Source organism: Schistocerca cancellata, chromosome 1, assembly GCF_023864275.1.
Source record: "Schistocerca cancellata isolate TAMUIC-IGC-003103 chromosome 1, iqSchCanc2.1, whole genome shotgun sequence".
Lineage (NCBI taxonomy): Eukaryota > Metazoa > Arthropoda > Insecta > Orthoptera > Acrididae > Schistocerca > Schistocerca cancellata.
Window position 1 is genome coordinate 1,156,390,421 of NC_064626.1, and position 72,089 is coordinate 1,156,462,509.

Sequence of the window (72,089 nt, forward strand, 5' to 3'; positions counted from 1 at the left end):
CAAAACTGGAACCAATTTTTTTTCAGCATGATTCGGTTCAACATTAACACATTAGCGTATCTACCAAGTTTCACAGCCACACTAAAAGTATAACCCACATTGGACCTCTACGAGTAGCTGCAGTCTAGTCTTGTTATAAGGGTTGACAGCGAAACAAACGGGTCCTCCAAACGCGTACACTTGTATCCGCTCGATACGACTTGGAACGAGACTCGTCCGTCCAGGCAACATGTTTCCAGTCATCAACAGTTCAATTTTGGTGTTGACTAGAACAAGTGAGGCATAAAGCTTTGTGTCGTGCAGTCGTCAAAGGTACACGAGTGGGCCTATGGCTCCGAAAGCACTATCAATTATGTTCCATTGAGTGGTTTGCACGCTGACACTTGTTGATGGCCCAGCATTGAAATCTGCAGCAATTTGTGGAACCTTTTACTTTGGTCACATTGAACGATTGTCTTCAGCCTTCGTTGGTCGGGGTTCTCGTAGGATCTTTTTCCGGCTGCGGTGATGTCGGAACTTTGATGTTTTACCACATTCCTGATATTCACGGTACGCTCATGAAAAGGCCGTACGGAAAATTTCCCACTTCGTAGATCCTGTGTCCCATCGCTCGCACGCCTACTGCAACACCACGTTCAAACTCACTTAAATCTTGATAACCTGCCATTGAAGCAGCAGTAACCGATGTAACAACCGAGCCAGACTCTTGTTGTCCTACATAGACGTTGCCGACCGCAGTGCCGTATTCTGCCTGTTTACTGATGTCTATGTTTGACTACGCATCCCTCTTTGTCATAATTGTACGTGGCGGTAACAATTCGTGCTTAGTTGGCGAGCAGCTTGTAATTGAGCCACTTTTTCGTGTCCCCTGCATTAGATGATCTTATGAAAAAAGTTTCCTCAGCGATTGGTTAGGACATAAATTGAAAATATACAGGAAAATTACACTAGTGGAAATTAAAATTGCTACACCACGAAGAAGACGTGCTACAGACGCGAAATTTTACCGACAGGAATAAGATTCTGTGATATGCAAATTATTAGCTTTTCAGAACATTCACACAAGCGCCGGTGGCGACATCTACAATGTGCTGACATGACGAAAATTTCCCTTTACTTTCTCATACACAAACAGCAGTAGACCGTCGTTGCCTGGTGGAACGTTGTTGTGATGCCTCGTCGAAGGAGGAGAAATGCTTACCATCACGTTTTCGACTTTGATAAAGGTCGGATTGTAGTCTATAACGATTGCGGTTTATCGTAAGGCGACATTGCTGGTCGCGTTGGTCAAGATCCAATGACTGTTAGCAGAATATGGAATCGGTGGGTTCAGGAGGGTAATACGGAATAATCCCAATGGCGTCGTATCACTAGCAGTCGACATGACAGGCATCTTATCCGCATGGCTGTAACGGATCGTGCAGCCACGTCTCGATCCCTGAGTCAATATATGGGGACTTTTGCAAGACAACAACCATCTGTACGAACAGTTCGACGACGTTTGCAGCAGCATGGACTATCAGCTCAGAGACTATGGCTGCGGTTGCCCTTGACGCTGCATCACAGACAGGAGCGCCTGCGGTGGTGTACTCAACGACTAACCTGGGTGCTCGAATGGCAAAACGTCATTTTTTCGGATGAATCCAGGTCCTGTTTACAGCATCAAGATGGTAGCATCCGTGTTTGGCGACATCGCGGTGAACGCACACTGGAAGCGTGTATTCGTCATCGCTATATTGGCGTATCACCTGGCGTGATGGTGTGGGGTGCCATAGGTTACACGTCTCGGTCACCTCTTGTTCGCATTGACGGCACTTTGAACAGTGGACGTTATATTTCAGATGTGCTATGACCCGTGGCTCTACCCTTCATTCGATACAATCGAAACCCTACATTTCAACAGGATAATGCACGCCCGCATGTTGCAGATCCTGTATGGGCTTTTCTGTATACAGAAAATGTTCGACTGCTGCCCTAGCCAGCACATTCTCCAGATCTCTCACCAATTGAAAACGTCTGGTCAATGGTGGCCGAGCAACTGGCTCGTCACAATACGCCAGTCACTACTCTTGATGAACTGCGGTATCGTGTTGAAGCTGCATGGGTAGGTACACGCCATCCAAGCTCTGTTTGACTTAATGCTCAGGCGTATCAACGCCGTTATTACGGCCAGAAGTGGTTGTTCTGGGTTCTGACTTCTCAGGATCTACGCACCCAAATTGCGTGAAAATGTAATCACATGTCAGTTCTAGTACAATATATTTGTCCAGTGAATACCCGTTTATCATGTGCATTTCTTTTTGGTGTAGCAATTTTAATGGCCAGTATTGTAGCATTATTGTTGGAATGAAGTGGTAAGTAAACATTATGAAGCAATATCATTTTATTGAAAGTATACAATAATTTTATTAGTAACTCTATTCTCTTGTACTTATGAACTGGCAGATATTAGCTCACTTTGATGAACCACCATCGTCCTTCTCATCTTCTAGGAAATAAGAACTTATATCGTAGATGAAAATCAACTCAGACCTTGACAACCGCCTTGCCTAGGTTCTCCCCCCTGAGCATGCCAATGAAAGCTTGCGGTGTGTTCTGGAAGCCGTCAGTGACGGTCTCCTTGTACTTGAGTTTGCCCTCCCTGATCCACTGCGCCATCTCCGTGAAAGCTTCGTCCCAGCGGCCCCACCAGCGCCCCACCATGAAGCCCTCCATCTTGAGTTCCTTGCCGACCATGTGCATCTGCAAGACGGGCGCCATCGGCACTTTGGTGGCGTTGTAGGTGGAGATGCATCCGCAGACGGAGATGCGGCCGCGGTGTCTCATGTTGGCTATCACTTCGCCGCTCTGCTCCCCTCCCACGTTGTCAAAGTAGCAGTCGACACCCTGAGGAGCTGCCTCCTTCAGCGCCTTGCCCACGTTCACCGTCTTGTAGTTGAAGGCGTAGTCGAACCCTAGCTCTTCCTTCAGCCACTTAACCTGTGAACACACAGAGATGAATTGACTACACATATAACTGATGATGGTCGAAGTTGCTGTCAATGCGTCACCACGGCTTTAGAAAGCATCGCTCCTGCGAAACGCAACTCGCTCTTTTTCCACATCATATCTTGCGGACCATGGATGAAGGGTATCACATGGATGCCATATTCCTTGACTTCCGGAAAGTGTTTGACTAGCTACCTCGGAGATGGTGTGACCCATAGCTCCTGCGCCGGCTGTAACACCATATTCTAACTCACTTAAATCGTGATAACCTGCCATTGTTGCCGCAGTAACCGATGTAACAACTGCGCCAGACACTTGTTGTCTCATGTAGGCGTTGCCCGACCGCAGCGCCGTATTCTATCTTTTTAGATATCTCTGTATTTGAAAACGCGTACCCATACAAGTTTCTTTGGTGTGTCAGTGTATAACAATAACGGGAGGTTATTACTCTAATAAAACTGGCCGAAAGCATTAGCGAATACAGACCCGGCTTAGAAAAGAAAAAAATATCATTTTTCACAAGGACAAAGTATCTTCCCACAAAAAAGTCTTGGCAGTGTGGAGATTGAGGATTTTTCACTACGAAGTGCTGGAACATCATCCCTAATCCGCTGATTTCACTCCCATGGATTTCCATTTGTTCTCAGTACTGAAGAAATTCCTCACTGGTCAGCACTAATCATTCAAGCATGTTGCAATTGCGGATGTGGATGGGTACTTTGCAGCATCGCCGGAGGAACACTGCAAAGTGGGGATAATGGCAACGGAACAGCGCTGGATGAAATGTACTGACGTTAGAGTACATTATGTTCAAAAATAAATGTTCTTTGAAAGCATAAATTGTTGGTTTTTACTATCAGACAGGGAAGATTTCAGACTACTTTCGTACACCTAATCGCTAATGAAATTAGAGAAGGACAGTAATGTATGTATCTACAACACTAAGGAAAATATTACCTTTATTACCCCTTACTGAAGCTGTCAGTGGGTCAGAAAGCATTTCAGTACGCAGCAATAACAATTTTTATCATTTACCCAAATTTAAAATATCTAAATAGTAGCAAAGCAATTTTTAAATGTAACTAAATATCATTTCCCCTGGACAACTGCCTCTATTCCATTCCACAGTGGAATTTTTATTTACATTTTTTCTTAAAAACAAAGGCTGATTTGAGTGTTGTTGCATGAGCATGGGTAAAAACCATGTATTCACTAATAATAAAACTAAAAGTGTATGCAGACGCTGTAGACTCGTTCATTCTACATCATTTCAATAGAAGAATCGTTAGATGTTCTACAGGATATATAACTAAGTAATTAGCGTCTCCCAGTTCTGCTGTTATTCTTCAGATTGGTAAGTTGTCGAAGTACTTCTAATATATAATTCAGTTTTCCTCGAGACATTTAAGTTTCATCTTTATTTACGGTAAGGATGAAAGACGAAGAATTGAATTAAAGTTTGTGTCACAGACTGGACTCGAAACCAGGTCCCCTTGTTTGCAAGACAGAAATGCTGACTATTACACCACTGCTGCACTGACTACACAAGTCCACTGCCCTCCCCAACACAAAATTTAATTCATATCTTCAGTTTATTTTCCCTTTAGTGACAATTTAGGGAAAAGTACGCTGAAGATATGAACTTTATTTGCGTAGTCCATGCAGCAGTGTTACAATAGTGCTGCGGTGGTTTAATGTTTAGCATTCCTAACTAAGCAAGGAGACCCGGGTACAAGTCCACGAAATGGCGCAAATTTTAATTCAGTTCTTCAGCTTTCATCCTTATTGTAGATAAGGATGACACTTACATGTCTCAGGTCTGTAAGATCACCTGAGATACAGTACTTCCCAATTACGTCCAATGCTGGGGTGTTATTCCAACGCCAGAGAGCCCCAGCAGTAGTGACAACTTTGAGGGGAAATTAACTGAAGATATGAATTAAAGTTTGTGTTGGGGAGGGTGTAACACTATTTGTTTACGGTTAATCTAAATTTTTATAATTTTTTCCTTTAAAATGTTCTCATAGGGGTACCATATTTTCTGTATACCTAAAGTAAAGTGTGCTGTAATGGAGGTTGGAGTTCTTTGTATTGAATGTGAATAATGTATGTAAAATACTATGTAAATTGTTTATTACAATAAATAATGTTCTGACGACATTTTGTATTAATATATTTGTACGTATAAACTGTTGATGTTGATGTAAATTTGACAACCGTAAGAAATGGTCACGCTTAGGAACAATGTAAGAAATAGGTGTTACGTAAGAGCCAGTGTGCTTTTTTTGAAACGAAAGTGGCTTTCGGGAGTCGAGAAGGTGGCAAGGGCGATTGGCGCGCTACCTGGAGCAAGCGCAGGATGTAAGCAAGTCACACAGTCTTTACACAGCATTGATTAGGCAAAACGTTTGTGCAGCAGGAGAAGCTTTGCCTGCAAATTTGCACAAAATGGTCTCAGATGAAGATTGAAAACGGCTTATGGCATAACTGTGAGTTGTTTGGCTACTGTACGTAAAACTGAACGTCGCCAAGAAGAGAAATTGAGCCAATATAGCAAGATACTTGCAGGCCGTATTGTGGGCAGTGTAGCCATCACAACTGTTCGCCACACCCAACCCTACAGCCATCAGATAAGTATTTTTTTTGTTTTACTTTTGAACTGCGTGAACCATTAATATAAACTGTTTTTTCAGTGAATAATCAGTCTTGAACTTCAAAGAAACTGTTTCACTCTGTCATTTCATCCTAATCATACACCTATATAGGGTTCTTTCCTGGTGTTTGATTAATCTGAGTATTTAATTTTACAGACTTATGAAGTGCCAATTTAAAATAGAGGTACCATTTAAATTGCTTTTGTGTAAATAATGTGAAAGTTTTCTTAACTATTGCAAAGTGTTACAGCAAATGTTTGCTTACATAAAATTCAGAGTGAAGCAAAGCTACTAGAATCTGTTAAATGACTATACAAAATTAGTACAAAGAACAGTAGCTTTTGAAAGTAAATTCCAGTTAGAAAGGTTTTCTTGACGGGAAATGTTCAGTATAAAAATATGTGTTTTAATATCTAAGTATTTTAGTAGTTAAGTTTGTTGACTATGGAAAGTGCCTTTCTAAAAGTTCCAGATGGCCAAAGCTTTTTAGCTTCCTTGATGTTATCTACTGGGCTTCTTATGTTTTAAAAATGTATTATATATGGGTGTAGTCAAACATTGTTTACGTAGAGCAATATTTATTTGAAGAAGCAACTCAAACAGTAGCAAGAAAGTAGGCCAAATTCATACTTCTGCTTTTCAAATACTTCACTGTTTCATTTCCTGGATGGTTTTTTAAACCAGTAAATGACCTTGGAAATGAGTTGCCCTAGCTTCAGTATAATACTATACATACTGTGTTCTTTCTAATCGCTGGTTAAGATCTTAGGAAAAGAATTTAATAGTCTGATTTACTTATCCATTAGTCACAACAAAAGGTCAAATCCTGTAAAAAGTGCAACTCTATCGATTAACTTTTCCTATTAACGGGACTATCCTCCCACAGTGTACTAAATTTAGTAAGGAGGTTATACATGGCAACATGGAGACAGAGTTTTCTGTTATTTAGGTAAAAGCATACTAAATTACAATACTACTTGTGGGGTTATAATGGCAATGAACTTGGGTAGTCCATGCAGCACTTTTGACTATGGCACTGTGGCCGTGTAATCGACAGTATTTTTGCCTAGTTAGCAAGGAGACCGTGGTTCGAATCCCATCTGTGGTACAGATTTTAATTCATTTCTTCAACTTTCATACTTTTAATATCTCATGACAAGTAAATAATTATTACAATTTATTTCAATAATCGTATGTGTCCATTTGGAACAACTAAGTCACTCATGCAAGTATAATTACAGACAAGAGGTTATTGACAGCACCAAGAGTTATTAGGGGGAGTGCTGGACTGATAGCAATTGTGTGGTAATTACCTTTAGGTCGGAGCCAGCTATTCCGATGACTTTGCAGCCCTTGATGCGGGCTATCTGCCCCACTATGGAGCCCACAGCACCTGCTGCGCCACTGACGACCACCACCTCCCCAGGCTTGGGGTCGCAAATGTCGAGCAGTCCGAAGTAGGCGGTGGCCCCCGGCATTCCCAACACCCCCAGCGACAGCGACAGCGGCAGGTCTCCAAGGTCAGGCACCAGCATCGGTGGCAGTACTTCCTCACCTTTAGGTGCAGGGTTGACCACTGTGCGGTCGCTCCAGCCCCAGTAGCCGACCACGTGGCGCCCTACTGGGTAGTCTGGCGATCGACTTTCCACAATACGCGCCACCTGGAATGTCGTACAACTATAGTACTGCAAGACCTTTTCACTGATACATCTCAAGAAGGATTTAAACGTTTATTTAATAAAAGAATTTTAAAATACTAAATCAGTCATAAACTGCGCCATATACACAGATTATACAGGTTGGGATTCTAAAGGAGTTGATCCAAGTCTTAGGTAATTAAAGACAGCTGAAGTCGAGGAGGGTCTCTCTTTAACTTCTAACAGCAGTTGGTTGTGTTTGGTCACTGTTCAAATAAAACACTTTCACAATAAAAACAACAGTGTACACATCCAACAGGTTATGTTTGCTTTTGTGTGTTGTCTAACAACAGAAAAACGGCAGCACAATCAATGGATTTTGTAACCTAAGCTATGTCTGAGTAATGAGATTTTTATTTCCTCTTTATTATGAACATAATTCACGTAAGTTGAAAGGGAGCTAAGTTCCCTAAAATCTCAACAGAATTTTACAATATGACGCTAACACGGCGGGAAGTGGCGAATTATATCTAAGACCTCATGGAGAATATGCAGTAATATTTCCTAGTCTATGCTGCTTGTGAATTCGAAGGTAACTATATAAAAGGGTCCTAAAATTATAGTACCAACTCCAGTAACATAACAACTAAATTGCTACCTGCTAGGATTGTGGATAACACTACCTCATGTGCAACATGTACATTTCCCTGAAACTCAGATAGAAAGGGTCAGTCAGCACCAGACTAATGCTGTAGGATGAACACTGCAAGAACTTCCTTCTCTGCCCTCAATTCTCAACCTTCCACAAAGCTCCACATAGAGAGGACGACCCTATGACGAACCAGAATATCACTCACTTCACGAAAAAAAGTGGAACACAGCAGAAGCTTCCCGCTGTTGGAATACAAAACGCATATTTGCTAGAAAACATTCAATAGCCTAGTTCGCATAAAATATTTCATTATGTAAGACAACCGGTTTTGACAGATTTCGCTGTCATCGTCAGGTCTTAAAAATCATTTTCTTGTGAAACATGTTCATTCCAAACATCCTGGCAGATTAAAACTGTGTGCCAGACCGAGACTTAAACTCGAATCTCTGCCCAGCACACAGTTTTAATCTGCAAGGGAGTTTCATATCACCGCACACTGCCCTGCAGAGTGAAAATCTCATTCTGGATGTTCATTTTACTGTGAACCACACGACAAATTGCCGTGTAGATAAAATTCAGCACATGATAAGATTGTAAATATAAATAAAGCATAAAGGTTATTGTAACTAAAATATTTAAAAACAAAGTGCACTTTGTGCAAACACCTCGTACACACACACACACACACACACACACACACACACACACACACACTGACATACATATATGCTCGTTTCATCATAAAATACAGTACACACTAGCATATCTGTTTAAATAATCTAGATAGATCCCAAACTGACTGTTAAAAATATGTCTAGCTTGTGTAAACAGATGTGCTACTGCATACTGCATTTTGTGATGTAACAAGCGTCTGTGAGCGTTATATGTATGGAGATGGGCTTTCGAAAAAGGTGCTTTTTGTTTTAAACATTTTGATTATAACAGACCTTTTATAATGTACTGAATTTTACTCACAAGACAAGTTTGACTGAGATTCAAAGTAAAATAAATACATTTCACAACAAAAAGATTTTTAAGACCAGAAGATGACAGCATTGTATTTTAAACTACTTGTCCTACATAATGCAAAATTTTATATATTATAAACTGTTGAATATTTTTTAGCAAGTAAAACAGATCGCTCATTGAGTACTCTGAAAACGAGAAAATTTAAAACCTATATTAATGAACATACAGTTGGTAATGGCCTGGAGCGTGGTCATACCCAACGGTCACCTTCTTCACGCCAAACATGGTTGCGAGAGTGACATCAAAACTTTCGAGTGAAAGCAAGTGAATTTGTCACGATGCTTACACAGCGCCGGAGCATTCTACCTTCCGATGTCCCTGTAGGAAAGGCAAAAAAGTCATGTTCAATTATGCCCAGGGAACGGCAGTGGTGGCATGGTGGTCTGTGCCCTCAACGAGATAAGGCACGTGCTCTACCGACAGAAGCAGGGTGCAGTCAATGACCCCACTGCCACAACACTGCTCAACTCTCCAAGGATCCTCGCCCTTCGTAATAATAAATTGGCTCTGAGCACTATGGGACTTAACTTCTGAGGTCATCAGTCCCCTAGAACTTAGAGCTACTTAAACCTAACTAACCTAAGGACACCACACACATCCATGCCCGAGGCAGGATTCGAACCTGCGACCTTAGCAGTCGCGCGGTTCCAGACTGTAGCGCCTAGAACCGCTCGGCCACCTAGGCCGGCTCGTAATAAGACTCACTGAGCACCCTCTGCCGACAAACAGTAACTTGAGACCACATCGGGAGTTTACCTTTCCAATGAGAAAATCTGGAATCCTTCACCGAAAGCATACAAACCAGTACTTTCAATAATGTAATCACGAAATAATTCCATATACATGAGAAATTATCGCATATGAAATAAGAGTTCAGGAGTGGAACTAAAATTCAAGGTGAAAGGATATCAATGATACGATTCGCTGATGACATTGCTATACTGAGTGAAAGTGAAGAAGAATTACGTGATCTACTGAATGGTATGAACTTCTAATGAGTCAGAATATGGACTGAGAATAAATCGTGGAAAGACGAAGGTAATGAGAGGTAGCAGAAATGAGAACAGTGAGAAAACCTCAGGATTGATGATCACGAAGTAGATGAAGTTAAGTAATTCTGTTACCGAGACAGTAAAAGAACAAATGACAGACGGAGCACGGAGGGCATCAAACGCAGACTAGTAATGGCGAAAAGGGCATTCCTGGCCAAGAGAACTAACTAGTATCAAATATTGGCCTTAATTTGAGGAAGAAATTTCGGAGAATTTACTTCTAGAGTACAGCGTTGTATGGTAGTGAAACATCGATTATGAAAAACCGGATCAGAAGAGAATCGAAGCGAAGCATTTCTAGTGTTGTGCTACAGACGAATGTTGAAAATTAGGTGGACTGATAAAGTAACGAATGAGGAGGTTCTGCACAGAATCGCAGAGAGAAGGGATATGTGAGAAACACTGACAAGGAGAAGGGACAGGATTGTAGGACATCTGTTGAGACATCAGGGAATGACTTCCATGGTACTAAAGCGAACTGTAGAAAGTAAAAACTGTAGAGGAATACAGAGATTGGAATACATCCAGCAAATAATTGAGGACATAAGCTGCAAGTGCTACTCTGAGATGAAGAGGTTGTCACAGGAGAGGAATTCGTGGCTGCCGCATCAAAGCATTCTGACGACTGATGAGCCCCGAGCCTCCAGCCCCCAACCCCCACCCCCACAGCTCAAAAAACAAAAAAACGAGAGTCGTATCACCCTTTCTTGAGCTGGAGCCACGTACAGGATGTGCACTTGAAAATGATTTTTTTTTTCTCCTGCCAAAATCTTCGCAAGCTGAATAATTTAGAAGCCATAATATTTTGTAAACAGAATTTTGAAAGAGTGCTGGAGCAACTAGCCACAATTTCATTCGATTTACTTCATGTGAAAAGTATCTTTTGTATGCATACACTGACTATTAGATAGCTGCACGATTTCATCAAAACGCATGGTATGGGGTTGGCTTCGATTGGTTTGGTGGTTTTGATGAAACCACATGAGCTGTGTGACGACGAAAGTATCATTTCGAAACGAGTAATAGAACATTTTTCAATACAGTCAGTACAAGAAACCAACATTCTGTGTACGTAGTACCAATAGGTCCCTAATATTTATTTGACAACACAGAATTTTGCAAATGATTCTAGGTACTGAAACGAATTTCCAGTGGTGTGCAAGCCAGTATATAACTTTCTATGGTGGTGAAACTTGCCTATTTGTTACCTAAAGATATGATAAAACAAGCATACTTTTGCAGTGGGATTAATCCCTACTCCTTGGGTTTGTGGTGAAAATTTTGCAATTAATATTCTTTTGTCAATCATCTGTAGTCTAACTGGTTTAATGAGGCCCATCGAGAATTCCTCTCTTGTGTCAACTATATGTCCTCACTTACTTGCTGGATGTTTTCGTATCTTCCAATACCGCTTTTACAGTCTAGAGTCTAGAGCTACCTCTGTTACAATCAAAGTAATTTGTTGATCTGCTAACAAATGTCCTATCATCCCTTTCCGTCTTCTTGCCCGTGTTTTCCGTATTTTCCCTTTCCCACCGATCCTGCGTAGGACCTCCTTATTCCTTACCTTATCAGTCCACCTGGGTTTCAACATTCTTGTTTAGCACCACAACTGAAGCCCTTAGAATCTCTTCTCTTTCGGTTTTCCCATAATCCGTGATTCACTACCAGGCAGTGCTGTGCTCTAACCATATATTCTGGGAAGTTTTTTCCTAAATTGAGGCGGATATACGATTCCAGTAGACTTCTTTCGGCAAGGAATGCCCTCTTCGATTGTGCCAGTCCGATCTCTACGTCCTCCTGCTTCATCCTTCATGCGTCATTTTATTTCCACGTAGCAGAAATCCTTCAATTTTTTGTTTCTTGGTCTTCAGATTTTATGATAGACTTCTTACTAATCTCTTTTCCGTTACTCCTCATTACGTTTGTCTTTCTTCCGTTTACTCTGAAACCATATACTATGTTCAACACACTGTTCATTACATGCAATGTGTCCTGTAACTCTTCCTCGTAACTTTTCCTCGTGTTCACTGACGGCAGCAAAATCATCAACAAATCTTACAGTTGCTAGCCTTGCGTCCTCAAATGTTATCAATTCCGCCTCTGAACCTCTCCTCCAATTACATTATTGCTTCTTCGATGTGTATACTAAACAGGAGAGGAGAAAGACTGCTTCCTTTATTAATACGAGCACTTCATTCTTTCTCTTCCATTCTTATCGCTCATTCGTTCCAAAAGTTCGTAGGTAATAATGTAAACCAAAATACCAGACTGGAGGCGGGACACCTCACCTCAACTCCCAAACGCGGCTGTTCACAGTTACACCAAATTTCCGAAACAGTTCTCATTAGACATTCTGTCCTCCCTTACGACAAAATGTTTGAGCGGAACTAAAATGAAGAATCCCTATAAACTGCAAACTAGTTCTTGTTCGAATTTTCGTAGCCGCACGAAGAGTGGCAGATGGAGAAATTACATATCGAACTGAGCATCGTGACGCACAGTTTTTCGGAAGAAAAAGTTGCTGAGTTGCAAGTGATGAGGACAGTTAAGAAACAGTGACTTGAGGAAAAATGTTTGTCTGAATGTGCATAGCCAAAGAAAAGCTTCTAAATGGATGAATGGGGTACCAAATTCACCAGTGCGAGGTCTAATTTCCCAGAAATATACAAGGAAGGTGGTAGGAACGCCTAATAGGCTGGCAAAGTGTACGCTAGAAGCAACCTAACCGGCAGCTCATATCACAACAGACAATAGTTAGAACTTGTGAGCCTTGTAGTGACTTTCAGTTGATAATAATGAATCACTTGTAATAGGACTCAGAGCCAAAACTGCAAATAAAAACAACAGACAATCATTTAGACGTTTGTAGATGACCGACATTTGTAGTTACAGGAAAATAATCGTTGAAAAGGAACCTGTTTCAAAGACTAATTACCAAAACAAGCCTGGAATGAAACATATACATATGTGTGGAACGACGATATAATTTCTACTGGTACACGTTTTTAAACATTGTGTATCATTAAACAATATACGTCTTCAAATAGCCTCAATATGTTTGTCAGGTATTGGGGATGATGTCAACGAACCGAGCATTCTTCGAGTGTTTCTCCAACGTATGTTTCATTCTTTACCAATGTAAATGTCATGCTTTACATATAAGTTAGCACCAGCCGTTGATAGATAACATAGTCGATAGATATTCCTTCAAGATATTGTATTCCGGAAACATTTACGCTCTGCTTTGTATTGGATTGTAGCGTCTTCGCTGATAGTGAGAAATGGAATTTCCATGATAGTGAAACATGTTTTAGTGGTGTGAAATTCTTGGGGACTCTATCATTGGAGAACGTCTTACTGAAAATACCCGTCCGCAGCTGCGCCACCTATATTTTTAAAAAAATTTCAAGCATTGGCAGAACATGTAGTTCCACTCATGACATGGAAGGATGCGTTCTTTAAACCTGCCAGCACATTCAGACACAAACATTGAAATCGCTTCATTGCTCTCTGTCTACTCGTTAACACATTTGTATCTACGCTGACGGAATCAAATGTTGCATTTAATATGGCAATAAGTAGCCACGTTTAAAAATATTTTGTTAATTCATTTAGGTTGTTTACCCAAATTTTTATTTTGCTGCTACTGTCTGTATCTTGCAGTGTCTCATTCCTGAAGTATGGCAATAAGTAGCCACGTTTAAAAAATGTTTTGTTAATTCATTTAGGTTGTTGTTTACCCAAATTTTTATTTTGCTGCAACTGTCTGTATTTTGCAGTATCTCATTCCTGAAGTAAGTTCGAAACTAAAAAATTGCACTACTTCTCTAAACGATAACTCTTACCAGCGTGATTATACTTGCTGACGGAAAATTGCCCATTACTTTTTTATGTTACCGTACATTTGCTGTGGTGAAGCTATTTGCAAATGTACACCAAAGTACAGCCAATCATAATGGAATTACTTGTGCCAGCGACCAAGCATTTACATACCAGTAGATAGAAACGCGCTGCAAGTGTTTTATATCTCGTGTCCATCCTCGAAATTCTTGTAAATACCTGAATGAAGAACAACGGATTCTAAAAACTGTCTCCACAATACGTTTCCACTTTACCGAAGTTTATTGCGAAGAGCCAATCACAGCTTGAAAATACGAGCAATAATTGTATTTATAAATATAACACTAGTCTAGAGAAATTGTCTTCTGCTTCCTAAATTGAACCTTACACTGTCACAGAAATGAGAAAAGTTTTCAACCACGGAAATATCTGACCGCCTCAGTTGTGAATTACACTGATGTTAAGTGAAGAAAGAAATCTTTAAAAATGAAATCATTTCTTTTTGAGAGCTGCTACTCTGAAGCTGAAAATCTGAATATATTAAATTTCATTGAAAATTAAAATGAGTATAAGAATTTGATTCGGTTACTGGTCAGCATGTAGATATATTTTAAATGAGTAAGTGTATATTTGTGAAATTTCTGACAGGCTGGACGAAATAGCTTGTTTCGCAATCTGCCAATGGGACGTGGAAACAACTAAGCTAAACCACACTATAAACTAATAGGTGGAAAGTCTGATATTATTTACTCGGAGTTACTGTAGCTTTGAAAGAAATGTGTGTACACGAGGTATTCTTGTGAGTAAAATCGTCCTCATAGTAGCTCCAAGTCCTCCTGTCGAGTTGCACTTTATCATGAGACCGTCTTATTGGATATTACATGAGAGACGTTATCTGTGTCAGTTTATGAGTATCTTCATCCGGCTTATGAAACAGAGGCCGCCTCTAGAAGTTTTTTCTCGAATCCTGTTATCGACGGTTGATTTTTCGAGTTCTTTATCTGTTCACTTAACTGGTCAGATATTTCTGCTGTGTCGCGTTCCAAATCCCTCTAGCTTTCTGTATCACATTTTCCGCTCCGCGTTGGAGTACAGTGCTCTTCTCTGGGAATCCAACTGAGTTGGGCCCTTATTGTTAATGTTGTAGGTGAATGATACTTGCTGACAATATTAACAGTAACGTCAGATTAACAGTTTCATGCCTACGTGCTCTTTGACCATTTATTATTGTATATATACTTGATTCTTTATGCAAATCTTTATCTTTATGTAAATTTATATGTACACGATGTATAAATTAATTTGTTTATTTTGCTGTAGAATCAATTATGTATATTATGTAAATTTTGCTGAATAATCGCTGAGGGAATGTTAGGGAAACGTTAGGTTTTTGTCAACGAATAAGTATCGTTGGAGTAGCGGCGTCTCTGGACGCGGGAGGATGTTACGTCAGAGCGCGCGCTACACAGAGAGAGAACTCTGGTGTGAGACTTGGTGAAGTGCGGACGTATGGATGGCGTGCACTGTACTGGAGGAGTGAACGTTTAGCGGCACGTGGCAAGTGATGAGCGTGGGCGGTGGAAATATCGGATGCAGCAACATCAAGAACCCGCCACTCCAATATCATTACCGATAACTCCCGTGTTCGATAATTATCATGGAAAGGAGGCAGCAGCAGTATCGTCGTCAGCAACTTCGTCACGGCGAGAATGGACTGAAGTAAGATTGCTGCATCACAGCTTATTGTCAACTGGTTTTGTAACAGCGTTACTCAGCTTTGTGGTGTTTTGCGAGTGAATAATTACCATAGTTTAATTCTCCTAAAATCATTCACGAAGTAGGTTCCGGTCCTGTCCTATTGTTACAATAATCCAAGTACCGTTTATGAAAAATGAAAATTGCGGTGCCAGTTAATTTTGCTTATGAAGTAAATGATTCAGTTAGATCAAAGATTTGAACTTAAAGCATTCAGTGATTTCAGTCTCACAAACTTTAAATTTGAACTTTAATCTGAGGCGATCTAATTATTGCAAATAGTAAATCAACTAATAAAATTAAAATGGTTTCTGGCACTATGAACAAAAGAACTAACTAGAATTAATGAGTTAGTGCAAATATCAGTGATTATTGTAATTGGTTGTTAGTAAAGTTCTGGTTCACGTTTTGACTTGCAGTCGTGCTAAAGTAAAATAATTACCTTTTGATACGGCAATTATCAATTTCTACTTCCCTGTTCACAAGTCGGTAGAGTTTCTTTTAATTATTTTTTGCCATTTTCCAAAATTCATATGAAAATAGTAGACGTTATTGTGACGTGGTACCATTGTCACTTACAACAGTAAGTAATCATTAATCTAGGTGTTATCTTGTATGTTTTCAAAATTTCAGCTGTATTAGTTAATGATATTTCGAGTGCAAACTATTTTCTTTCTCGCTTTAGTACGTAAATGTTTCAATTGTTTTTGCTAATGTGCGTGCAGCCCTCTGTTGCCGCGCGTGTTCGAGTAATTCTTGACATTGCCTGTTCGGCTCATTAATTCATCTACATAAATTTATTTTGGCCATAATTATTTCAGTAACTCTTATTATTCTGTTCCGATCCTCGTGGTACCCCTTCTCGTGGGCACAGTACGTAAATGATAGCATAAACCTTTCGAACAACCATACTAAATTTTAGAGTAATTAAGTAGGCGGATTAAGTTTCCCTAGACAGCATCTTGTTGTTAACCTCCACCTCATTTATCGACTTTATATTGAATCTTCGGAACGATAGGCTTTTCAAAAATTTATTCCAATTGTTTAGGCACATGCTTACACGGTCATATATTTCTAACATTGTCGATAGAAGGGAAGGGTTTACAAGAACATTCGCAGATGTTGGAGTTATCAAAAGGTTCACATACACGATGGGAGTTCAATACGTTATCTTGCACCTTTTTTTTCTCGGCCAACGTCAGCTGAAAAAAGGCAGAATTTGTTGTGGGACGTTATGGGATGTTCCCGCTTTATCATCTATAGTTACATGACGTTCTGATTGGTGGTGGCGCTATACGCAGTCTTCATAATGGCGTCTGTAACAGATCTACATCTACATCTACATCCATATTCCGCAAGCCACCTGACGGTGTGTGGCGGAGGGTACCTTGAGTACCTCTATCGGTTCTCCCTTCTATTCCAGTCTCGTATTGTTCGTGGAAAGAAGGATTGTCGGTATGCCTCTGTGTGGGCTCTAATCTCTCTGATTTTATCCTCATGGTCTCTTCGCGAGATATACGTAGGAGGGAGCAATATACTGCTTGACTCTTCGGTGAAGGTATGTTCTCGAAACTTTGACAAAAGCCCGTACCGAGCTACTGAGCGTCTCTCCTGCAGAGTCTTCCACTGGAGTTTATCTATCATCTCCGTAACGCTTTCGCGATTACTAAATGATCCTGTAACGAAGCGCGCTGCTCTCCGTTGGATCTTCTCTATATCTTCTATCAACCCTATCTGCTGAGCAGTATTCAAGCAGTGGGCGAACAAGCGTACTGTAACCTACTTCCTTTGTTTTCGGATTGCATTTCCTTAGGATTCTTCCAATGAATCTCAGTCTGGCATCTGCTTTACCAACGAACAACATTATATGATCATTCCATTTTAAATCACTCCTAATGCGCACTCCCAGATAATTTATGGTATTAACTGCTTCCAGTTGCTGACCTGCTATTTTGTAGCTAAATGATAAAGGTTCTATCTTTCTGTGTATCCGCAGCACATTACACTTGTCTACATTGAGATTCAATTGCCATTCCCTGCACCATGCGTCAATTCGCTGCAGATCCTCCTGCATTTCAGTACAATTTTCCATTGTTACAACCTTTCGATACACCACAGCATCATCTGCAAAAAGCCTCAGTGAATTTCCGATGTCATCCACCAGGCCACTTATGTATATTGTGAATAGCAACGGTCCTATGACACTCCCCTGCGGCACACCTGAAATCACTCTTACTTCGGAAGACTTCTCTCCATTGAGAATGACATGCTGCGTCCTGTTATCCAGGAACTCCTCAATCCAATCACACAATTGGTCTGATAGTCCATATGCTCTTACTTTGTTCATTAAACGACTGTGGGGAGCTGTATCGAACGCCTTGCGGAAGTCAAGAAACACGGCATCTACCTGTGAACCCGTGTCTGTGGCCCTCTGAGTCTCGTGGACGAATAGCGCGAGCTGGGTTTCACATGACCGTCTTTTTCGAAACCCATGCTGATTCCTACAGAGTGGATTTCTAGTCTCCAGAAAAGTCATTATACTCGAACACAATACGTGTTCCAAAATTCTACAACTGATCGATGTTAGAGATATAGGTCTATAGTTCTGCACATCTGTTCGACGTCCCTTTTTGAAAACTGGGATGAAATGTGTCCTTCTCCAATCCTTTCGAACGCTATGCTCTTCTAGAGACCTACGGTACACCGCTGCAAGAAGGGGGGCAAGTTCATTTGCGTTCTCTGTGTAAAATTGAACTTGTATCCCAACAGGTCCAGAGGCCTTTCCTCTTCTGAGCGATTTTAATTGTTTCTCTATCCCTCTATCGTCTATTTCGATATCTACCATTTTGTCATCTGTGCGACAATCTAGAGAAGGAACTACAGTGCAATCTTCCTCTGAGGTGAGTTCCAAGAGAACAGCTGTCACAGAGCGGAATTTGGCGTAATACCGGAGCATCGCGGAAATTCATAGGCGCTTGCAGAATGTTCACGGAGACCTGGCAATGGACAAAAGCACGGTGTGTCGTTCGGCGAGAAGTCTGTCATCATCGCAACAAGAGTCGCGTAAACCTGTCCGATCTCCCGCGTGCCGGCCGGATGAACACAACTTGCAATGTTTGAACGGGCGGACACTCTCACTGGACACGATTGACGTATCACAATCAAACACCTTGCAGCGCAATTGGACTTCTCTGATAGCGGTACTGACACACTCGTCCATCAGATGAGTTACTTCTCTGGATTACTTACCGCCTGACAGAAGACCATAAAGAGCAACGAAGGACCATTTATGCGGAATTACTTGCGCTTTAGGAGCTGATCGTGACTATTTTTTATCGAAAACCGTCACAGGTGATGAAACATGGATTAGTCACTTCGAATCAGAAACATAATGACAATCCATGTAGTGACGTCACCCTACTTCTCTTGCGACGGAAAATTCAAGCCTCTCTCGGTAAATTCATGGCAAAGTTCTTCTGGGATTCTGAAGGGGTTTTTCTGTTTGATGTCCTCTCTCATGGTGCACCGATCAACTCTAAAGTCTATTGTGCTGTACTCAGAGAAATATGGAAACGACTTCAGCGTGTTCGTCTCTACACAAATGCGCAATGAAGGATTCAATTTCCGGGGTCAGTACGTGGATTACTGGGTACTGAGCCAACGTGACGTAGGCTGTAACGTCAACCAGTAGTGGGGTGGTACCACGCAGGCATACTGGCCCTTCCAGTAAGGTGGTGTAAGGCCGTCCTATTGTACGGAGATCATGTCGAAAAACAGGATTTTGTAGCCAGAATTGTGGAGAATAATATGGTGCATTGGAATCCTGAATAAAACAAACCTGATTTCGAAAAAAAAAAGATTTTATATTTTTTACCGAACGAACCTCTTATTTACTCGGACCTTGTTAAGATTTCAAAGTGGTGAAAGTAAATGGAATGCTGTGCACATCATAAAACGAAAAAGAAACCTACTGCTCTTTTATTAAAACATCAATAAGCCACAGGTGGAATCTGTCAACTCATGCAAATACATGGGTATGACAGTTTGTAGGGATGTAAAATGGAGCTATCACATAGGCTCAGTCGAGGATGTAACAAATGCTGGTCTTCGGTTCGTCGGTAGAATACTAAGCAAATGCATTTAGTCTAGGAAGGAGATGGCTGCAAAAATATTATTGCGACCCATCGTAGAATATTTTTCAAGTATAGGTGACTTGTACGAAGTCGGACCAACAGTAACATCAGCTATGGAGGAGGACAGCTCGAATGTGTTAGTTGTTTCCAACACAGAGAATGTCATGGAGATGCTGAAGAAATTGAACTGACAAACGGTTCACGTTAGAAGTGAAAGCCTGTTTGGAAAGTTTCAGCAAGTTGCTTTAAATGTACAAAAAAAAAAAAAAATCTTCGTATCGCTCCCGTAAGGATAACGGTGACAGGATTGGGGTAGTGGCATCACGCACGGAGGCGTTGAAACGGTCATCCTTTTCGCCGTACACATGTGAATGGAACAGGAAGAAACCCTAAAACTTGCAGAATGGGAATTACCCTCTGCTAAGAATTTCCAAATGGTTTTCAGGGTATAGATATAAATTTAGAAGTAGATTTAAATTAGTTACGTTCATTGCAGGGGATTTCGTTTATTGAGAAAAGCCTGTTACTATCCTCTCGCAATATGCATAATTTCATACAAATTTCTCGTATGTCAATTAATTTTTGCTGCCATAAATTTCTCTCACGTCTATTTTCTGGTATTTTCGGACAAGTAAATTTAGCACACTTTATTTCCATCCTTCTGTACCACAGTCATTGGTCTCTCGCTTTAGACAATCACGTTGGAATACTGAATTAACCACTCATTAGAAACTGGAGGGTGGTCTGCATTTTGTGTAACACCAATTTACAGAACCGATATTTCTCACCAAACCATAACTTCTGATTGATGTGTGAACAATACGGTTACTTCGTGCTGGTCAGTGGAAGATCATTCGGTGTTACCACGTGGTTTAGAACTCGGAAGTCTCTTCTTCAGGGAGTTCACCCACGACGACAAGCAAAATCATTCTTCATTACAAAAAGCATTTCGAGATCATCATCTCGATGTACAAAATGGCGAAACGATTTTCTCAAATTTCGTTGTAGGGGTGGTCTACGTGATCGAGTTTTTCTCGGCAAAAACCAATACATCACTCGCCTTAATGGCCGAGCGACAGGGTGGAGAGTGTGTACCCATCAGAGCCCGCCCAGTGGTGGGCACAGATTCCTTCGACAGCCCAGTAGCGTTCTTATCGGTTATTCCTTTCGTACATTCTTTAACAATTTATTCTCTCAAGCTATCTGTCTTACATTCATCGTCAGAGGCTACTACGATCATTCGTTATTTTTGCGTTGTTTTTTTTTCTTTTTGGCTCGTTCCCTCATCAGCTACTAGTGTGGTTCGGTAATCGTGTGCAGTTTACTACTGAAATATTTTTGTTTTCTGGAAGAAGGCTATTGTGTGTTGTTCAGCAACAAATCTCTGAGTGTTACACACTCGTTTCCTACTTATACATATGTCTGAAACGGATGGCTAGCATTTATGACCATTTAAAATAATGGAGTGTGTGTTTTCACTAGTTGATACGAATTTCCTTAGGCGTTTTGTAACGGAATAGACTTTCGCAGCTCCTGAAGAACACGTAAATGCGAAATTTTAGACACCCCCGGAGCACAATTGTTTTGAAATGTTCCTTGATATTAATGCTTATTACTTAAAATTCGTGAATTATTTCGCCAAACTGACGTTTAGCTATCGTGGTGACAGCCTAAAGACTGAAAAACGCAAATACCGAAATCCAATATCTTTTGTTGGGCGCCACCCTGTTGAATACCAGAGAATATTTCGAAATTCGCAGATGGTCTTATATCAGCACCGCAGTGATTAGTGTTCATGCATTCAACAAGTAACGACTGTGAGGTACAGTTGACAAGATATGTAGCGAGCGAGCTGTTAAAATCTCTGACCCGTAGAATAGCATTAGGGAATACATTCATACGGATCTTGCGGTTTCCATGCGTAACTTCAGACTCATGTCAAGAAGATTTATTCGAAAAGCGGCACAGTCAGATTTCATCCTCATTCTTCGGAATCTGTACTTGTACATTGTCCTTAATGATTTCATCGCTGATCAGACAGTGTTATTAACTTTCAGTTCCAATTCACGAAGATTCACTGAACATGCAGTTAAGAAAGGAGGAGCTATTCTCGAGTCGGTAGGAAGTAGCTCTTCAGCAAGTACTGAAAGTGCTGAAACTCATATAACTCATATCCATGTTTTACATAATATAGCACGGTGAAGACTACGTCAGAAAGTCCTATATCCTTTCACCATTACCAGGTTGTGAAAATTGACATTGGGACTTACGTTGATGTCTAATTTATCGTCGCTGTCTGCTTACTGATAAATCTGATTTATCGCATCTGTGAGAATGGAAGAAAAAAAAGATCTACAGAGATAAGGCAATCACAATAGACGAACAAGTCGTTGCCACTATAAACAATACTACTATAAAATGAGTAGAAGAGGTTGTGAGATTATTTTAATTTTACTGAAACTGTTGACTTGACTTGTTTGGCTGCCCAGACCCACATAGTATTTTAGGACGTTTATTTTATACATTATATGTAACGAACACAACTGGAAAAGGGCAGATAAGGAAATAAGTGTTTAACGGATATTTTAATACGTCATTAAACACACTACACGTTTGTGACCATCTATTGACAATTTTGCTTCAATAAATGGTGTCCCAAGTAACATAAACTCCCGTAATATTCCATGAAGAGGTCAAGATACCAAAAAATTGTGTTTAAAATTTCAGACCGTAGCAAGTCAGTGCCATTACATCACGTTTAATAAGCTCAACAACGTAACTCAATGTTTCATCACTGGGTGCATTTTATTATCTACGACTGGCGTTCCGGAAAAATGAAATGCCGACTATAAACTTCAATCTTAATACATAGTTTTTTCTGCGTTTCGAGTATAATAATGAATTTTTAACAATCACTCACCAAAAATGAAGTTGCGTTATTGGTTTTATGTTCGTAGGTTTGTTTCTGGAATTGTGGTACCGACGAGAAAGTGCTGTCGATAGCTATAACAATGGCGTAGCCAACTGATAAACAGGAGTCTCATGCAATAACTGACTTTCTACATTTGAAGAAGAACGAAGTTACAAAATCCAGGCTAAACTGGTGGAGTACATAGCAACAATACACGATTGAATCGACGTTGGACAAAATGAAAATCGGTTATGAGTTAATTCTCAACACGCTCTACAACTTATTGAACCACGACTTTTGAATCCCATTCAAAAAGCTAACCGATACAGCAGTAGGACATTGGAGGTATGTCAGGGCAATCGATGAGACCACTTTTGGCACCTAATACTTTTAGACGGGGTTGAGTCTGTTACTATGACCCCGAGGCAACAGGGAAACCAAGCAGTGGTAAAATGGTTCAAATGGCTCTGAGCACTATGGGACTCAACTGCTGTGGTCATAAGTCCCCTAGAACATAGAACTACTTAAACCTAACTAACCTAAGGACATCACACACATCCATGCCCGAGGCAGGATTCGAACCTGCGACCGTAGCGGTCGTGCGGTTCCAGACTGTAGCGCCTTTAACCGCTCGGTCATTTCGGCCGGCAGCAGTGGTAAGATGTGGATACAGCACCACAGAGAATGACGAAGACACAACCGTCATCAGGGAAGGTGATGTGTGTGTTTCTTGGAACCTTCATGGCGTTTCGGTAACAGGTTAGTCTTGTATGGAATAAACCGTCGAAGGAACATAACATCGAAATCTCTCGATGCGGTTATATGGAAGACTGTCAAAACAAGTCGAAGGAAGCTGTCCAAGAGAGTGTATATGTTCCATGACAACGTCCCCCTCATTCAATACAGTCAGGACCCAGCCACACATGTCACATCTTTTGACTATCAAATTTTGACTCTCACTATGTATTTTACTTGCGTGGCGAGCAGTTAATGATTCCTCTGTTATCTAGGATGGAGAAAACCTGGCGTGGGGGACATTTACACGAAGGTAGAGGGGTACTTTATGAGGTAAAACAGTTCTAAGCAGCCAAGATGCAGATTTCTACAACCAAGGACTGCACCAAACCTTGCATCATTCAGAAATGTATGTCACATTGAAATAGGAATATGTAAAGGAGTAAAATCATCATTATTTATCAATGTTGTATCTCGGTTTTCTTCGAGTTGATATAACCTTTTAGTATACCTTGTACATCATGAACATGTAGGTATGAAAATACCGGCAGGTGAGATTGGAGAAAGTTGACGAACTTAGTGGTTAGCGCCTATTAATAAATTCATTTCAAAGACAACTTGTTTTGCTTTGCGCGTATTAAAATGATGGCCTTTTACTGTGTTGTATCTAGTTGCATTAATTTTTATTTTAATACATTCTCAATTGCTTAACCAATTTTAAACGTTAATGTGAAACCGTCATCTTAACACAGAACTAAACCAAGATCAAAATACTTCTAGAAGTATTGATAAAAATCGAATGATTATATTTTCATTCCTAGAACGTACGAGACAGTATTACTTTTGCATTGCTGTTAATTTCTTACTGATCAGTTTTCAGTGAAAGTATTGTAATGTTGAAATTTAATATATCACTAAAAGAGTTTTTCATCAACAAAAATCAACCACAAATTGTCAGATTTAAAATATATCACCATCCCAGGATGTGCAGCGTTTGCAACACTCTGTCGAGTCTTCAGATTGAGTATCAGCATAGAACGCATTTCACATACAAGGCATCGAGCTATACTTGCTTCAGAATATTTATTGTTTTAACCGTTCTTACTCCTCACTGTGTGCTTCCTTAACAATTAACACTACTTTACAGGTAAGCTTATTAAAACAATTGGCAACGGCCGTGCCGCAGTGGATACACCGGTTCCCGCAGATCACCGAAGTTAATCGCTGTTGGACGTGACCGGCACTTTGATGGGTGACCATCCAGGCCGCCAAGCGCTGCACTCAGCTTCGTAATGCCAATTGAAGAGCTACTCGACCTCGTAGTAGCATCTCCGGTCAAAGAAAACCATCACAACGACCGAGAGAGCAGTGTGCTGATCACACGCCATCCTCATCTGAGGATGACACGGCGGTCGGATGGTCCCAGTGGGACTTGTGGGTGAAGACGGAGTGCTTTTCTTAAGAAAATCGCGCTTCCCAGTATGCATTTTTTCTTTTCACTCATACATGGCCTTCCTTTAGTCAATGGTTTAAAATCTAAAATAATTCGGCATTTGTCGAAGGTTCTGATTCTTTATTATGACCTACCTGATCTTCATCAGACGTATTTACAAGTTCTCACTTACGTGCTGCAGCTTGATTAGCAGTATTTCATTTTCAGTTTTGGCGTGTAGAATGCGTTCTATGCCGGCCGATGTGGCCGAGCGATTCTAGGTCCTTCAGTCTGGAGCCGCGTGACCGCTACGGTCGCAGGTTCGAATCCTGCCGCGGGCATGGATGTGTGTGATGTCCTAAGGTTAGTTAGGTTTAAGTAGTTCTATGTTCTAAGGGACTGATGACTTCACATGTTAAGTGCCATAGTGCTCAGAGCCATTTGAACCATTTGGATGCATTCTACCAATTCGATAGTAAAATTCTACTAACCTCTCGGAAAATCCTAAGAAGTTTCATTCTTGAGTTAAAACAGCAGACGGATTGAGGCCACCTGTCCGGACACTCTATGAGCGTAATGGCACTGGAACGGAGGATTAAACAGACACGCCAAAATACTGAACGTCTCTCTAGAAAATAGTTTCACAGCGGAAACTCAAACTATAGTTTCTCCTTAAAAATCTTCGTGCGAACGACATAATGACAGATATCGAGGTTAGTGGTCAGGGGACAGAAGAGCAAATCAAATAGTGCAACAGCGGAAAGTTCTCTGGACCCGACGAGATAGCAGTACGATTCCACAGACAATATTCGAATTAAGTCGCACTTCTTGTAACAACAGAGTCCGGTAGGTCGCTGGAGGAGGGAAGCGTTCATAATGATTGGAAAAAAAGGACAGATCGTTCCCGTTTTCAAGGAGGGCCATCGAATGGACACGCAAAACCATAAACACGTAAGTCTTATGTTGATCTCTTGTAGAATTCTGAAACGTGTTTTTTGCTCTTGTATTATCACATTTGTGAGCACAAGAAATATCATCTGTAGGAATCAACATATTGTGTTGTGGTCTTCAGTCCTGAGACTGGTTTGATGCAGCTCTCCATGCTACTCCACCCTGTGCAAGCTTCTTCATCTCCCAGTACCTACTGCAGCCTACATCCTACTGAATCTGCTTAGTGTATTCATTTCGTGGTCTCCCTCTACGATTTTTACCATCCACGCTGCCCTCCAATACTAAATTGGTGATCCCTTGATGCATCAGAACATGTCGTACCAACCGAACCCTTCTTCTAGTCAAGTTGTGCCACAAACTCCTTTTCTCCCCACTTCTGTTCAAAACCTCCTCATTAGTTATGTGATCTACCCATCTAATCTTCAGCATTCTTCTGTAGCACCAAATTTCGAGAGCTTCTATTCTCTTCTTGTCTAACTATTGATCGTCCATGTTTCACTTCCATACATGGCTACACTCCATACCAATACTTTCAGATACGACTTCCTGACACTTAAATCAATCGATGTTAACAAATTTCTCTTCTTCAGAAACGCTTTCCTTGCCATTGCCAGTCTTCATTTTATATCCTCTGTACTTCGACCATCATCAGTTATTTTGCTCCCCAAATAGCAAACCTCATTAACTGATTTAAGTGTCTCATTTCCTAAACTAATTCCCTCATCATCACCAGAATTAATTCGACTACATTTCATTATCCTCGTTTTGCTTTTGTTGATGTTCATGTTATACCCTCCTTTCAAGTCACTGTCCATTCCGTTCATCCGCTCTTGCAAGTCCTTTGCTGTCAATCAACATAAGTCCCGAAAGCAATGCATGTGTTACATCTAATTCGCTCTCGAATCGCAGAAACCAGAAGATACAGTCGCCCAGGTACCTGGGGTGTTTCTTGACTACCGGAAGGCTTTCGATACATTTGTCCACTGCCGCTTAGTGAATAAAATACGAACGTAAGGCATATAAGACCCACTGTTTGATTGGATTGAGTGATCAAGCAAAAAGTGCACAGCATGTCTTTATGAACGAAGACAAATCTTTAGACGGAAAAGTAACTTGGAGCGTGCCCCATGGCACTGTTAGAAGACCATTCCTTTTCACCTTACATATAAATGACCTAATAGATAAAAATTCTTCCATTCCATATGTGGCATACAGCAAACCAGTGCTTAACAGAACTGGTTAAAAACAGCCTTGGTTGCAATTTCAGTTTTTTTTTATTTTTCAATTACGTGTTTCGCCTTATTTAAGCATGTTTAGATTGATCTTAATTTGGTATTTCTTAAAACAATCATTTAGACAGTGTAGCCAAAGGGCATCGTAGAATACATCAGACCAACATCGCCTTCGTTAAAGTTAGTAAAAACTTTTCTAGATCAAGGCGAGTGACTCCAAGACCTGTAGACAAAGGGCATCGTAGAATGCATCAGGCCAACATTGCCTTCGTTAAAGTCAGTAAAATCTTTTCTAGATCGAGGCGAGTGACTTGAAGACCTGTAGACAAAGGGCATCATAGAATACATCAGGCCAACATTGCCTTCGTTAAAGTCAGTAAAATCTTTTCTAGATCGAGGCGAGTGGCTTGAAGACCTGTAGACAAAGGGCATCATAGAATACATCAGGCCAACGTTGCCTTCGTTAAAGCCAGTAAAAACTTTTCTAGATCGAGGCGAGTGACTCCAAGACCTGTAGACAAAGGGCAATGTAGAATACATCTGGCCAACATTGCCTTCGTTAAACTCTGTAAAAACTTTTCTAGATCGAGGCGAGTGACTCCAAGTCCTGTAGACAAAGGGCATCATAGAATACATCAGGACAACATTGCCTTCGTTAGAGTCAGTAAAACCTTTTCTAGATCGAGGCGAGTGACTCCAAGACCTGTAGACAAAGGGCATCATAGAATACATCAGGCCAACATTGCCTTCGTTAAAGTCAGTAGAAACTTTTCTAGATCGAGGCGAGTGACTCCAAGACCTGCATAACACGCTTCCGTTTACAGAAGGGAGTAACAGAATAAGATGGGGCTCAGGTAGATAACGTGGACAATCCCATGACGCTTTTCGCAAGCGATGCTGTTGCATACAGAGAAGTCCCACAAGTAAAAAACCATAGATAAATGCGTGAAAGCCTACAGGATTTCGATGCTTGGGGGTTGCAACTGGCCCTCCGACAGAAAGTGCATAGTTGTGTAACTACACGATTGCAGAATAATCACTGGAGGCAGATAATTCTGTAAAATATCTAGGAGCATGCGTATGGAGCGATTTAAAGGGCAGAGTACACATAAAATTAATCGCGGGTAAGTCAGATACCAGACTGAGATTCAAGGGAAGAAGGTCACGAAATTTAGTCCGTCGAAAAAGGAACTAGCTTTCATAATCATGTTTAGGCAAATTCTTGTATATTGTTGGGCGATCTCACGTCTGTTCCTAATAGAATTGGTATATCAAACACAGAAGATCCAAAAAAGATCACAACGTTTCGTCATAAGTTCTTGTAGTAACCCCGGAGGTACTCAGCCAACTGCAGTGGAAAACGCTGCAAGAGAGGCGAAAGCATCACCTGTGTGGTCTGCGTTAAAGATCTGAGAGCTTACGTTCCTAGATGAGTTAATCCATACGTTGCTTCCTCCTACATATACTCGCGAAAAGCCGATGACGATGAAACCCGAAAGACTGAAGCCCGCAGAGAAACTTACCCGCAATCATTCTTCCCGCGAACCACTCGCTACTGGAACACAAAAAGGGGAAGGTAACACTAGTACACAAAATGCCCTCCGCCACACACCATAAGAGAGCTTGTTGAGTATAGATGTACACTATGTCATCAAAAGAATCCCGACACGCCCAAAAACATACGTTTCTCGTATTAGGTGCATTGTGCTGGCACTTAGTGCCTGGTACTCCATATCAGCGACTCAGCAGTCATTAGACCGTGAGAGAACAGAATGGAGCGTTCCGCGGAACACACGGACTTCGAATGGGGTCAGGTGATTGGGTGTCTCTTGTGTCATACGTCTGTATGCGAGATTTCCACACTCCTAAACATCCCTACCTCCACTTTTTCCGAGGTGAGAGTGAAATAGTCCACAGCTCGTGGTCGTGCGGTAGCGTTCTCGCTTCCCACGCCCGGGTTCCCGGGTTCGATTCCCGGCGGGGTCAGGGATTTTCTCTGCCTCGTGATGACTGGGTGTTGTGTGCTGTCCTTAGGTTAGTTAGGTTTAAGTAGTTCTAAGTTCTAGGGGACTGATGACCATAGATGTTAAGTCCCATAGTGCTCAGAGCCATTTGAACCATTTTTTTTTTATAGTGAAGTGAAAACTTGAAGGGACAAGTACAGCACAAAAGCGTACCAGCCGACCTCTTCTGTTGGCTGACAGAGACCGCCGACAATTGAAGGGCGTCGTAATGTATAATAGGCGGACATCTCCAGACCATCACACAGGAATTCCAAACTGTATCAGGATTCACTGGAAATTCGGAGGCAGTGGTGTTACGGCGTGGTGATGTTTTTCAGGGAAGGGGCTAGCATCCCATTTTGTTTTGCGTGGCACTATCACAGCACAGGCCTACATTGATGTTTTAAGCACCTTCTAGCTTCCAACTGTCGAAGAGCAACTCGGGGATGGCAACTGCATCTTTCAACGCGATCGAACACCTGTTCATAATGCACGGCCTATGGTGGAATGGTTGCGACAGGAAAGCTGTCATCAGGGCTAATGTTCTGGCAACACCATATTGAATTCCAGCGTTACCGATGGAGAGCGCCACTAACTTGTAACTCATTTTCAGCCAGATGTCCGGATACTTCCGGCCACATGGTGTAGTTGCAGATGTAAATTTCGGTTACAAGAACACGACGTGTGGTTTTCGCAGCAGCAAAGTCATTTTAATTAAATATTCTTTGAAGGAAGTATTAGCTTCATTAACTATAACTTCACTAAAATAAGCAGTGCTCAATTGCTGAAGAAGACATCTTTTCCCATACAACTTACCCAATCGTCTATGTTAAAAGTGCCTGATTTTTCATTTAAGGATGACAAGAGTAAACCATGCGTAAATAGTGTCCCTGAAACGCATACTGCTTGCTTAGTCACACATAACAGACAATAACAAACAGAGTTACTAGATACTCCATAAGAGCTTATGTTGAATGGCTTGAAAATCATAAAACGCGAAGCAGTTACACGACATTTACATTGCGCATACCGGACTGGTGACAGCGGTTTCACCGTACTGGTTATTAGTGTTCCACGGTGTTAAGTGTTGGCAGTATACGTTCTGTAGTGCTCCCTAAAAGTGTGAACTTAGACTACTTGATTTGTCTTCTTAACTTACTCGTTAAATTATTCTGGTTTGATTGAAACTCAGATTCCTACATTTGACAGAGCTCCCATATGTGTGATTCTTGAGTTTCTCCAGGCGTATTTGATAGTCAAAATATCCACGGGTGTACTGCCGGTCTACAGTGTCCAATGGGCACAATATTTCGGCGATCATACATGTCGCCATCGTCAGGTGAACTGACGGACTGAGCTCCTGTGATCGTGCCGGTACGGAGATCCGTACGCTATGGCTGCTCAGGGGGAACTGGGTTCGGTCGCTGCTGCTCTCATCTTTTACTTTCCCCTCTTTGGGGAAGTGTGATGGGGAGTTTGTAGCCTTTCGACTTTTACTCCCCTGTGTACGTGTGTGTATGATTTTTACTGTACTTTTTTGGTGTCTGCGATATGTGATGACTGTTCTGTATGTGTCTGGTATTTGCCTGGGGTTGGCGAGATGTTTGGTGTTATGTGGGCCAGGAGCTGGATTTGGGATTTGGTATTGGGATTTTCTCTTCGACTTAATCGTGAAGATCGTCTTAGGGCGCTTGTGCTTGTCGCGGGACATGTCATACCGGCCTAGGGAGTGGATGAGTGCGTTTCCGGAACTGGGAGAACCCTCATAGAAGACCCTTGCCAGATCCTGGAATCGCTCTCTCAAGAGTGGGATTTCGGCTGCGGCGTGCAGGTCGTCTGTGGGGAATCCAAGAGGCAAATGCAGTTCCCTCCTGAGGGCGCGGTTCTGCAGCCTCTGGAGTTTTTCCAGGTGCTGCTTTGCCGTGTAACCCCAGACAGGGCACGCGTATTCCATTACTGGCCGGATCAGGGCCTCGTACACATTTACTGCTACTTTGCAGGGAAGGGAGCTGTTTGAGTTCGGATAGGGTATAGGATGGACATTCTGGCGCAGACCTTCCTGTGGACCTCGTCTATGTGGGGTTTCCACGTAAGACGAGAGTCCCAGATTACGCCAAGGTACTTGGCGGTTCTGCGCCAGGGGAGGTGGGTTCCGTTTAGGTGAAGGTGGAGAGGGGGGACATTGAGGAGGTTCGCGCCTTCCGAGCCTGCGGGTAATCAGCATTGCCTGCGTCTTTTCAGAGTTGATGGTGATGCGCCAGCGACGGGCCCAGGTTTATGTGTCGTCTAAAACCCTTTGTAGCCTACGAATGACCAGGTCCGCATTTCTCGTGTAGAAGGCTGCGTCGTCCGCGTACTGCGTAGTGTGCACCAGGGGGGCCGTTGGAGTGTCCACAGTGTACAAACTGTACAATACGGGCGCCAGGACCGATCCCTATGGTACCCCAGCACGAATATGCCTTTTGGTGGAGGCGGCAGTTTCTACTTTGACGGAGAATGTCCTATTCGTGAGATAGCTGAACTATGCGCCCGGGAAACCCTTGTGTGTACAACTTGTACAGTAGCCCTCTATGCCATACTGAATCAAAGGCTTTGGCTACGTCTAGTAGCACTATCCCGCAGTAGCCTCTGTGGTTGAAGCCCTCTGTGGCTGCTTCAACCATTCTCATGAGCTGTTGTGGGGCAGAGTGGTTCTGCCGGAACCCAAATTGGAAATCCGGCAGAATTTGCTCTCTGGTAATATGTTCTTGTATGGGTCTTAGCAGGAGGCGCTCATAGATCTTGCTGAGAGTTGGCAAGAGGCTAATCGGCGTGTAGTGCTGCGGGAATAGAGGGTCTTTCCCTGGTTTGTGTATCGCGACCACTTCCGCATGTTTCCAGCAAGCTGGAAACTCGCGGAAACGAGTAATCTCGTTGAGGACGTTCGTGAGGTGTGTGATCGCTGTGGGTGGGAGTTTTTTGACTAACTGGTTTGTGACACTACCGTGCCCTGGCGTCTTTTTTGTAGGGAGGGACCTGATTACTCTTGCCACGTCCTCGGGGGCAAAGTGAATGGGTTCGTCCTCTGGGTCCTCCTCAGCATTGAAGAAGACAGCCAGTTGACGACTGACTACCTCTTCATGCTCTTCATCCTGGGGTTCTGCCGCTTGAAACTGCTTCTCGAAGGAGTCGGCGAGGGCGTTTGGCCTTCCCAGCATGGCTGTAGACCAGTCCCCGCTCGGCGTGCGGTGGCGGCATCCTAGCGCGTCTTTTTGTGAACTGTTTGGTTGCTTGCCATAGTGTATGATCGTCTACTTTTAGAGCTGTGAGGCGGTTTTGCGATTGCTGGTTTCTGTGCTCATTGAGCGCTACCTTCAGTTCTCTCTGTAGACGATTGATCAGCCTCCTGGTGGTCTGATTTCTGTTTATCTTCCACTCTTTTGCCACTCTGTTCTTATGTCAGATTTGAGGTAGCAAGTGTTCCGGGAACTGTATTTGCGGTGGAGGGCCATCCCTTTGTGGAGGGTTGGCCTCTTCCGCTGCCTGCAGGATGGTGCCTGTTAAGTCTTGTAGCGCTTGTTCTACTGTTTCTGCAGTAGGTGGCGGAGCGTGAACGATATCAGAGGCGACAGTTTCTTGGTATCGCTCCCAGTCGGTACGTTTGTAAGACGTCTGGTACCGTGGGAGTGCTACCCATTCTCCCACATCGACCTCTAGAATCACTTCGTTGTGGTCGGAGGACATTCTGTTGATTGTCCTTGCGGCCACACATCCTGCGATCCTCCTAGTGAGAGCTATGTCTAACACATCGGGCCTGCTTCCGTTTTTCGGAAAATGTGTGGGCTCGACTGGACCCTATGTTTCGAAGTGGTGGGTGCTCGCTAGTTGTTGCAGCTTGGCGCCTGCTCTGGAGGTTACTCTAGAATTCCAATCAGGGTGTTTGGCATTGAAGTCTCCCCCTATTACGAGTTTGCCTTCAATTTGCCCTAGAGCAGCTATGTCTCCCTCATCTATCTGGTCATGTGGGGGTCGATAGATTGCAACAATTTTTAGGGGTCCGGTGGCAGTGGTTACTTCCATCGCCACTGCTTCGATTTTATTGGTAGCTGATAAGAATACCTGGTGGTGGGTGATCCCCCTTTTTATGTATATGGCCACTCCTCCGCCTTGGGTTGACCTGTCTGTGTGATAGCTAACATAGTTGAGGACTGTCGCTTTTATTTCCGGTATTAGCTGGGTTTCCCCCATCATGTATATGTCGATGGAGAACTCCTTCATGAGTTCTCTGAACTCGACCTCTTGATTAACAATGCCGTCTGAGTTAGAGACGCCCATTGTCAGGCCTTGGATATTTGGTCGTCTATTCATGATGGGGTTTTGTTACTACTGAGGAAGTCGCAGAGGGGAGCGACTGCTGGACTGTTGCCTGAAGGGCAACGAGGATCTGTGTGTTCTGCTTCTGGGCTTCCCTGAATTCCTTCATCATTTCCATGATGAGGTTCATGGTCTGCACCATTACGCCTAACAACTGATCCATGGGGGGGGAGTGTGTGTGGGGTTCCCTAGAGCTTTCTCTGTCATGGTGGACTTGGTCGTTGTTGCCGTGTGTTTCCCGGTGTTGTTCTTGTGATAGAGTCTGGTGTTGTGGTGATTGGGCCACGCTTTCATGGGTCCTCGGGGGAGAAACCACTTACGCTTAAGTCGCCCTTGGTGTGTCCGGCCTTGGTTTTACCCAGGACTTGTCCGCGTGTGTTGTCATGTTTTGGTTTCTTGTGTGTCTGGATGGGTTCGTGGTGTTTTCTTTGCGTGTGTGTGGGGCGGCCTTTGCGCCCTTTGCCTGCTGTGTGTGTCGTTTATGGACCTCACAACCTTGGTAACCCGCTGTATGGTTTTTGCCACACTGCGCCCACCTTATTTGCGGGTCCGTGTGTTTCATTATGCATGTTCTTGTGTCATGGGCCTCGGCGCATTTTCTGCACCTCACTCCAATGGAGCAGTGTGCCGCAATGTGATTGAGGCCCTAATACCTGAAGCACTGCACCGTCTTGTTTTTGCGGCACAGTGGTTCAGTGGTCACAGGGACAGCCAGGATCATCTTAATATCCCTTTTGTTCTACATCTACATCTACATTTATACTCCGCAAGCCACCCAACGGTGTGTGGCGGAGGGCACTTTACGTGCCACTGTCATTACCTCCCTTTCCTGTTCCAGTCGCGTATGGTTCGCGGGAAGAACGACTGTCTGAAAGCCTCCGTGCGCGCTCTAATCACTCTAATTTTACATTCGTGACCTCCTCGGAAGGTATAAGTAGGGGGAAGCAATATATTCGATACCTCATCCAGAAACGCACCCTCTCGAAACTTGGCGAGCAAGCTACACCGCGATGCAGAGCGCCTCTCATGCAGAGTCTGCCACTTGAGTTTGTTAAACATCTCCGTAACGCTATCACGGTTACCAAATAACCCTATGACGAAACGTGCCGCTCTTCTTTGGATCTTCTCTATCTCCTCCGTCAACCCGATCTGTGGGATATCTGGCAGTGTGACCTGATACAGGGGCCATTTGCTCCCTATGTTGCCCATCTGTTGGACCGCCTTGACGACGTACCCCTGGGCAGTCAGGTCTGTTTTGATCGCCTGGGGGGGCACTCGTCTCGGTAGGTCTCTGATGACAATGGTTTTGTTTCGTGTCTTTGTTGTGGGGAATGTGTAGTGGGGTATTTTTTTGTTGTTGAGAAGTGTTTTGATTGTGGTGTAGTGCTCAAGTGTGCGTACTGTTATTTTTATTTTGTCACGACCAGCAGGTTTTGCCTAGAAATTGCCTTCCCCGATTGCTGTTTTTAACATCTCGAAGAGTTTCTCATAATTATGAGTAAACTCCGCGACGATCGGAGGGAGGTGGTGGGTAACCTGATTTTGTGTTTGTGTTGTTGTATCTTGTGGTGTCTCTGGCTCATTGGCCACACCTGAAACCTGTTTGGGGTGGGTTCCACTCCCCGGGCCGGCGGAAGCCTCGGCTGGCGAAAGGTTTTACCTCGCCAGCACGAAACCATCCGAATCCTGCCCGGTTACGCGGTTCCCTTCCAGTGCCGTTGTTTCCTGGTCCCTTCCCAGGGCGACAACAGGTGCCGTCGGGGGCGCAGGCTCCTCAGAGGGTGCGGGAGTGGTTGGGGTAGGGGTGGTGGACGTTTTCTTACTCTTGGACTTGGAGTGCCTATCATTCCGGTCTTTCCTTGCACGCCGCTGTTTTGTGGTAGTGGATTTGGGGGGGGGGGGAGATTTTAGGAATTTGGATCGGGTTGAGGGCTGGGTTGAGGTGGTGGGTTTTGGGAGGATTTAGATCGGCAGACGGGACTTCTGCTTGCCTTTATTGAGGGACTCTATGAATTCGGAGAGTTTGTCTTGGGCGTTGGCAACCAGGACGAGGGGTGGAGGGGGGGGGGGTCGCAAGTACTGACGCCGTATTGTGGTCGGCTTACTGTGTATAACTGCTTTTTTTGGTGTATTTCTCGCCATGTCGGGAGCGGAAAGTGGGGCTGTTGCCAAGGAAGTGCCAGTTACAGACATCGTTGACACCGTTAGGTGACCCGGCTGCATTGCTGGCCCTATTTTCCTAATGGACGCTGAGGTCTGATCGGCGGCGGCAGAAAACTTCTCTGCGGTTCCGCGGCCGGCTGCCAGGTCCTGGCCCACATTTTCTCTAACCTTTGGTCGGGGGGGAGGGGGGGGGGGAGGAGAGCCTACCTCTGCGGCAGCTGAAGTGCTCGAGATCGCCTGAGACGCGGCACGCGCCCCTTGTCGACAGCGGTGGACCGCTTCGACCCCAAGGCACCACTGGAGCTCGATATCCCGCAATTCGAAAAGAACACGACAATTCTGCTGCCGCGCGTCGCCAAAAAATATCCTGCCCGCCGTAATTCCTTACTGCAGACCTTAACTGAGTTCCCGCCGATGCTTTTATAAAAGCAAAGCCGCAGATACCCCTGGTGTGTCACCTGTACAAGCAGGGGCCTATGGCTGACAGTGAGCGAGTAAGAGGAGCGATGCTCAACCCTTGACTGCTACTCAGCGAGTGAGAGTGCCTGATTTTTCATTTAAGGATGACAAGAATAAACCATGCGTAAATAGTGTCCCAGAAACGCGTACTGCTTGCTTAGTCCCGCATAACAGACAATAACAAACAGTTTTACTAGATACTCCATAAAAGCTTATGTTGAATGGCTTGAAAATCATAAAACGCGAAGCAGTTACACGACATTTACATTGCGCATACCGGACTGGTGACAGCGGTTTCACTGTACTAGTTCTTAGTGTTCCACGGTGTTAAGTGTTGACATTATCCGTTCTGTTGCGCTCCCTAAAAGTGTGAACTTAGACTATTTGATTTGTCTTCATAACTTACTCGTTAAATTATTCTGGTTTGATTGAAACTCAGATTCCTACATTTCGACATGTCTGAGTAATGGTAAAGAGCTCCCATATGGGTGATTCTTGAGTTTCTCCCAGCGTATTTGATAATCAAAATATCTACGGGTGTACTGCCGGTCTACAGTGTCCAACGCGCACGGCGTCTGTACTGGGACTGCGTTGTTAGAGAGGCCATCGAAATTCGTACCAATGACGACCTCATAAACCGTGACTGTGGCTATAATCTTAGCAAGGCTTGGGAACCAGCGATTGGGTTAATCAAGAGTAAATCGAGCAAACGTATAGTTGTGAAGACCACGGCGGACAGAGCCATCACACCGACGTCATCTCAGACGCCGTCGCAATCTGTTCCACCGCGCGACCGCGGCGCGGGGCGCGGACAGCGGAGGGAGCGCGCCGCGGCGGAGGGTATTTAAATCGGCCGCCGCCGCGACCGAACCCAGTTCCCCCTGAGCAGCCATAGCGTACGGATCTCCGTGCCGGCACGTTCACAGGAGCTCAGTCCGTCAGTTCACCTGATGATGGCGACATGTATGATCGCCGAAATATTGTGCCCGTTGGACACTGTAGACCGGCAGTACACCCGTGGATATTTTGATTATCTCCCATATGTATTTCTGCTTTGACCGCTGCATTTAATACCTTCTGCAGGAATGCCCATTTCATACGTGAAAATATTATACTATTCTAAATAAGTCTGACGGAAACATTAGTCTCTTAAATAGCGAACAACTGTTCTCTGCTTCTTGCCTGCTATAACAATATTTGAAGACTACAGAGAAAGACGGGGGAAGTACACAAGTACGGCAAGAATTTGAAGCCCAATGCTTCTAGTCAGGATAGTGAGAACGTACATCGTTTAGTTTCATCTTCTTGATGAAGCATACCTGTGATCCGATCATGGTGGCGCCGACCTTGTGCCTCTGTGAGTACGCCCTCTGGTACGGGTCCACGCTGATGTATTCTGCCTCGCACAGTATCTGGCCATCCTGTAGCGCCGGCAGTTCTTCGGTCTCGATTTTGAAGTCGGTGACTTTAGGCTCTCCCTTGAAGAGATTCGCGATGACAATTTTCCGTCCCTTCGGCATCACTGGTGGCTTCTGACCTGCGCGGTAGGAAAGACGACGAAGCCAAGCAGTTGTTAACCGACTAACGGTACGGTGTCGTGTTAGATGACGCACTGGCTTGCTACCTGCTGTGTGAGGTTTTATGCCGGAGTTCAGTGCGATAAGGAGATAATGTAGAGCGCCCCATTTTAGATAAGTCGATAGTCACGCATTCACCGGCTGCCCATATCAGTCCACTTCTTTGTCTGTAACAACAGCACGACACGCAGAAGCGTGTGCGACATCCGTAAATGCAAGCTTCAGATTGATGGATGATCCTGTCGAGTGAATGAACATTGCGGCTTTCATTTACGTAATTGTTGAGGTACGTCTACTTGCCCCTCAGATAAACTAAAATTGACAAGAAAATGGTAAATTTCTAACTAAAATATCATACATTTCAAAATTTACTAGTAACATGTAAAATTTTAAACAACGATTTGGCACCACAAGATTTCAAGGGGAGGTTACCGTCTATTATAGACTGAAGAGCCAAAAAACTGATATACCTGCCCAATATCGTGCAGGGCCGTTGCGAGCAAGCAGAAGTACCACAACACGACGTATCCTTGACTCAACTATTGTCTGAAGTAGTGCTGGAGAGAACTGACACCATGAATCCAGCAGGGCTGTCTATAAATCCGTAACACTACATTGGGGTAGAAGTCTCGTCTGAACAGCTCGTTGTAAGGCATCTCAGATATGCTCAATAATATTTATGATTGGTGGTTTAGTGGCCAGTGGAAGAGTTTAAATTCAGAAGCGTGTTCCTGGAGTCACTCTACAGCAGTTCTGGACGTGTGGGGTGGCGCATTGTCCTGCTGGAACTTCCCAAGGCCGCCGGAATGTACTATGCACATGAATGGATGCAGGTGATTGGACAGAATGCTCACATACGTGTCACCTATCAGAGTCGTATCTTACCGTATGGGGGGTCCCATATTACTCCAACTGCACACACACCACACCATTACAGAGCGTCCTGCAGCTTGAACAGTCCCTTGCTGACATGCAGCTACCATGAATCCGTGAGGTTGTCTCCATACCCGTACACGTCCATCCGCTCTATACAATTTGAAACACGACTCGTCCGACTGTCGAGTCATCAACAGTCCAATGTCGGTGTTGACGGACTGAGGACAGGAGTAAATATTTTTGTCGTGCAATCATCAATGATTCTCGAGTCGACCTTCGGTTCCGAAAGCCCATTTCGATGATATTTCGTTGAATGGTTCGCATGCTGACAGTTGTTGATGGCCCAGCATTGAAATCTGCAGCAATTGACACAAGGGTTGCACTTCTGTCACGTTGAACGATTTTCTTCAGTCGTTGGCCCCGTTCTTGCACGATCTTTTTCCGACCGCTGCGGTGTCTGAGAATTGATTTTTTACCGGATTCCTAATATTCACGGTAAACACATGGAATGGTCGTATGGGAGAATCCCCACTTCATTGCTACCTCGGAGATGCTGTGTACCATCGCTCGTGAGCCGACTGTAACACCACGTTCAGACTCACTTAAACCTTGATAAACTGCCAGTGTAGCAGCAGTAACCGAACTAACAACCGCACCAGACACTTGTCTTACGTAGGCATTGCTGACTAAAGCGCCGTATTTTACCTGTGTAAATATCTCCGTATCTGAATACGTAGGCCTATGCGAGTTTCTTTGGAGCTTCAACGTATAATAAGCTTGTGATGCAATGAAGGAAAATACATCCACTCCACCACGTGAATACACGCTGGTTTTAGCATTGAGCTAAGTGAAACTGAACTATTACTATTTTAATTTAATTCACGAGGTTATACGCCGTAACCCAGTAAATTCGTGGTATATTAACCTTGTTTGCAATGGGGACTGAACCGAAAGTTTCGTTTTATCTGATTCACGTTGAATTGAAACATAGTTATCACAGCAATGGCGAGTCCTTCATGTATTACAAGCCTGGATCATTTTACCAGTGGCTTTCCAAAGAGATCAGAGGAACCGACAGAATTTCCGGGCACCATCTTTCTCGTAGGTTGGAAAACTGCGCCTAATGGTGGAAGTATTATCATTGATCCACAACATGAAGATAGAGATGTCAATGGAAATCACGCCATTTAACACATGTAATACGTATTCACGGTGAACGCGGATTTTTATTGAAACAGATCCGATAATATTGTCTCTATCGGTAAAAAATTTAAGGGGACTGGTCGAGGATAGGTGACCACGACTTACAACTTAAGTAATAGCAGGCTGCATCAAACCAAATCATGAAAAGTGTTAAATGATAAGTAATGCATAGCTTTCTGGTTGGTTACGAATATTTGTATCCTATTTGGGGATAACTATGTATCAGAAATCATTTCAGGTTATTCACATTTAATTGTAGTATCTCGTTAGACGAGTAGTTCCATGAACATTGTACATGCACATACTTAAACAGCAAATTAACGTTGGTCTCACAAGCAAAAAATGAAAATATTAATAATTGTTTCGCTATCTGAAATCTCCTTCACTCTATGTTCAAAAACAAGCTAAATATTGAAAACCATTCAAGGCAAAAGATTAATCAACTTCGGGATTAGGCCGAAAACGCGTTAACTCTCCAGGAATGTTATTACAACCTCCACTCGACGAGTGAAATAGCTAGCCAGCAAGATGGGAGGATTGTACTGAATAAATGTGCAACTAAAGTTCAGTTTCTAATTATATTAAGAGTTTAGAATTCGATACATTCATATACTTCAAAGTTTGACGTCTTCTAGAAATTATTACAGCTACTGTTGGATACTGAAACCGTATAGTTCGTTTCAGTCTGAAATCTGGCTACCAGCGTAACCACTAATAACGTATTCACTTCATAAAGTTGCAATAAAAGAGAAATGGGTTACAGGTTACGCATAGTGGTGCAAGATCTTCGCCCATTGAGGCGTGAAAAGCGCTCAAGACGAACTGGGATATTCCGAGGATGAAGTTCCAAAAGCTCGTCTTCAGTCACGTCCTGATATTTCTGTTACACTTGTGTCATTGTAGGGCTCTCTGAGCGACGTGTGTGAATGGGCTCTCTCCTTATCGCCAGGAGGGATTACCGCGCTGTTGACATTTCTGTCGCACGACATTCGTGAGACGTACTCGTGGATAGATAGGAATCTGTGGAGCCACTACAGAGAGAAGTCGCCGATTTCTGATTCACAGTCGCACAGTTGCAGAGGACTAGGAAAATCTGTTTCAATGAATCTTCGCCTACATTCCGCCAGCTATCTTAGAATGTGTAGCAGAGGATACTTTTGGTACCACTCGCATTTTCCATATTTTCTACACAATTTAGGAATGGTGGGGTGTGCTCTAATTTTTCAGATATTTTCGTCGTGCTCATTTCGCGAGACGTAAGTGAGACGAATTAATTTTTTGCCAGACTCAAAGTTTCAGCAGTAACCTTTCCCGCCATAAAAGGTGCCCCTTTTGTTGGGACTGGAACAGAATGTTGTTGAGCATCTTCGTAACGATACCAAGCTTAATGACGCGAACATGACAAAATATGTTGCTCTTCGTAGATGCTTTTCTGCGTCTTCTGTTAATACTTCATACTATGTACCAGACTGATGAACAGTACTTAAGAATCTCTTGAAAAAATATTTTGTAAGCCACATCTTTCGTGGATGAATTACATATTCTTCAAGATCCCTACAGTCAATTACTGCCTGGAATTTTTTATCGTACGGTTTATTTCATGTTATCTCGCCTTACAGCTCTCTCGACAGTTACTTCTAGGTATTCTGTGGCTGGTTCTTTTTCCAGAGATTTCACGCCAATAGCGTAATCCTACAGTAATGGATCTTCTACCAAGTTTACATGCAATACTTTACGTTTAGGGTCTACTGCCGGTCCGTCCACTAACCGTCAAATCTGTACAGATCATTTTGCATTTCGCTGCAGCCCTCTGGTGTTGGAACCTTCGTGTATGGAAGTTCCGTCTTCAGTAAGCCTCAAACAGCTACCGAACTTATGTATACGAGATCATTTATACACTGATCAAATGGCTCTGAGCACTATGCGACTTAACTTCTGAGGTCATCAGTCGCCTAGAACTTAGAACTAATTAAGCCTAACTAACCTAAGGACATCACACACATCCATGCCCGAGGCAGGATTCGAACCTGCGACCGTTTATACACTGATCACCCAGAACGTTATGGCCACCTACCATAGCCGCTTTGTCTATCTTTGGCACGGATAACAGCGGCGACCGTCGTTGCTCGGAAGCAATGGGGCCTTGGGAGATCGCCTGAGGGAGTTGGCACCACACCTGCACACACGAGTCAACTGAATACCGTAAATTTCGTGGAGTTGGGGGGAGATGAGCTCTGACGTCACGTTCAATCACATCCCAGATATGCTGGATCAGGATCAGAAATGGCGTGTTCCGGGGACAGCACATCAATTGAAACTTGCCAGTGTGTTGCTCGAACCACTCCACCATACTCTTGGACTTGTGACGTTTCGCAGTATCTTTCTCAAAAATTCCACTGCCGTTGGAAACACGCGCGTCATGAAGTGATGTACACGGTCTGCCACCAGCGTACGATACAGCTTGGCCGCCATGGTGACTTGTACCCATGGAGTACCCATGGGTGCCCACGTGAATCTTCCCCAGAGCATAATCGAGCCGCCGCCAACTTACGTTCGTGGCGCAGTAAAAGTGTCAAGGAGCTGTTTCCCTGGAAGACGAAGGATTCACGCCCTCTCATCGGCATGATAAAGAAGTTTTTGGGGTTCATCAGACGATGCAACGCTCTGCTACTTCATCAACGTCAAGTACCGATGGTCACATGCCCATATCTGTCGTAGTAACCGATGACGTGCTTTTACCATTGGCACATGCATGGATCATCGGCTGCAGAGGCCCGTAGTTCGTTGCACTGTGTGTACAGACACACTAGTACTCTGCCCAGCATTAATGTCTGACGTTAGTTCCGCAACATATCGCCGCCTGTCCTGCTTCAGTAGTCTGCCCAGCCTAGGACGTCAGACGTCTGTAATGAGCGGTGGCCAGCCAACCCCACGACGTATGGACTTGGTTTCACCTCTGCTTCGCCACGTGTCGAAGACACTCACCACAGCATCCCTCGAACACCCGACAGGTCATGCAGCTTCCGAAATACTTGTGCTGGACCTTCAAGCTATCACCATCTGCTCTTGGCCACACTACACAAATTCATCACGCTCACTGATACTACGTGCACGATGTATACAGCTGATTAGCCATTATTCCTCCCCAGGCGAAACTGCCATCGTCTGGACGGGCTTACATCTATTGTAGGACGGGAGTCATAATTTTCTGGCTGATGAATGTAGATGTTCTCACGCAGTAACAACGATCAAGTCTTAATCCGGGCTCAAGGTCGATTGATATGTCAATGCGAAGTAACGTAGCTGGATGAAACTGGGATAATACATATAAAGAATTGCTACATTATAGTACAGGATATAACTGAAAGAAATATGCAATCAGACGATCAGAAATCACATGTTAGTAAAAAAACAATAATTTCAATGTAGTCACTGTGACTTATGATGGTGCCTAGAAAAAGCAAAATGTTTAACATGTTTCTTAATAGGGTGTGTGATTACCACGGAAATGCATATTCCGTAACGTGTTCCCACACTGACACAAGGTTGGTAAGGCGTTCTTTTGGTTGTTGCTGTGGTCTTCAGTCTAGAGATTGGTTTGATGGAGTTCAATCCTGTGCGATCTTCTTCATCTCCAAATACCTATTGCAACCTACATCCTTCTGAATCTGCTTAGTGTATTCATCTCTTGGTCTCCCTCTACGATTTTTACCCTCCACGCTTCCCTCCTATACTAGATTGGTGATCCCTTGATGCCTCAGACCGTGCCTTACCAACCGACCCCTTCTTCTGGTCAAGTTGTGGCACAAATTTCCCTTCTCCCCAATTCTACAGTACCACATCATTAGTTAGGTGATCGACCGATCTAATCTTCAACATCCTTCTGTAGCACCACATTTTGAAACCTTCTATTCTCTTCTAGTGTAAACCATAAATAATCCATATTTCACTTCCATAAATGGCTACACTCCACACAAATACTTTCAGAAACGGCTTCCTGACACTTAAATCTACAGCCGATGTTAACAAATTTCTCTTCTTTAGAAACGATGCCCTTTGCCACTGCCAGTCTACAATTAATATCCTCTCTACTTCGACCATCACAACTTCTTTTGCTCCCCAAATACCAAAACTCATCTACTACTTAAAGTGTCTGATTTTCTAATGTGATTCCCTCAGAATCACCTGATTTAATTAGACTACATTCAATTATCCTCGTTTTGCTTTTGTTCATGCTCATCTTATATCCTCCTTTCAAAACACTGTCCATTCCGTTCAACTACTCTTCCAGGTCCTTTGCGGTCCCTGACATAATTACAATGTCATCGGCAAACGTCAAAGCTTTTATTTCTTCTCAATGGATTTTAATTCCTACACCGAATTTTTCTTTTATTTCCTTCACTGCTTGATCAATATGCAGACTGAATAACATCGGGGAGAGGTTGCAACACTGTCTCACTCCCTTCCCAACCACTGCTTTCCTTTCATGCCTTTGACTCTTATAACTGTCATCTGGTTTCTGTACAAATTTTAAATAGCCTTTCGATTCTTGTATTGTCCCCTCCCACCTTCAGAATTTGAAAGAGATTATTCCAGTCAACATTGCCAAAAACTTTCTCTAAGTCTACAAATGCTAGAAACGTAGGTTTGCCTTTCCTTAATATTTCTTCTAAGACAAGTTGTAAGGTCAGTATTGCCTCACGTGTTCCAACATTTCTACGGAATCCAAACTGAACTTCTCTGAGGTAGTCTTTCCATTCGTCTGCAAGGAATTAGAGTTAGTATTTTGCAGCTGTGACATATTAAACCGATGGTTCGGTATTTTTCACACCTGTCAACACATACTTCCTTTGGGATTGGAATATTTGTATTCTTCCTGAAGTCTGAGGTTATTTCGTCTGTCTCATACATCTTGCTCACCAGATGGCAGAGTTTTGTTAGGGCTGGCTCTCCCAAGGCTATCAGTAGCTCTAATGGAATGTTGTCTACTACCACGGTCTTGTTTCGAGTTAGGTCTTTCAGTGCTCTGTCAAACTGTTCACGCAGTATCTCCTATTTCATCTTCATCTACATTCTCATCCATTTCTATAATATTGTCCTCAAGAAAATTGCCCTTGTGTAGACCCTCTATTTACTACTTCCACCTTTCTGCTTTCCATTCTTTGCTTAGAACTGGTTTTCCATCTGAGCTCCTGGTATTCATACATGTGGTTCTCTTATCTCAAAAGGTCTCTTTAATTTTCCTTTAGGCAGTATCTATCTTAGCCCTTGTGATATATGCCTCGGCATCCTTACATTTGTCCTCTAACCATCCCTGCTTAGCAAATTTGCACTTCCTGTCGATCTCATTTTTGAGACGTTTGTATTTCTTTTTGCCTATTTCATTTACTACATTTTCATTTTTTCTCCTTTCGTCAATTAAATTCAATATTTCTTCTGTTACCCAAGCATTTCTACTAGCCCTCGTCTTTTTACCTACTTGAACCTTTGCTGCCTTCACTATTTCATCTCTCAAAGGGATCCATTCTTCTTGTACTGTATATTTTTTCCCCGTTCCCTAATGCTCTCTCTGAATCTCTGAGCAACCTCTAGTTTAGTCAGTTTATCAAGTTCCCATCACCTTAATTTCCCACTTTTTTGCAGTTTGTTCAGTTGTAATCTACAGTTCATGACCAATAGATTGTGGTCAGAGTGCACATCTGCTTCTGGAAATGTCTTACATTTTAAAATCTGGTTCCTAAATCTCTGTCGTGCCATTATACAATCTATCTAAAACTTTCCAGTATCTCCAGGCCTCTTCCATGTATACAACCTTCTTTCATGATTCTTGAACCAAGAATTAGCAATGAATTAGTTATCGTCTGTGCAAAATTGTACCAGGCGGCTTCCTCTTCCATTCCTTACCCCTGTTCCATATTCAACCTGCCAGCCGCGGTGGTCTAGCGGTTCTAGGCGCTCAGTCCGGAACCGCGCGACTGCTACGGTCGCAGGTTCGAATCCTGCCTCGGGCATGGATGTGTCTGATGTCCTTAGGTTAGTTAGGTTTAAGTAGTTCTAAGTTATAGGGGACTGATGAGCTCAGATGTTTAGTCCCATACTGCTCAGAGCCATTTGAACCATATTCACCTAATACTTTTCTTCTCTTCCTTTTCCTGCTATCGAGTCCCAGTCCCCCAATACTATTAAATTTTCATCTCCCTTCAATATCTGAATATTTTTTTTTATCTCATCATACATTTCATCAACCTCTTCGTCATCTGCGGAGCTAGCTGGCATATAAACTTGTTCAATTGTGGTTGGCGATAGCCTCGTTTCTATCTTGGCTACAATAATGCGTTCACTATGCTGTTGGTAGTATCTCACCCGCACTCCTATTATTTTTATTTATTATTAAACCTGCTTCTGCATTACCCTTTTTTTTTTTTTTTTAATAAGAGGTGGAGCCCCTCCACGCCCACACCGGCATGATGGCCAACACAAAAGGTCTACTGCCATCTCTGCATAAGGGTTAGTATTCACTAAAGTGAGGTGTCGCAGGATGTGGGTACTGCGATGTTTGCGTACGTCTGGTTAGGATTAACCATTAATACGCGCTCATCTGGAGATAGATTGGTCGAAATCTGACGAAGGGTAGCGGTTTGAAGGGCAGAGGAAAAAAAGTGCCAAGGCAAGAGCCAAGGGAAAAAAACCTCTGCGAAAGTTAGGTCGGGCGGCAAGAGCAGTAGCGGTTATCTTGCTGCCTGCGATAGGTTGTGCAAGGATAGGCTTTGTTAGTAGTGGGTATCATGCATGCCGATACCTTGACGTTGTGCGCTTGTGCTGCTCGGCGGCTGGCGCTGGGTGCTGGTACAGAGTCCTCGTTCAGCGTCCTGCAACCTGCAACAGTTATGTTTGTTATCGGTCTTGTGTCCGATAGGTCATATACCGGAGGCACAGTGTGAGGGAGTGTTGGGAGATTGTTCGTGCGTCTGTGGGCGAGCTCGTCGGTGTCCCTGCTGTGGCCTGTTGGTCGGCTCTAATAGCAGCTGGTAGTTGCCAGTCAGTATTGCTGATATGCAGGGGCTTACCGACGTTTGTCGCTGTTTGCGTATGTTAGTTTACCATAGGTGGTTATGCCCTAGCTAGCAGTGTCTTTGGACGCTTGTGTTTCCACCTGTGGTTGTGATCGTAGTTTCCCAGAGTGAGGATGAAAGGATTGTTCGAGTGTCTCGAGTTCCTGTATAGTCGTGTGGCGTGTTTCTTGAATACTTCCTTGAGGGTATCAAGGCGGTATTCATGGTGAAGATCCACGGTGCGTGTGTAGCGTGGAGCATTGCTAATGATTCGTAGCACTTTGTTCTGTCTGATCTGCAGGCGGCGCAGTCGTGTGGGAGCTGCATATCCCCAGACGGGAGCTGCGTACGTCATCAGAGGTCTAATCAGTGTCGTGTATAAGGACCTCGACACCCTCCTATTCAGTGTGCTTTCCCTGTTGAGCATTGGGAAGAGCTGTTTGAGCCTCGCGTGCGCTCGGTTGGCAACGTATTCGATGTGGTCCCCCCATGTAAGTTTCCGGTCCAGCCAGACACCAAGGTACCTGACTTTCTCTCGGAAACGTATTGGGCGTGTATGTAGTGTTATCGGTCTACAGTGTTGGTGTTTGCGCAGTAGTTTCGGTCTGCGTGTGAACAGAACTGCTTCGCACTTGTCGACGTTTACTTTAATACGCCATCGCTCCAGCCAAGGCTCAGCTGTTCTGAGTGCTGTCTGTATTCGTGAGTTGATGTTCGACGGTTTCCAGTCTTGCGCGAGGATGGCGGTGTCATCCGCGTAGACGGCTAACGTCGTGTTTCGTGTCGCTGGGTAGTCATTAATGTACAGGTTAAACAAGCTGGGCCCCAGGATGCTTCCTTGGGGTACTCCAGCTTGGATACCGTGTTGTGTTGATTGTTTATCCTGCACGTTAGTGTTGAAACATCTGTTCGTGAGATATGAGTGTATGAGACGTACGAGTCCGTCCGGGAAACCAGCTTCGCTTAGTTTGCGTATGAGTCCGTTGTGCCAGAGACGATCGAAAGCCTTTTCGATGTCTAGGAACACGGCCCCTGTGGCTTTGTTCATGTTGTAGCCGTGTGTTATATGTTCGACTACGCGGAGGAGTTGTTGTGTTGTCGAGTGGTGATTCCTAAAACCGAATTGCTCCGGTCTTAGGGTGTCGTTGGCGATGCAATGCCTAGTGATACGTTTTAATATTACCTTCTCAACAATCTTGCTGAGCGAGCACAGCAGACTGATGGGTCGGTAATTTTGTGGGAGGGAGTGGTCTTTCCCTGGCTTCCTGAACATCAGGACCTTGGCCGCCTTCCAAAAGTCAGGGAAGTGTTGGTGTGTCAGGATGGCATTCGTTAGGTGTGTGAGGTATTCTACGGCTTTATCCGTGAACTCCTGGAGGACACGGTTTTGAATGCCATCAGGCCCAGGGGCTTTTCTAGCGTTGGTGTGCTTGATAGCCCATGTGACTTCATTTGTGCTAGCACGTCTGATTTCGTCGCCCGAGGGCTGGGCTACAAGTCGTGTAACCTCCTGGTCCGTTTCAAGTGTGAATGCTGGGTCTGAAGGAACCAGATTCGGCATGAAGGACGCTGCGAGTGTTGTGGCCATAAGCTCTGCCTTCTCCGTCGCGGAGTAGGCTGGGCCGTCTGGTCCTTGTAACGTGGGAATGTAATGTTTCTCCCTGGTGAAGTGTCTGGCCAGCTGCCACACGCCAGGACGTGTGGTATCCAGCCGAGAGAGTTTCTGTCCCCATTGTTCGTTTCTGAATGTTTGGATTTTATTCCGTATTATGCCCTGGAGTCTGTTGACGTGCAGTTTATAGAACGGGCGCCTGGTACGCTGCCAGTATCTCCTGAGGCGGTTCCTCATTGAGATAAGGCCCAGGATTTCCTGGGGCAGGGCCGTCGAGTGTTGTCTTGGTGTTGTAAATGGAATGGCGTCAGTCATTGCGTCTTGGACGGCAGTTGTGAGAGCCTCCACAGCCTCATCGATTTGCTGTGTGCTGTTAATTTCGTGGGTGTCAGGAATGCGACTATCAAGCGTTTCCTTGGACAGTGTCCAGTTCGCACGCTTGTAGTTAAGCATCCTGCGTGGTTCGATGTCCTGCAGTGTCTCTTCCATGTGCAGTATTACAGGCATGTGGTCTGAGTCCAGATCGTTTTCAACCGTTAGGTTGAGTGTGCATGTGATGCCCTTTATGAGGGCTATGTCTAGCACGTCTGGCCTATGTCGGGCCTGTGTAGGCACGAACGTGGGAACGTCCGGCCCAAGTATAATGTAGTTTCGGCCTAGTGCGTGTTCGTACAGTTTCTTGCCGTTGGAGGTTCGTATGCGTGAGTTCCAATCAGGGTGTTTTGCGTTGAGGTCTCCAGCGGCTATTACCCGCGGTGCTATGTTGAGTACTGTGCTGATATCGCGTGTTACTATGTGATTAGGTGGATTGTATAGCGATATCAGTGTGGCGTTGGCTCCGTTGAACTTGACCCTGACGGCCGTAGCCTCTAGTCTTTCAAGTGCTGGGAGCTCGATGTTCGTGTGGTCTATGTCTCTGTGTATAATGATTGCCGTGCCGCCTCCCCTCCTGCCATCCGCTCGGTCGGTACGATAGACGTAATAACCTGGGAGGTTTAGTTGTTTGCGAGGCGTAAGTAGTGTTTCGTTCACAAGAGCGATTCGGATACCCTTTCGCTCCATGAACGCGGCCATCTCGGCTTTTTTGTTTGCGATCCCGTTGGCATTCCAAAACAGGATCTGTGTGATTGTGTTTAAGTCTGCGTTTCGGGGCTGGTGTGGTGTATTATCCATGTATTAGTGTAAAGAGTGGTGTGATAGTGGCTTGGAAGCTAGTCCAGTTGAGCGTACCCGACATGAACTGCATGAAGAGTTGTGAGACACACCCCATAATCTTCGTGACTATTTCGGTGGTCGTGCGTCCGGGGAATAATGTTTCCATTATTCTCTGGAATGTTGTTGTAATGTTGGTCATGTCGGCCTGGGAGTTGTTGGTCGTGTTAGCGGCCGCTTGTTCCAGTGTTGGCGTTTGGTGAGGGCTGGCCTGCGAGTCGTTTGTTCGTGTGGCAGTTGTGGGCGCCTGTGTATTTTCTGTGGTGAGTGGGTGTGTTATGTGGGTTGTTGAGTTGGTGTCCGGGTTGTGTTCGTGGGTGTTGGTGTTCTGTTGACTGTGTACTTGTTGTGGTGCGGTCGTGTTCCTCGTGCTGCGGTAGTTTCTCCTTCTCCTCCTCCTCTGGCGCTGTGGTTGTCCCTGTGTGGGTGCGTTTTCTGTAGCCTGTGGTGGGCTGCAGTTCGCGATCTCAGGGGGTAGGGTGGTGTTGTTCTGCATTACCCCTATTTGCTTTTGTATTTATAGCCCTGTATTCACCTGACCAGAAGTCTTGTTCCTCCCCCCACAGAACTTCATTAATTCCTACTATATCTAACCTATCCATTTCCCTTTTCAATTTTTCTAACCTACCTGCTCGATTAACGGATCTGTCATTCCACCCTTCCATCTATAGAACGCCGGTTTTATTTCTCCTGATAATGACGTTTTCCTGAGTAGTCTCCGGCCGCAGATCCGCATGGGGGACTATTTTACCTCCTGAATATTTTACCCAAAAGGACGCCATCATCATTTAACCATACATTAAGGCTGTATGTCCTCGGAAAAATTTGTGGCTATAGTTTCCCCTTGCTTTCAGCCGTTCTCAGTACCAGCACAGCGCGGTTGACAACAGATGGATGGTCGTTGGTGTGTCTGGACGAGCTGCAGTACGTCTCCCCATCGAATCACACAGGTGCTCGGTATGGTTGAAATCAAGGTTACTGGGAGACCAGTAAACTCTCCGAATATCGTCTCATTCCAAGACCTCCTCCAGTTGACCAGTACGATGTAGTCGCACATTGTCATCCACAAAAATGAAGTCAGGTCCGAATGCTACCTTGAATAGACGCACATGAGTAAGGAGTGCAGCGTCACTGTAACGTTGATTGGTGAGTGTGCTGTGTTCAAAGACTCAGAAGTTCCTATTCCCATGGAACGTTACACTCCCCCACACCGTAACACCTGGATCACCATAATCAAAGCTGAACGTACCCTCATATGGAAACGAGTAATTCACCCAGAAACATTGTCGAAGATGATAGGGTGGTCTAGGTGCTACGGTATGGGCGTGGCAGTACTAATCCCAAAATTTCTCAACATGGTACTTTCACTAGGAAACTTCAGATACTCTGCTAACAACAACATACAGAGAGAACAGGAAATTGGCTTTCTGAGAGGAAAGTGACACTGTTTGTACAGACTCCAATATTCCGAATGAGCTAATATTACAAGCACAAAAAATTTCGAAAAAGTTCTATAAATGGCAAATACAACGACTCCATCCGCTACTACACACTCACTGTACAGTGTCGCTCCCTCGTCTGGGAAAACAGCAGCCGTTGATTAAACGGTTCTCATGGGAGCCCAGCAGAAGATCCTACATCAAGATCCTGTCATTGGTCCTTTGTACGACAGGACTGGAGGATCATCGCTTTCTGGTCATGTTTTCAAATCCTCTTGATTATGATGAGCTTCTAAGTTAGCCCTGACGTCGAAGTCTACCGATCATCGAGGACTTTGCTGGGGCTTCATACAGAATACCTGGACGACTTCTCTGCCCTTTTGTCTTCTTCATGGCCATAATTCTTGACTTTGTATGTGACGTCCGACAGCGAAGAAGGATACCATACAGCGTTTTAGTAAAATTTTATATAGATCTATTTTGTTCTGTTCAGTGATAAGGTGTTTCAAGTAGTCATCCTGAGTATCGTCCGGTTGAAACGGGAACATCCTATCCTTTGGCGTTTCGGCACCACGACTGTTGCGCAGGATCAATGGTTGGCTCTGAGCACAATGGGACTTAACATCTGAGGTCATCAGTCCCCTATTACTTAGAATTACTTAAACCTGACTACCCTAAGGACAGCACACACATCCATGCCCGAGGCAGGATTCGAACCTGCGACCATAGCGGTCGTTCGGTTCCAGACTGAAGCGCCTAGAACCGCTGGACCACACCGGCCGGCGGATCAATGGTACAAGGCCAGTAGTGTCTAGCATCGCTGAGTTGTATTGTTGTTTACGAATGTCGCGATGAATAGTGCTGAATCACAGTCCGTCTTCTTGACATCACAATACAGCGAAACATATCCTCCAAGCCCTATTAAAGCATTCCGTGAGGATTGTAGACCGGAAGCCTTTTCCAAGATCAGAGATCATCACCTCCTGCCTCAACATTCACTGTTGTAGAAGGAATTTTGTGGCACTTCAGCAGTCGGCACGGTTGTGGCTGCAGAGTAGAGGGTGAGGCAGTCAGTACAATTATACATGGATTCCCATTTATCAACTCTGGGAACTTCCCGAAGAGGTTGATTACAATTCGGTGGATGACACTCCTGCAGGCGGTAATGTTACCAGATGTCCTGGAAGTAATTGCAGCACATGCTTCCGCGACTGGCAGTTGCTCACGTAGTGTTTAAGGGAATGGTAGAACCTGGCCAGTGATATCTGCGTCTCATTCTGTTTAGAATCTGCAAAAATTCCAGATGAGTAATCGTTGAAGAACAGCGGAGATATTGCAGGATAGCTGTCCGTAGATGAGCTGGGGGTAACGAACAACTACTTCCTCTCCATTGGCTCATAGTTCCTCTTATACAATACTCCGTCTATTAAGTGGACGACCAAGAACGAAGTGCTCGGATTAAAAATGGTGTAAGACAGGGATATAATCTTTTACCGCTACTGTTCAATATGTACTTCGAAGAAGCAATGATGAAAATAATAGAAAGGTTTGGGAATGGAATTAAAATTCGAGGTTGAAGGACATGTGATACGAATCGCTGATAAAATTGCTATCCTGAGTGAAAGTGAAAGAGAATCACATGATCCGCTAAATGGAATGAACAGTGTGATGAGTGCAGAATATGGACTGAGAGTAAATCTAAGAAAGACGAAAGTAATGAGAGTATCAGAAATGAGAACAGCGAGAAACTTAAAATCATAACTGATGATCACGAAGTAGATGAAGTTAGGGAATTCTCCTACCTATACACTAAAATAACCAATGACTTACGGAGCAAGAAGGACATCAAAAGTAGAATAGCACTGGTAAAAAGGGCATTCCTGGCCAAGAAAAGTCTACTAGTATCAAACATAGGCCTTAATTTGAGAAAGAAATTTCTGAGAATGTACGTTTGGAACACATAAGACTATGGTAAAACCGGAACAGAAGAGAATCGAAGCATTTGAGACGTGGTGCTACAGACGAATGTTGAAAATTAGGCTGACTGATGAAGTGAGGAATGAAGAGGTTCTTCACAGTATCGTAGACGTAAGGAATATTTGGAAAACATTGACAAGGAGAAGGGACTGGATGATAGGACATCTCTGAAGACCTCAGGGAACGACTTCCACGGTACTAGGGGGAGTCGGAGGGGTAAAGAGTATAGAGGAAGACACAGATTGGAATATGTCCAGCAAATAACTGAGGACGTAGGTTGCAAGAGCAATGAAAAGGTTGGCACGGGAGAGAAATTGTGGCAGGCCGCATGCTGCATTAATCCAGTCAGAGACTAGTAAAAAAAAAAAAAACCAAAAAGGAGAGAGAGAGAGAGAGAGAGAAGAGTGGAACTCTCCATTGGTCCATCCATTCTCCTGTCTTCGAGGATTCTATGGTTTTCAGCAGCGCTGGATCTACCACCTATTCAGCATCAATGTCATTTAATGCAGCAATTGTTTGAGATTTCACCCATACTGCTGTGTTCCACCACAGGTTTCTCTGAAATCAGTCGATGTCCTTATGTTTGCGTCAACTTTCTTATTCCACTGTGACGTAGTGCTCATGAAGCCTGAGTGCTTATTTCGCCAGCCGAGCACATGGATCCATCAGGCTAGTTAGCCAACCTGGGGAATGGTGGCCCGTCATAAATGTGAATGATTTACTAAATAAACACAGCAGAAAGTTGTTAATGGCCCAAACAACTGGAAGATACTATTTCTCGGTTTAAAGTAATCCATCTAGGACTTAGGGAGTACTTGGAAAATGTATGTTATCATCTTTCCACTACCTTTCTGGATATCCAATAGAGCTGCACCTATCCCATAACTGCCTGTGTTATTGTGAAAGTCAATCTTGGCATTCTCGTCGTACAGAGATGGGACTGTACACGTTAGCTTCTCCTTAAGGACAAGAAAAGCTATTTCATTCACACAACTCGTTCGAGAAAAATATGGCATCTTCCTGCAGAAGTTCCTGCAAAACTCTTACTTGGTACACAAGGCTTTTTGAATCGCCAGTAATACAAGCACATTCCGAGAAAATTTCTATCACGAATATGACGAGGAGTGGGAAACCCTGTGAAACCTTTTATTTTTCTATATGGAGACGAAATCCAACCACGTTGAAACGGAACCAGTTATTCCGCCTTATTACATTACAAGAGCATAACAATTTTGTTGCCTCAAAAGCGGAAATAGTTACTCTCTTTTATCTGATATTATCCTGTGAACCTCTGGTGAAGGAACGCACATAATTTTGTATCCTCATCATAAATCACAGTCTGCACACCCCACACTTTTCCTTTTACGTTGCTATGTATTATTAAATGTTGAGTTGTCATGTGTCGTCTGCTGGGTGATAGAGTGTCAAACATAGGTTAGTTGTTGAGCCACTGGTACCAACTTAAATGGTGGTGTGACTTCAGTCTCACTTGCGCCTGTTTCTGTCTAGACTTCAGAGGTCGGTAGCAGCTCTCCTTCCCCTTCAGGCAAAGCAGAGCGACCGTTGGGGATGGTAGCCATCTATTGGTCACTCGTTGTCGTTGCGGAAAATGGTGAACATGGATCCACTGATGGTACTCGCAGTGCGTAGTTTCGTGGGCAACAGGGATAAGGTATTATATCATTTGTGTGTCTGATCCATTCTTTTAGTGGAGACTGATGGTTCAATTTCTGTTGCGACCACCGTATGTAGTAATTTTTAGTGTTAAATTCAGCAATTAGGATTTTCGGTTTTAGGTGCAAGCATGCTGCATCCCGCCAACCGTTAGAACGAAATCAGCCTAGTTTTTAGGTGGCTTAAGCACAATTGATCTTAGTACTTATTGTTCGCAGTTTTGATAAAGATTTGAGATTTTTATTAGTAAATTTGGCGTCACCTGTTGTCTGAAGTAGCCATGTTGTCGTAATTTGAATATCTTCGATGATTCACGGTAGACGTGTGCAACTATTTAGGAAAACCGTGTGATCTGTGTCAAATGTTTCAGAAATAATAGCGTTTGAATTAATTTGCTGTTTAACGGACTTTTCTACAGTTGGTTGTTGTCTCCTATCTGTCCACATGGTCAACCGAAGAAGGAGATTTGACCGCCAGCATCATAATTTTAGTAAGCATAGGTAAATATTGTGAAATTTTGCATTTAATTTAAACCAAGAAAGATAACTGAGGGTGAGTTAAGCACTGAAAATGCGGATCGTTCTTGAGAAATTTTCGATGAGGTACATGTCAGGGACAATTTGTTTGATTGATCACAAAATATTGCTCCAGTAGTTGGACCATTACAGAATACAGGGAGTAGCTCACAATTGGTCCACCTCTTACTTCAGCGACAAGCAGCAAAAGGTCATTATTCACAGTATTGAGAATGGCTGTGATGTAGGTCTGAGTGGGGTATGGTCCAGTGGTGTGTGCTCCAGGGATCAGCGTAGGGACCACTCCTGTTCCTTATTTGTATAAATGACATGCCCTCTAGTATTACGGGTAACTCTGAAATATTTCTCTTTCCTGAAGGCATTAGCTTTGTAGTAAAGGATGCTGTGTGCAAAAATGCCTTGGTTTCAAATAGTGCGCTTCATGACCTATGTTCATGGCTTGAAGAAAATAAACTAACGCTAAATCACAGTAAGACTCAGTTTTTACAATTTGTAACAGACATTCAACAAAAACCGGGGTTTCAATTTCACAGTATGGGAATATGCTTAGTGAAACTGAATAGCTAAAATTTCTAGATGTTCAGATAGATAGTAAAGTATTGCAGAAAGCCTACGTTCATGATCTTGTTCAAAGACTTAATACTGCCATTTTTACTATTCTAACGATATCTGAAGTGAGGGATTGTTCGACACGAAGTTTAGTCTAATTTGCTAATTTTCATTAGCTTATATCGTATGATGTTACATCTTGGGGTAACTCTTCCCATTCTAAAAGAATGTTTTTGGCTCAAAAACGGGCGGTTAGCGCAATACGTGGTGTAAGATCACGAATCTCTTGTCGACCCTTGTTCAGGAGTCTGGGTATTTTAACACTGGCCTTTCACTGCATATATCCCTTACTGTCATTTCTTGTTAAAAATATTACCTCATTCCCAAGAATAAGGAGCTTTCACTCAGTTAATACGCCGCAGAAATCAAACTTGCATTTGCATCGGACTTAACTAAACTCTTGTGTGGAAAGATATGCAGTATACTGCTGCATCCATTTTCAATAAGCTACCACTACAATTCAAAAATGTCAACAGTAATCAACGAGCGTTCAAATGGTAATTGAAGAGTTTCAAATGGTTACAATGGCTCCAAGCACTATGGGACTTAACATCTGAGGTCAACAGTCCCCTAAGCTTAGTACTACTTAAACCTAACCAACCTAAGGACATCAAACACATCCATACCCGAGGCAGGATTCGAACCTGCGACCGTAGCAGCAATGCGGTTCCGACTGAAGCTCCTAGAACCGTTCGGTCACAGCGGTTGGCATGAAATGATTCCTCATAGGTCACTCCTTCTATTCTGCCGGGGAGTTCCTTGAAAAATTAAGCTGATTCTTGTTGTATTGTTGATTGCGTTTACTTAAACATGGCTCGACTTTTTTGAGGTTCATAAACATTTTATATTTATCTGTTATTACTTTTATGTTGTAATTTCATCTACTGACAGGTTCCATGACTTTGTAGATTTTCTCCTCACTTTGGTCCTACGGAACTTGACGTGTAAATAAAATAAAAAAGGTACGTATTGTTGATTAAAATTATTGGCATTTACCAAAGTGGCGATGGCCGTACAAAACTGCAAGACGTTACACGGTCTTGCTGAAATTCAGACTAGGAATTAACGTTTGCGCGTGTGAAGTAGTCAATTGATGTATGACCGTATAATGTGTCTGTGTTACTGTTAACGTTTACTTTGTGTTTACGCGAACAGAAGATTGATTCCCCACCAGAATAAATTTCATTCTCAATAGCATGACATGGCCATTCTCGTGGGTTGACGGGGGACGAGATATTCGTGCTTGAATTTCACACAGTATAGCAACAGAGATACCACCAATATCCTAGTGCATATCGTATTTAAGAGACCATAAGATAAGGACGAACGCGCCATTAGCGCATGGATATTGTTGACGATTACATTTCATTACTTTCATCTTTTTTTTTTTCAGTCATCAGTCTTCTGACTTGTTTGATGCTGCCCGCCACTAATTCCCCTCCTGTGTCAACCTCTTCATCTCAGAGTAGCACTTGCGACCTACGACCTTAATCATTTGCTAGATGTATTCCAATCTCTGTCTTCCTCAACGCTCTTTACTCTATACAACTCCCTCTAGTACCATGGAAGACATTCCCTGGTGTCTTAACAAATGTCCTATCGCCGCGTTCCTTCTCCGGGTCAATATTTTCCGTATATTCCTTTCCTCTCCGATTCTGTGCAGAACCTCCTCATTCCTTCCCTTATCAATCCACCTGATTTTCAACATTCGTCTGTAACGCCGCATCTCAAATGCTTCGATTTTCTTCTGTTCCAGTTTTCCCAAAGTCCATATTTCACTAACATACATTCTCAGAAATTTCTTCCTCAAATTAAGGCCTATGCTTATACCTAGTAGATTTATCTTGGCCCGAATTCCCCTTTTCCTAGTGCTAACCAGTATTTGATTTCCTCCTTGCTCGGTCCGTCATCATTTATTTTGCTGCCTATGTAGCAAAATTCCTTAACTTCATCTACTTCGTAGCATCAATCCTGATGTTAAGTTTCTCGCTGTTCTCATATCTACTACTTCTCATTACTTTCATTTTTCTTCACTTTACACTCAATCCATATTCTGCAGTCATTAGACTGTCCATTCTATTCAGCATGTATGTAGTTCCTGTTCACTTTCATGTGTACGGAATTTGTAATAAATTTTTTTTTCATAACAAGAAAACCTCTCATATCACGTGAAGTCATTAGGACCGCAATCGCTGTCACTTTTACTACGCCTGCGTTGATTGTAATCATGACGATGAGCGTAAAACAGGTAGTACAAAAATCTAGTGGAACAAAAACAATATGGTTCGTGTCTGAATAAATGGTTTAAAACGCTAGCTTCTGTCTTTCCGTTATCAGTTGTACTAATATAAATTTTATTTGATAAGTAATTAATTGTTTCGCACTATCCCCTTATTTTATTTTTCCCGGCGCAGAATCGACGAAGGTAGTGATAAAAGAGCAGGGTTCACACTACAGCCTGTCCACGATCTGTCCAAGCGTACTTGATTTAACAGAAAGGCAAAACAAAAAGAAAGTAAGATTTTTAATTATTCTGTAAGGTGCAGGCACTACTTTAGATTTCAGAACAGGACTGCAGTCTGAACCAGATTCGTACGGTTTTCAGGCAGCTTAGTTCTTCCAACGTCCTTAAAAAGCCATTTCATCCACACAACATCCATTTAAGGTGCAGAAGCAGTTTGGCAGGTAGTCCAGTACATACAGTGTACCAGGTCGCGTGTGCAGTGCGCACAACAAAAGCGTGAAGAAACCGTTCTTGTAGTTTTCAGAATGGCATTCAGCTCTCCATCCTGGGAATTGTGAGTTCAGTGCCTTGGCAAGGGCTACGGGAGCCTGCCAGTGTCGATGGTGGCTGCACCAAGACAGATGGCGTGCTTGTACTAACAAGCAACATCAGCACCAGCGGCTCGCCTTTATCTGGCGTTTTCCCACGACGTCCATGTACCATAGTTGTGGTCAGGCATCTCTCTCTGGCACACATGACGTCCACTGACCTGGGGGGCGTTGTCCAGGCGGTAGCGTGGCGACACGACAGTCTGAGATGGCAGCCGGCGGTCTAGGCCCTCGCGTCCCAGATAGTACTGGTAAGTGAAGCATGCAGCATTGGGCGGCTACAGCCACTGCGTTATATCTCCCCAAACTCAGGACCTCAGCCTACAAAAAGTTAAGAGGGTTGAAGACAACAACGGCTATCCAACGGATGGTGGAGTGTCTGCTGGTTACGGTAGATGTTTCAATCCCCTGAAGGGGCTCGAAAGGCGGGTATAAACGACGGCCAAGTGGCTGTTTGGCTGACTGATGACGAAGGATGGGCCACTGGTTGGCGTAATGCTGCGCTGATGGGTCATTTTGAGAATCTCCCCACACATAGACATAGCATGCGCAGCATTATGCAGGTCGTCAGCTCTATGCCTTCAGAAAGTTAATTGAACCACTGCGTTCCAAAATTCGCTGCCGTCACAAAGACACACAACAGTTCAGGGGGGGGGGGGGGCAGAACGTTACTGTACGGCTTTGGGCACTTACCTGGTCTGTAGTTATCGTGTATCTCTTGCCCAGCAGAAACTCCCAAAAAAATGTGACTCCAGTATATACGAAGGGTAAAAGGATGGAGCCGCAAAATTAGAGACCAGTATCATTAACTTGGGTTTGCTGCAGAATCCTTGAATATATTCTCAGTTCTAATATAACTTTTGCGCCCTACTCTGGAGTACTGCTATGCGGTGTGAGATCCGCATCAAGTGGGACTGACGGATGACATCGAAAAAGTTCAAAGACGGGTTGCTCGTTTTGTATTATCTTGAAATAGGGGAGATAGTACAACAGACATGATACGTGAATTGCATTGGTAATCATTAAAACTGTAAGTAGGCTGTTTATGTTTTCTTATTGGCAATGTTACGTAGCGCTCTGTATGAAAATCACTGGCTGTGCTGTGTGCAGTCTGTGGCTAGTTTGCATTGTTGTCTGCCATTGTAGTGTTGGGCAGCTGGATATGAACAGCGCGTAGCGTTGCGCAGTTGGAGGTGAGCCGCCAGCAGTGGTGGATGTGGGAAGAGAGATGGCGGAGTTTTGAAATTTGTAATACTGCATATTATGAACTGCTATGTATATTATAATTTTTCAACACTATTAAGGTAAATACATTGTTTGTTCTCTATCAAAATCTTTCATTTGCTAACTATGCCTATCAGTAGTTAGTGACTTCCGTAGTTTGAATCTTTTATTTAGCTGGCAGTAGTGGCGCTAGCTGTATTGCAGTAGTGCGAGTAACCAAGATTTTTGTGAGGTAAGCGATTTGTGAAACGCATAGGTTAATGTTAGTCAGGGCCATTCTTTTGTAGGGATTTCTGAAAGTCAGATTGCGTTGCGCCAAAAATATTGTGTGTCAGTTTAAGCACAGTCCTGTATAAATTTTTCTAAGGGGATGTTTCATATGGCGACCCTGCCAGAATACCTCACTGGCATCTTCTGATTTTTTCTTGTAGTTTGTGTAATTAGTGTAGATTTTGTTTATTGCTAGCGCGTAATTGTAGAGAGAATCTCCTTTGTAGTTGCAGCCTTTCATTGTTGTACAGTAAAACAGTTGTGGCATGCATGTAGATTTGCACCAAGCATTTCGCAGCTGCGTTTGCAATTAACGAGATATTATTTTCAGTGCTATGTTAATGTGTTCTCTTATTGTTGCTCTTCAAATTGCGTTTTTCTGTGATATCGTGTGAAATATTGTGACAATAATGGCGTGTGAAAAATGTAATGCTCGGCTCCAAAGTAAACTGAGAAATGACAGTGAAGACGAAAGTAGTGTGTTAGCGCTACCGAGTAATGAATTAACTAATGTTCAAAGTAGTAATTTGGTAATTGTACATAGGGAAATGGAGCGGGCTGCAAACAATGGTGTAGACAGTGAAACAGGTAGTGAACAGGGGAGCATTATCGATCGATTGGTAGGCAACAGCTCGCCTCAGGAATCCGAAATGACAGGACAAAATTTCGCAAATATTGTAGATTGAGGTTTTGCGTCCTCACCGTCTTCCCAAATAAGTCAAGACACATTTTCTGCTTGTCAAAATGTGAATGTTGCCGGTGCAAATTCACTGCCGAAAAGCACTGAGGAACATGTTTCAGACACCAGTGCACTGTTATTACAGTTAAGGCAACAAATGGGATAAAAGCTTCAAAGGTTAGACACAATGGAACAAAATCTTCAAAGGTTAGACACAATGGAACAAAATCAGAGACAAACACAGCAACAGTTAGACACAATGGAACAAAATCATAGACAAACACAGCAAAAGCTTCAAAAGTTAGACACCACACTTGAACAAACACGTGAAGTTTAACTACTGAGTTACATAACATTGAATCGAAATGTCAAAAAGTCTATAATGACGTAAAAACACAAATTTGTGAGCATTTTCAACCTATTTTTTCGCGGCATGAAAATGCATTACAGAATCACGAAGCAGCCATAAAAGAACTGCAAACTATTGTTCATCAAAATCATGAGACCCTGCAAGCTAAAATTGACTCAGTTGCATCTACCGATTCGGTTACGCAACTTGCAAAAACTCAAGAAAACTTAAAGGACACAGTAGATACTCTGAAAATTGGTTCAGAAAGACACATGGAGGAAATTAATTCATTATCAGAGAAAGTAGTTGAACTTTCGGATCAGCTAAATAATTTATCTACGAAGGTAGATGATAATCTGAATGACACAAAACCGGTAGTCTTTAATAACACAGAAGAGTGCGAACAAATTAGGAAACTGAAACAAAATCTGAATCAAATTAATACGCAACACCAAAGAGAAATCCGCGAAGTACAAGATCAGCTGACACAGGTAATACAAGAATTACGTATTTCAGAGGACACTCGTGCTCCAATACGGGAAGAGGGACATAGAAATACGGAACAGCCACAAAATAATAACAGAGGGCACTTCGGAAATTATGAAAGAAATTGGCAAGGTACACCGAATTTTGAGATGGAACCGCCGAAACGACGTAACAATGACCGACATGCGACTCGCCGACATGATGATTTTGACTATAAGCTGTTCATTACTACACGTAAATTCAAAACATTTAAGAATTCCGTCAACGACATTCATCCACAAGCATGGCTTCATCAATTCTCTCATTGTTTTCCTCCCAACTGGTCATTAGAACACAGATTAGAATTTATGTGTGGCTACTTAGAGAATGAACCAGCTGTAAGAATATGATCGGTCATTCACGATTGCCACAGTGAAGGAGAATTTTATCATGCCTTCCTCTCAGCATATTGGTCTCAAGCTACACAAGACCGAGTAAAACATAGGATCATGATGATGAAACACTTTGAACGATCTGAATTTTACAGTCTTGTCAAATATTTTGAAGACATGTTGCACAGGAATCAGTATCTTTCAAACCCATACAGCCCCTCAGAACTCATCTGCATTTGCTTAATCAAATTGCCTGTACATTTACGACATATTATTTTAGCAGGACGTTGCAAAGACGACATTGAAGCTTTTCAGGGACTGTTACAAGAACTGGAAATTGACACTGACAATCGCGGAACGCGAAAACAGGAACACAACAATTACAGGTCACATCCGTCGCAATTCCGCGATGACAGAAATAACGAGACACGACAAGGCTATTCTTACAACGCAAATCGTGACCAAAACAGACACCACCCATATGACAACCGTTGGCAGACTAATAGTTACAGAGAAAGATCGCTTTTCCATAGTAATGAATGTGACAGAGACAACCATAGAAACAGACAATATGGGAACCAAAACATTTATTATTATGGGAGACAGAATAACTTTAGACGCAACGGTCCAGCGTGCAGTTACGATTCAGGGATAAATTCTCCACCACTTAACCAACAAGAAAGAAACTACAGGAACTACCGACATGACGACAGACGATGTGATCGTAACGACAGACCTGAATTGCATCAGAACTGGCGGAATTTAGACAGGGCAGGGCCCTCTCCCAAGGTGAATTGGTGGAAGTTAGGTCTCCTAATCCCAGGAACGATGCGCGCCAACAAAGAAACAGACAATGACTCGCACCGCAGGCAGCCACGTGCGCCGGCTGGCTCAGAGAAAAATAACATAGACGCTAACCTTGAGCAAATTTTAGCATTCCTTACCGATGTATACAACATGATAATTGCGTTGAAGTTGAAACTCTGCGTACTAGAAAGAGTAAAGGTTTACACCACATTTCACATATAAAACCGTTTATTGAAAGATAATCTGCTTTTTAACTTTGTCTTTGCCATATAACTTTTCACTTTACATTACCAGTATGCTTTGTCAGACTTAGTATCTGTTAACATGCAACAGTGTTTGAAGTTAAATATCCAGTCAAGAACCAAGAGAACTTATTTAAACAGAAATTACGAATTCATTGTTATAGTGAACGGACGACGCAGTGTTGTTGTTTGTACGTTCTTGCTTGTTAGTTGCACGATCGCGTAACGACTATGAGGCTCACATACTTGGAACATATACTGGCACTGCTAATGAGATTTTCATGCAACATTTTGGTTTGCTTGAGAGTGGATTCTGGAGTTGAAGTGCTTTCCGTGAAATGCCAGATGACACAGTGGTTGGCTTGTGTGACAGTTATACGATTTTATCATGACGCTGCTAATGAGTGACGATTTACAATGTTGCTTTTGCGGTGTATCTGTTTTATATCTGCACAGTTTTTTCTGAATTCTTCTGTAAAGTGAGTCATGTTTTAGTGGTGACTTTTGTGCTATGGCTACAAGGAGGCAGCCTTTTCCGTAGGACAACAATACGTTACAGCACAGTACATTCCTCATCACGGCAATAAGTGTAATAACTAAGATATCTATATGCAAAGCATTTCACTTATGTGTATCATGAGGTAAGTACATTGGCTTCTGCAGAACTTAGATTTCGGAGGACAATAACTACAACACTTCCACAGAGATTATCTTACAACGAGACGCACATTTAGTGCTACAGGACACGTATTTGATTGATTAATTTTGTACTTAAATCATTTATTTTTAAATATATTTGAATTACAATGATACAAAGGTTTTCCGTAATCCATTTCATTCCATTGTAGTAATCTGTAACACCTGAGGGTATAATTACATTAATCCTCAGGGGGGTACACGCTTACTTTGTGTACCATGTGTTTGGCAAGCACAAGGAGCCCTAGCTAATATGGTATTTGCTTATACCACTTTACACATCGGTACCATATTTCTCTAACACATAAATTACACAGCTATCTGATTATTTAACAGAGAAACAAAAATTTTTTACTACATCAGTGACCCATGTTTACGCAATTACACAGTTGGGTACCTTCACATTTATGAAATTGTAATTTGTCCGTACTTTGTGAACTGTTCATATTTTTTCGGAACCATTGTGATACTATGAGAGCTTTGAATGATGTATTTGGTATGGGATCATGATTTTTAAAGTACGTTTGAGGCAGATGACACTACTGAAATGAGCAGAGAATTTCCTTTAGGTTTTGAAATTATTGGAGGAAGCTACGACGATTTTGAGAGTTGACTGAGGTGTTATGATGTTATTATTATGATGACTATGTGTATTATGGTGTTGCGGTATGTTAATGATCAATAAGCTGATGCTATATGAGTTATTTGATTATGCTACATATTTATAATGATGAAATATCGAGGAGTGTCGATGGATATGTATATTTGTAATAAGGTAAGGAATAATGAGTAGTGGTTAGGGACTCTGATTTATGAAAAGGATGTTGGAAACCAAGAAACTTACTTTAAGATTTACGAAATGTGTGTGTATATGCGTGAATGTATCACAATGCCGGCGAAAATATTTTGGACACTGTTATATTTATAGGATTTTGTTTCTACACATTTGCAACGTAAATTCTTGACCTGTGAAATATTTTTATATGAGACTGTCACTGTAGCAGAAACTGCTGTCGTAAATATTTCCGTAAGAAAGTTAAGTGGCCACCTGCACGTAATGTTTCGTGGGTACCCAGCTGTGCCAGATGGCTGGAGAAAAAGCCATTAGTGTGTGCCTTTTCAGAAGCACAGGTAGAAAAAAAAGGGAGGCCATTAACCTCGCTATGGACATTCCTTTATAGAAAGCACCACAAATACGACACGCTCATTACTTGGAAACATTCTTACATCTGCTCACCTGATTATGACAAGTATCTTTCTACAAGAGTTGAGAGATTTTTTTACTACGTTATGAAATGCCATATGGCTAATGAATGATGTTTCATGGCTTCCTTTGTACATATTTGCTTATTTTCTTTAATATCTAGTTCCTAGCTGCACTGCAGCATTGGTTAAAATAAAATTTTATAGATGTACTAATATAAATATTTTATGCCTACAGATCCAGTAAAAAAAATAACTGTATGATGTACTTAAAAAAAACGAAGGAGGACAAAAACATTTCACAGGAATTGCATACAGAATTTTCTTTTCAAGAACTTGGTAATTTCTTTTGTAGAATTTTGCGGTGCACCACTTTAATTACATAGACATTAAGAGGTGAATATACATTTCCCTTGTCTGCATTATTGTCTTTAATGTTTTTTTCTGCTTGAGCTATGTCATGTTTAGATATAAGTTATTTCATTTCCTGTTGCTGTTTGCCAGGCATAGTGTTACTGAATTTGACTTTGTGTTACTCTTCTAAGCCAGTTTACTACTGATTTGTTTTTCTTGTTTGCTGAACATTGCCTGATATTAGTTGTAATATTGCAATGGCTTTGCTAATTTCTATAATGCTGCTTGCTTCGCAAATCTGCATTTTTTCATTGCTGTTTGCGTTAATTGTTTTGTGCTGCTGCATTGCCTCGTCCCTTAGTTTAGCATCTGAGCTCAGTAGATTTAAGTTAGCTTAAGAGGGGGTAGCCTATAAGAGAATGAGTAGCGATGAATTTGAAGAAATGCACTGAGAGGTTATACGGGAAAAGTACAGAAAGCGGGTATAGATATGACTTTTGGAAATAATGAAGAACGAAATTTCAAATCACCAGTTTTCTCCTCCGATTGCGAAAACATTATGTTGTCACCCACCTACATAGGCAGAAATGATCATCACGATAAAATAAGAGAAAGCAGGGCTCTCACAGAAAACTTTAAGTGTTCGGTTTTCCTCGGGCGCCGTTCGAGAGTGGAACGCTAGAGAGACAGCTCGAGTGTGGTTCATTGAACACACTGCCAGGCACTTAATTGTGAATAACAGAGTAATCACGTAGATGTACAACAAACTTCCTTGACACTGAGAAGCTTATATCCTCGATTCAACACGGTTTCAGAAGCCATCGCTCTTGTGAAACTCAGCTTGCCCTTTTCTCACGTGATATACTAAGAACTATTGATGAATGGCAAAAGTCAGATTCCACATTTCTAGATTTCCGGAAAGCATTTGTCACAGTGCCACATTACAGGCTGTAATGAAGGTACGAACATATGGAATAAGTTAGCAGGTCTGTGAGTGCTTCGAAGATTCCTTGAATAATAGAACCCAGTATGCTGTCCTCGGCGGCGAGCGTTCATCAGAGACAGGGTTACCTCCCGGAGCGCCACAGGGAAGTGTGATAAGACCGATGTTGTTCTCTACGTACAAAAATGGTTTGGTGGACAGATTGGGCAGCAATCTGCGGGTGTTTTCTGACGATGCTGTGGTGAACGGTAAGGTGTCGAGGTTGGGCGACTGCAGGAAGGTACAAGACGACTTAGGCAAAGTTTCCAGTTGGTGTGATGAGTGGCTATATGTAAGATGCGGATGAGTAGGAAGAACAAACCTGTAATGTTCAGATACAGTATTACTAGTGTCCAGCTGGATACATTCAAGTCGTTTAAATATCTCAACGCAACGTTGCAAAGCTATATGAAATGGAACAAGCATGTGAGGATTCTGGTGGGAAATGCGAATCGTCAACTTTTGTTTATTGGGAGAATTTTAGGAAAGAGTGGTTAACCTGTAAATGTGACGTCATATAGGACGCTGGTGGGACGTATTCTTGACTTCCGCAAGAGTGTTTGGGATCCGTACCAGGTCGGACTGAAGGAAGACATCGAAGCAATACAGAAGCGAGGAGGAAAAATCAAATGTGTGCGAATTCCTAAGGGACGAAATTGCTAAGGTCAACGGTCCGTAAAATTACACCCTACTTACACTAACTTGTGCTAAGAACAACACACACCCATGCCTGAGGGAGGACTCGAAACTCCGGCGGGAGGGGCCGCGCAGTCCGTGACATGAGGCCCGAAACCGCGCGACCACTCCGCGCGGAAAGATGCGAACTGCTAGATTTATTACTGGCAGGTTCGAGCAACACGTAAGGTATACGCAGGTGCTCAAACGGGAATCCCTCGAGGAAAGGGAACATTCTTTTCGAGAAACACCATTGAGGAAATGTAGAGAATCAGGATTTAAAGCTGACTGCCAAACAATACTACTCGCTTCCCACGCCCAGGTTCCCGGGTTCGATTCCCGGCGGGGTGAGGGATTTTCTCTGCCTCGTGATGACTGGGTGTTGTGTGATGTCCTTAGGTTAGTTAGGTTTAAGTAGTTCTAAGTTGTAGGGTACTGATGACCATAGATATTAAGTCCCATAGTGCTCAGAGCCATTTGAACCATTTGAACCAAACAATACTACCGGCGGTGACATACATTTCACGTAAGGACCAGGAAGATTAGAAATGAGAAATTGGGCTCGTACGGAGGCCTACACTCTGTCTGCGAGTGCAACAGGGAAGGAAAGGACTAGTAGTGGTACAGGGAACCCTTAGCCACGCACCATACGGTAGCTTGCGGAGTATCTATGTAGATGTAGATGTAGATGCCCGTTGTCCAAGAAGCATGACTTCTGAAATGACACGAGCCGTCACTTGATGTGAAAGCCATCTTTTTACAGACAGCGTTGCCGCTTGAGAAATGATTTGCTTGTTTCTGTGTCGTGCAGCAGGAGTGCTTGCTACTACTTGTCTAGCTAGATCCTTCTTAGCTTGTGTTTTCTGGTTGCTTCTGTCAGAACGAACTTCCGGCTTTGTAGGTTGCGGTGTCCGTGAAGGAATGGATATTTAAGAAATAGCATACGCAGTACAGTGGATGGTCTCCTGGGTGAGGAAGTGCGAATGCGGAGTGTGCGCCCTGGCTGTCCGTGCACTGTTGATATCGGCAGTGAGTCCATGGTTGTGGTGGAAGGGGTGATGCGTGTTGTCTCCTGCCATACCTGCCCCGTGGTCTCTGTTCTGTAATATGGTGCTGGGCAGAGATTCGTAAGAAAGCCGATACTGGAACGACTACACGCAGAATACTGGACTGTAATAGTGTGCCATACTGCTTGTGTGGGCTTGAACTTTTGTGGACGCTGTCCATTAAATGGTGATTACTGCCCCCCCCCCCCCCCGCCACTCCCTACAATTCTCTCTCTCTACTTGCGTTCTGTGCAGGTGATAAGCGACAGTATTATTACTGGCAGAATACCCGCAAGCATAGTAAGTCTCACTCATATTCAACCGCAGCTCTGCGAGAGCAATTTGCGTACTGATATTTTGGTTCGCCTGTGTTATTCGTTGATGGAATGATTTCTCGTGTCATAAGTGACAGCCGGCCGGTGTGGCCGAGCGGTTCTAGGCGCTACAGACTGTAACCGCGCGACCGCTACGGTCGCAGGCTCGAATCCTGCCTCGGGAATGGATGTGTGTGATAGGTTAGTTAGGTTTAAGTAGTTCTAAGTTCTAGGGGACTGATGACTTCAGAAGTTAAGTCCCATAGTGCTCAGAGCCATTTGAACCATTTTGATAAGCGACAGTATTATTATTGGCAGAATACCTGCAAGCATAGTAAGTCTCACTTATATTCAGTCGCAGCTCTAAGAGAGCAATTTGCGTATTGATATTTTGGTTCGCCTGTGTTATTCGTTGAAGCAATGATTTTTTAAAATTATTTCTATTGTCCTATGAAAGTTACTATAAGACTGTGTATTCAGGCCCAGCTGGTTTTGTAAGTGGGTTGTACTCTGCTTAATGGAACATACTGAGTTGCTGCCGGCGAATTAGACTAATGTATTAACCTCAAAAAATGTGGCTTGCATTAACTCGTAATAAAGGCATGCTAAAATTGTTGCATAATTGATTTTGTCTCTCGGCATCGCAGTCGCATGTCAAATTTAAGCAAATACAGTATGCTTGCTGTAGTGTAAAAGAAAAGGAATAATACTTGTGACGCACTAGTTAAACTATCATGTCATTTGAACTGTTTACCGTATTAAAAATTGCGTGGTGAAATTGCGTGGTGTCTGTTCTTTTCAACATGTCCGAAACAACAGACACACCGCAGAATCCGCCGCTGTGATGTATCTTGTGTGAATCAATGATGCAGGGGAGGGAGGGGGGAGGGAAGAACAGGAAAGGAAAGGAACTGACGATATCATCTTTAATCGGAATCAGCGGTGACGAGTAAAAGTGTGTTCCCGGCTTCGAGTCCCAGCCTGCTATACATTTTCAGTCACCGCTGCTGATCCCACGTAAAATCCCAATGTAGCTGATATTGTCAGTTGTTCACTTTCCTTTCCTTTCTCCGCCCTCCACCTTCAATTTACATAATGAAAATTTCTTCTTAGGTCATAAATTTCGACTTCCATTTATCAAATATTTTCAGAACTGTTGAAAGCCTCGTAACAACTACGACTCTGTACTATTGTACATATAAGTAATTCTTTTCATCTGATTTTACGATAAACTTGTGTAAGTGATGTTCTGATTTCATTTCTTTTTGTTTCATGCTATTATGTTAAAGAAAGCTGTAAATCAGATTCAATGTGAATATTAATGTTTAGGTCAAATGTCAAGCAATATTGTGACAGAATTGAAGTCTAGCAAATGTTTAGACTGTTGTAAGATGTTTAAAATTGTAACTGTGCGTCTGGTCCATACATAGACAATGTGTTAGGATATGTAGAATGCAAAACCTCGGGTGAATACCCGGTCTGTCAGGGAGCGCGGTCAAATGCGCGCGGGCACTGCGCGGCACAACGGGGACAGTAGCAGTTGGAGTTTGCCACTAGTTTGAGCAACACCTTCTGGAAGACATAGCTTCACTGAGCGTCGGGTATGCCGTTCCAACGCTTACACAGCATGGCAAAATTCCATAGGCACTAAATGGAAAAGTATTGCGACGCTAAGAAGAATTAAAGTGCGGATAGGTCAAGAGCCACAGTTGTGGTCATAGGTGTGCTCTGTGCCTCGCCACTTTGCGCCCGCCAACCGCCGCATCGATACTAGCTGGTTGAAACTTTTAGTACTGTATTCGTATGGATCAAAGAGTAAACTGTGTATGTTTGGTGCAATAATAACCTAAATTTTACCAGAACTTTTCCATCATTTAATTATCCTCACAACTAAGCTAGACAGGGTCCTTCCCAAACGTTGTGCAATCCGAATGTCCCGAAATGAAAATTAAAAATTGTGTTAATAATCATTATTTGCGGAACTAGCTATTTTAGAATGATGTTTAAAGAAATGTTTTGTTAATGAACCAGTAAATGAATAGCGAAGGTCTAATGAAGTCGAAAGATAACTTTAGTATTGATATGTTAATGAAGTTTATTATTTCGAGACAGATTTAAAGGCATTTAAATGAGCAGTAAATAAGATGAAAAGAGTAGCAACTTATATACTGGAAATCTTGAATGAATAATAAATTCAGTAATCATTTTTTTTAATGCAGCCATCATAACAGTTTCAGGGTCCCCCACTCATTCATTTGAATTCTGAAGTGTTCTAAATTGGTTTGACCAGCAAAAGTTAAAGTTAATATAAAAGTCAAAATTTATCAGTGTTTTATCTTTAGCAAAATTGACAATTTGTTTGTGGCATGAAAGTACAATTTCTAGGGTAACCTATGCCCGATTGTGATCAGATTAATAGACAGTGTAAACGTTATAATGTAGTGTTATGTATTCATGATTTTCCATATCAGTACAGAACGTGAAACTATCAGTTCAATAGATTTTCTGGTTCTAAAATTCTACTATCTTATGCAGTGTTACAACTTGTTGTTTTTCATGAATATATACCAACTTGTACAGGGAAGAAACTCACTTAATGACTAATTAGGCTGGCGGCCATATTATTGTCATATTGGTAGCACCTTCTGGTTTGCTTTTGATCCATCCAGACGTGTATTTGGATTTCCAACTTACTTGACGGATCATTGTTATTACAGAGTGGATGTATGTCTGATTTGCCACCAATCAGGTACACGCGGTCGTTATCTATGCAAAAATCCTTTGTCATAAGGTGAATTCCGCTCACTTACCATAGCACAGGCTTTAACGAGTATTGTGTCAGGAATTACAGCTTCACCTTGTCAGTTGATCATGTACATTGTTTTGTGTGAAAGTGAAGGTACCTTAGAATGTAAGATTGCATCTTTAATAGTTTTAATGAGCTATATTTAATGCCATGTATGGTTACACACTAATTTACATAAGAAAAAGTTCTTGTCAGGTCATTAATTTCATTTTCATTTATTAAGCATTTTCAGAAGTGCTTAAGACCTCAACTTGCTCAATTGATCATGAATGTTGTTTAGTGTGTTAGAGAAACTGTCTTAGAATACAAGACTGCATCTTTAAATTTATCAGTATGGTATACTTGATGTCATGTGTGGTTACGTACTAACTTAGCCAGTGGATATGGTTGGAAATTATTATTTCCAAAAGATAGTTAGTTTTTACTGGGTTCAGCTCAAACCTGTTTTCCAACTCGCTACCTGCCTTTTCAGTGGTAGCAGAGTGTGCTGGTGTTAAGTTGGCAGTGCGTTCTGGTCCAGTTCCGTAATACAGAAGATTTAAATGTATGTACTGTATATTTTTCAAAGTTTCACGTGAGCGTAATGCTCCTTGTGCAACGGTACAGAAGGACACACTGGGCTTTTCGTGTATAACTAAGGGAAAATTACAACACGAGCTTTCGTACATGGGGTGAAGCCTATAAGCGCACGCTAGCTTGCGCTTGTAGGTGATGGAGACACTAAACGTTTATAATGTCATCTCTCTTGGACGCATATGTGCTACTTACGACAACTTTGTAAGACCTGGGTGTTATAGGCAACTATTAATATCACCATTGTTTGGCTTGATGTTGTAACCTGTATGTGTCCTAAGATCCGATGATGGCGGCTTTAGTTTCGCCGAAACCGGTAATCATGGAATAAAGAGAATACTAGTTTATTGTTTTACATGGATCACTATTTGTGATACACGATGAACTGGGACGTAACGATTGCCTCTGAAGGCATAATTGTGGCAAGTAAC

The 72,089-nt window shown here is 42.9% G+C and overlaps 1 protein-coding gene across 1 annotated transcript; it reads right to left on the reverse strand.

Moving 5' to 3' along the window:
• Positions 1 to 2,428: 2,428 nt before the first annotated feature.
• LOC126093347 (prostaglandin reductase 1-like) lies at positions 2,429 to 37,581 on the reverse strand. The gene is made up of 3 exons (XM_049908714.1): positions 37,302 to 37,581; positions 6,956 to 7,303; positions 2,429 to 2,979 (listed from the first exon to the last, which is right to left on the reverse strand). The coding sequence occupies exons 1-3, from the start codon at positions 37,500 to 37,502 to the stop codon at positions 2,527 to 2,529; spliced, it is 1,002 nt and encodes a 333-aa protein (XP_049764671.1). The 5' UTR covers positions 37,503 to 37,581; the 3' UTR covers positions 2,429 to 2,526.
• Between the last annotated feature and the right edge of the window lie 34,508 nt (positions 37,582 to 72,089).

Excerpts from the sequence above, each read along its gene's own strand:
- LOC126093347 (XM_049908714.1), bottom strand. The coding sequence starts at position 37,502 with ATGCCGAAGGGACGGAAAATTGTCATCGCGAATCTCTTCAAGGGAGAG. Across the intron at positions 7,304-37,301 it reads CCACCATGATCGGATCACAG|GTGGCGCGTATTGTGGAAAG; the intron begins GTATGCTTCATC and ends ACGACATTCCAG. Across the intron at positions 2,980-6,955 it reads TAGCTGGCTCCGACCTAAAG|GTTAAGTGGCTGAAGGAAGA; the intron begins GTAATTACCACA and ends GTGTGTTCACAG.